General features: G+C 42.7%; 1 protein-coding gene, 1 long non-coding RNA gene and 1 pseudogene across 7 annotated transcripts; 2 read left to right on the forward strand and 1 right to left on the reverse strand.

The window, feature by feature from the left end:
- The first annotated feature begins 8645 nt into the window (after positions 1–8645).
- Positions 8646–13896, forward strand: LOC116477235 (proliferating cell nuclear antigen-like; annotated as a pseudogene).
- Positions 13897–28195: 14299 nt separating this feature from the next.
- On the reverse strand, positions 28196–42888 carry LOC131380677 (uncharacterized). Its single transcript, XR_009208753.1, has 3 exons — positions 42624–42888; positions 31229–31275; positions 28196–31098 (listed from the first exon to the last, which is right to left on the reverse strand). It is a non-coding gene; the product is annotated as an uncharacterized LOC131380677 (long non-coding RNA).
- E2F8 (E2F transcription factor 8) lies at positions 42529–60063 on the forward strand. Of its 6 annotated transcripts, none has more exons than XM_032166424.1 (13): positions 42529–42746; positions 43923–44046; positions 46018–46296; positions 46672–46828; positions 49085–49399; positions 49622–49783; positions 51774–51911; positions 53312–53515; positions 53810–53897; positions 54150–54684; positions 58277–58409; positions 58526–58920; positions 59294–60063. In XM_032166424.1, the coding sequence occupies exons 2-13, from the start codon at positions 44032–44034 to the stop codon at positions 59474–59476; spliced, it is 2604 nt and encodes an 867-aa protein (XP_032022315.1). In that variant the 5' UTR covers positions 42529–42746; positions 43923–44031; the 3' UTR covers positions 59477–60063. The 6 variants fall into 6 exon arrangements, with proteins under 6 accessions (XP_032022315.1, XP_032022313.1, XP_032022314.1 ...); XM_032166422.2 differs by having other exon boundaries at positions 42558–42746; positions 53807–53897; positions 59294–59992; XM_032166423.2 differs by lacking the exon at positions 42529–42746 and adding an exon at positions 43208–43605.
- Positions 60064–60948: the final 885 nt, after the last annotated feature.

The raw sequence follows: 60948 nt of genomic DNA on the forward strand, positions 1-60948 counted from the left end.
CAGACCCAGTGGGTAAAGGAAGGGGAGTGTGAAAGGCAGTCAAGTCGGAAAGGCCAAAAGCAGTATCAAAAGATCGACGCCAGTCTGGGAAAGAAAGGAGAGCTGGGTCAGGGAATTCAAGGGCCAACCGAGAAAGGCTGGACAACTGTTTAGGGTATAGGAGCTCAAAAGACCAGACAGGAGGAATGGCCTCAAAGAGAAAGACCAGGACTAGGGAGACAAAACCATAGGGATGCAAATTCCAGCCCAGCAGCAAGTACTTTTTACATCCAAAGATGGGACAGAGTAACAAAGACGTGAATTTCCCCCTCATTTGGGGTATTTGACCCAAGGCTGGATGCCCGTTGGAAGGGATGCACAGAGCACACTGGCTTCATCTAGGGTATTGGACAAAGGACCTTTAGGGTCTGTCCTGCCCTAAGACTCAAATTCTCAGCAGCCATCCTGTCACTCTTCATTATGTCTATCCCCCATCATTCATGTTCAGCACTGCCTTTTCACCAGCTCATATCTTCCTTTTTACCTATTAATTTATAATCTCACTCCCCACCTCCAGCCACCATATTATTATCTATTACTACAAAACAAATTTTTATGGTCTGCTTATTTATTTGTGCCTTCCCAAAATTCATATATTGAAGCCCTAATTCCCAATAGGAGGTGGGGCTCTTGGGAGTGATTCAATTTAGATGAGGTCATAAGGGAAGAGCCCCCATGATAGGAGTAATATCCTTATAAGAAGAGAAAGATGGATGGGCACAGTGGCTCATGCCTGTCATCCCAGCACTTTGGGAGGCCAAAGCAGGAGGATCACATGAGGTCAGGAGTTAGAGACCCAGCCTGGCCAACATGGTGAAACCCCATCTTTACTAAAAATACAAAAAAATTAGCCTGGGTGTGGTGGCGCACATTGGTAATCCCAGCTACTCGGGAGGCTGAGGTGGGAGGATTGCTTGAACACAGGAGGAGGAGGCTGCAGTGAGATGAGATCATCACACTGCACTCTAGCCTGGGTGATGGAGCGAGACTCCATCTTAAAAAAAAAAGAAGACACTAAAGCTCTGTGTCTTTCACTCATGTGAGGACACAGTAAGAAGGTGGCTATCTATAAGCCAGGAACAGGGCCCTCACCAGACACTGGATCTGCCAGCACCCTAATCTCAGAGTTCCCTGCTTCCAGAACCATGTGAGATAAACGTTTGTTCTTAGCCACCTAGTCAATGGTATTTTGTTTTAGCACTCAGAACTGACTAAGCCAGAAATTGCCCCAAAACTTAATAACTTAACATTAAAAACATTTACTATCTCACAGTTTCTGTGGGCCAGGAATCCAAGAGTGGCTAGTTAGAGCCTATGGCTTTGAGTCTCACAGGCTGCAATCAAGGTTTTGGCTGGGGCTACAAGTGCCCTCAAGCCTCCACTAGAAAGATCTGCTTCCTAGCTCACCCCTGTGGACAATGGAGTGAGGCCTCAGTTTCTCATGAGCTATTGGTCAGAGGCCACCCTCAGTTCCTTGCCACGTAGGCCTCTCCATAGAGCATCTCACAACAGGGCAGCAAGCTTCATCAGAGCAAGTGAGAGGGCAAGAGACAGAGAATGCTGTTGAGATAAAAGGCAGTCTTTTGTAGCCCAATCAGAAGTGACGTCCCATCACTTTTGCCATATTCTATTTCTCAGAAGCAAGTCACTATGTCCACACCACATTCAAGAGCTAGGCTGTGACTGCCAGGAGTCATGGTTCTTATTGAGAACCACATCAGCAGCCTCATGCCATGCTCCTGCACCCACCCATCCCCAAGTGCAAGCTCCATGGCAGCAGGAACCTCATCTGTCTTGTTCTCCACCCTACCCCAGTACCTCACTCCTAGTAGATGTTTGATATCTATTTTTTAAGGAATAAACAAAGTAACCAAACTATAAGCTCCAGGAGCTCCCAATATTGCACCCTTGAATACATGCCTGTATTTTTTTTTCAAATTTTATTTTTAATTGACAAGTAATTGTATATATATATGGGATACAATCTGATGTTTTGATATATATTCTACAGGCTAGATAAGCCCAATTTCTTTCTTTCTATCTTTCTTTCTTTCTTTCTTTTTCTTTCTTTCTTACACAATATGGAATGATTAAATCAAACTAATTAACATGTCCATCCCTCACATACTTATCATTTTGGGAGGAGTGTGAACATTTAAAATCTACTCTCAGCTATTTTGAAATATACATTAGTAAATGCTTGTTGAATGAATGAATTATCTGAATATCCTTTGGTGAACATTTGGCACAGTCTCTAAATCACTAGATGAAAAAAGTGTAGGAGACTGAGTGGCTTCATGAGTACCATGAAAAATAAGAGTTTTTTAGATATAATTACCCATAAATCCTCATTCCAAACCACATGTCCATGGGGCCATTTTGCAGATGCTTAAATGACTTAGGAATCTCCCTGGAAGATATGTGGGAAGAGAGCTTGCTGTCACTAGAGAAAGGAATGGAAAGCAGACCTTTATCCTCTTACCAGGTTGTGGCAGGGGCTCCAGAGTTTACATTTTAAATTTGCATAATTGTTTCCCCTTGATTGGCTCCCCTTCCTGCTAAGGCTGGTGTCCTGGAGATGCATGTCCGAATGACAAGTATATTGCCAACGCAGATCAGATCTGTGCATCGCTGCTGCTGCTGCTGCTGCTGCAGTCAGCTGATTGGCAAGCCTACTAAAAGACAAAGAGAGCCCCAGATGAGCAACTTTGGGGACCTGGAGGGGGAGGCTGGTAAGAACATGTCTTTCCCACCCACACCCCACCTCTACCACAGCTGTTAATTGCAAAGGGGAACCTTGATAAATGAAACTGAAAACAGATACACAACTCGACCGGTGTTTATTAAAGAAATAGCAAATGGCAAGATGCCAGCACGGATAAGCTTCACTATAATCAGTGTATTTATTTCACCAAAAAAAAAAAAAGAAAAAGCTCGCCTGGGCTGCTTTTAAGGCTGATAAACTCATTATGCAAAGTTTCAGCCTCCATAGAACTGAGGCTTTTCTATATGTTAATTCATTTCAGTAAATAATTAGTCTGTTTGGCTGAGGAAACACATGTCTCCATAATTTAATAATTGGGAGGGTTATTACATGTGATTAATAGGAGTCATAAACTAACACTGAGAGTTTAAAACCATTTTTTTCACTTTGAACAGATATAATAAAGAAGGCTGATGGGAAGGTAGGGAAGATTCTCCTCCCCTTCACCCCCACTCCCTTCTCCTTTTCTTTTTAGAGTTGGGAAAGCAGTGCTCAGAACAGGAGAGGTTGTCTTTCTTCCCCACCGGAGGTCTAACTCTGATACATGGTCTGCTTCTCTTTGGAGCTTTGAAATGTGCCTCAGTGTGTCTAAGTATGTCTGTATGTAAGAGGTGAGAAAGGAAAAAGAAAGAGAAGAGGGCTGAAAAGAGAGACAAAGAGAGAGGAAAGAACTTGAGTGACTGGTTCCTCCAGGCCAGAGGCTCCCAAATGCCCATCTGAGCCTGGACCTGTCCCTTCACTGTGGATCAGTGAAGTTTACCCCAATCCTCAGTGAAATGGGAAAAAAATTAGAACAATGTAGTAACTTTTTCATGGAACCAATATGTATCCAATGATTTAAAATTCTAGGATCACCCTTCACACAACTGAAGTGTTTAAATGCCCTTTTATGAAATTACAATGGTTGGTAATATCTTTCTCCATCTCCTTACTTGGAAAAATGAAAAGCTGGCAGCTTTTAACCACTTCCCCACAATATTTTTTGGCATTTTTAGTTTAGAAATGTATTAATACCAAGTCTGTAAAGCTTCAAAGTCCTTAGAATCAGAGAGAACCATTTGGTCTAAGAGTAAAACCACCCTGAGCCAGATTTCCAAATCTGATTTTTCTGGGCTACTTCCTTGTTCAGTAAATGGGTGAAGTCATTAACCTACATATTAATCCAGCAATTCAAAAATATTAATTGAGCATCTACCATGTAATAACCACTATTCTTAGCACTGATGATAAAGCAACTGATGTATTTTAGTAAACCATCATCTATTTTGTTGCAGGAGTGTTAGTTACCCCTATAAATGTAGAGATTTCCTATATGTGACTGCTATAGTTTGGATGTTTGTCCCCCAAACCTCACGTTGAAATTTGATCTCCAGTGTTGGAGGTGGGGCCTAATGGGAGGTGTTTGGGTCATGGGGATGGATCCTTCATGAATGGCTTGGTGCCCCCTTGAGGTAATGAGTTCTCTGTTAGTTCCCAGGAGCACTGATTGTTATAAAAAGCCTGGCACCTCCCTCATCTCCCTTGCTTCCTGTCTCACCACATGATCTCTGCACACACCAGTTCCCGTTCCCTTTCTACAGTGAGTGGAGACAGCCTGAGACCTTCATCAGAAGCCATCAACAGATGCCAGCTCCATGTTTCTTGTACAGCCTGCAGAACTGTCAGCCAAATGAACTTCTTTTGTTTATAAATCATCCAGGCTCAGGTATATGTGAGTCCATAGCAACACAAATGGACTAAGACAGTGACTGAGGCAATGTCTACAGTGCCTGGTTCTTACACAGGATCAACACACATTTGTTGGCTAAATGAATAAACATACTACACATGCTTGTTATGAGATAACAGATATGTAGGATCTTTACATATTACAATATTGTTGTCGTTTATCCTGCCAAGAAATGGACCTTTCATGCGCAGGTAGGGCCAGCAGAGAAGTCCTAAGTATCAATAGCTTACAAGAAGCCACCTGAACTGGGCCCATATTATCATTTCAGACATGTTGGCTACTCTATTAGTCCGTTTTCATGCTGCTGATAAAAACATACCTGAGATGGGTAATTTTTAAAGAAAAAGAAGTTTAATGGACTCACAGTTCCACGTGGCTGGGGAGGCCTCACAATCATGGCAGAAGGCAAAAGGCACACCATACATGGCAGCAGGCAAGAGAGAATGAAAGCCAGGTGAAAGGGGTTTCCCCTTATAAAATCATCAGATTTTGTGAGACTTATTCACTATCACGAGAACAGTATGGATGAAACTGCCTCCATGATTCAATTATCTCCCACTGGGTCCCTCCCATGACACATGGGGATTATGGGAGCTACAATTCAAGATGAAATTTGGGTAGGGACGCAGCCAAACTATATCAACTACCCAGCTCCCCTAAATGCCCACCAAGGACCCACTGGCTCTTCCCAGCCCTAGCCCCAGCCCCAGATCCCTGTCTTGATCTTTGACCCCTGATGTCCTGATCTCAGCCATTCTCAGTCCCGACCTTTCCCAGTCCCGCCATCCATGTCTGCTCTGGCCAGACGGATGCTGGTCTACCAGTCCACCATCCAGCTCAACTAGAATCTGCTTCAGACTGGGATACGTTGGTTTTGGCAGAGGCTGGGGGGCTGGGGCTGCATCTTATCCAACATGCCTCCTCTTTTCTAAGGATATAGTGAATCTAACAAAGTACAAGCTCTGCCACTTTGTAGGCACTAGCATCCTAGGCCAGGATTGCTCTTCCTGTGAAAGTAGCACACCTAGAAGCTTCAGAGAGGTAAAAGCTTCAAACCACATTAACTCATTCAAATACATTTAATTTGTATCTAATATGCCTAATGTACCTAATAAATGCGAGTCATTGTGCTAGGCACTGGGCATACAGCAATGAACAAAGCAGGCAAAGATCTCTGGTCTTGTGATGCTTCATTTCCGGTAGATAGATAGAAATGCATATACAATAAAATGCCAAGGAGTGATCAGTGTTATGGAGAAAAACAAGGCAGGCCAAGGGGGCAAGGTGGCAGAGAGGGCCTCTCTGAGGAGGTACATTTGAGGTAGACAGCAGGGGAAAGTCATATCAGGCAGAGGGAACAGCAAGTGCAAAAGCCCTGAGGCCTAATTGTGCTGGAATGTTTTAGAAATGGCAAAAGGCCAATGAAGTGACATTCCAGGGGCTACAGAGTGGAAGAGAGAAGACAGTGGGCAGCCAGCTCAATGGCACCTTGTGGCCCATGGTGAGAACTCTGGATTTATTCTCAATATTTAGGGAACCAATGACAAATTTTCTGATAAATTAAAAGCAAGGAGAGGCTTGAGCCGAAACCTGGCTTGGCCAACATAGTCATGAAAGAAGCAGCTCATCTTCAGAGAATTCCTTCCAGCCCTTTCTTCCTCCTGCGCTCTTCAGCTCCGACCTGATGCTCTTTGCCCTCACCCCAGGTCTCTTGTCTCTCCTTTGCCCTATTCATTTGGTCACTGACTCATCAGCAAACAATCCTGGAGGTAGGGGATGAGAATCATGTGCTAAGCACCATGTCATGGCCAGGATTGGTTACTGGGATATACACAATCAGAAGGCAGCCTGGCTTGAGATCATACTGGACATGGGCTCAGAGGAGCTGATTCTATCCAGCTTTGCCATTTAGCAGGCCTTGTTTTTAAATAGAAACTGCAATAACTGCTCTGCTCTCATGCAGTGCTGAGGAGCCAGTGATGAAACTGGAGTGGCAGTGCTTTAGGTAAACTGTAGAGCGAGATGCCCATGTCAGCTGCTCATGCCAAAGTGATTATAGTCATTAAGCCCTAAACCTGCCTATAGGACTTCGCCCTTGCAGCTAAGTGCCTTCATAAACACCATCTTTCTTACTTCCCTGGGTCCTGGGCCCCAGAAATGTCACACTTCCATTCCCTCCTTCAAACTCCCCTAAACTCACTGTTGCTCAGCTCTAGGAAATACTGATCTTTCAGATCCCAGAGGTCACAGAAAACTTGCACAAGTGTAGGGCGTGGCCCTGTGTGTGACACACCCAGCACTACGCTAGCACCTTCTGCAGACACATACCTCAACAGCCTCACCCACAGAAAGAACAACACACACTGCACCAAAAGGGCCCTTGGGCACATGCCTATCCTCTGCTTAGCTGATCAGCTGATCCATGTAATGGGGATGTTTATTCATTCATTCATTCATTCATTCATTCATCCATTCATTCGGTGAGTCATCAAACATTCCTTCAGAGGCTTCCCTGGGCCAGCTCTGTTGTAGGTCCTGAGGCTCCGGCCATGACCTCTATGGCCTGGCCCTGGCATATGGAGGCCTGAGATCTACCTGGGACAGACTCTGGAAGACTGCTTTATGGCCATGGCCATCTCATCAGCAAGTAGGAGCTATGGGAAACTGCATCCATCTGACGGGTCAGCGATGGCAAGGCTGCCTCCGAGGTAATGTCTGTGTCACCTCTGTTGAAGACTATGTTTGCCATTTTGAGTGCCCCATGGGACAAATTGCTTTCTCCATAGAAGTGGCCACCTCTGCAGCCCTGTAGTTGATAGTGAGTCAAGTGAGCAGGGATTTCATTCTGCCTTGCCATGCTATGTCAGTTTATGACTTTGGATACAGCCCTTCTGCTCCCTGGGCTCTGGGCCCCCAACTGTCACAGCAAGAATTGCAGAAGACAAACGTTCCTACAACCTTCTCTTGTCCTAGACCCATGCTCATTACATTTGCCCTATACTCCCCTACCACCTTGATTCACTGCATTTTATTTAACAGTTACCTATGTGATGCTTAGTGTGAGCTGGGACATGTTGTAAGTGCTTACATGAACCGACTCATGAAGTGGGTAATACTATTATTCCTTAAAGATAAGGAAACCACAGCACAGTGAAGTACTTACCCACTGTCCCATAGCTGGTAAGTGTGGTGCTGGGAGTCTGACCATGCATCCGTCTCCAGAGTTCATTCTCTTAACTACTATGCTGTGCTGCTTCCCTTAACAACTTTCTTTAAACAGATTCACTTTTTTAACATTATTTTTAAAAAACCATTATGACCACTGATTGAAAACCTATATGACTTGCCATAAATAGAAGAGACATTAAAATGTATGACTATTACATTTATAACCCAATAGTCCTCCAAGTGACTCCTAAGATCATCTCTCAGACCACTGGGGACACTCGGGGACACCTGGGGAGGAAGCACTAATGGCTTTTCTGACACTTTAGGTACCTGCAGGCCTCCCAGGAAGAAGCTTGGGGGCAGACAGCCTTTATGCCTCTCTGGCCCTCCTCTCCTGCCTAAAATAGTGCCACTCAGCAATATGCAAGGTAAAGGCTTCAAGGAAGTTGGCTACCACCAGCCTGGGGCTTCAATGACTCACTGCCAATCCCTGGGCATGATGCATCCACTCAGGGGCTGGTGACAGCCTAGCCAGAGGCTTCCTTTGCTCTCTGCTTTCTGGAGCGACAACCTACTGGAGGCATGTCCAATCCCTGCCAGAGTGGACAAGTCACCACTGTCTCCAGTGATGCCAGCAGAAACTGCAAGAGCAGGAGGTGGAGTGGGTGTGGTTCCCAGCACGGCTCCTGGGTTCCTGCCAGGAAGGTATTCTGAGGATAGCAATCTGTGAATTCCACCACTCGTGCTCCTGAACCCCCACCAGCTCTTCATTAAAAAACCAAGACTTGATTAAACAGTTGCAGGCATAGTGGACTTGTCATCATCTTTTGAGGACTCAGCCTCTTCCCACTGCGTTTGCCCACTTGCTCTGAGCTTCATAAAGCCAAAACTGGCTAGACCTTCTTCCTTCGCACCTTCCTGTAGCCGTGTCATTGTGACTCCACCATGTTCGAGGTATGCCTGGTCCAGGGCTCCATCCTGAAGAATGTGTTGGAGGCCCTCATCAGTGAGGCCTGCCGGGACATTAGCTTAAGCAGCTGAATATGCACAGCATAGACTCGTTCTGCATCTCCTCAGGGCAGCTCACCCACTGCTCCAAGGGCTTCAACACGTGCTGCTGCGACTACAACCTGGCCGTAGGCATGAACCTAACCAATATGTTCAAAATACTAAACTGTGCTGGCAATGAAGATGTCGTGACGTTGGGAGCTGAAGATAATGCAGACAACTTAGCACTAGTATTTGAAGCACTAAATCAGGAGAAAGTTTCAGATTATAAAATGAAGCTAATGGATTTGGATGTTGAACAACTTGGAATTCCAGAACAAGAGTACAGCTGTGTAGTAAAGATGCCTGCTGGTGAATTTGCATGCATATGCCGAGATCTCAGTCATATTGGAGATGTTTTTGTAATTTCCTGTGCAAAAGATGGAGTGAAATTTTCTGCAACTGGAGAACTTGCAAATGGAAACATTAAATTGTCACAAATAAGTAATGTTGATAAAGAGAAGGAAGCTGTTGCCATAGAGATGAATGAACTAGTTCAGCTAACTTTTGCACTGATGTACCTGAACTTCTTCACAAAAGCCACTCCACGCTCTTCTACAGTGACACTCGGTGTGTCTGCAGACGTACCCCTTGCAGAGTATAACACTGCTAATATGGAACTTTTTTTTTTTTTTTTTTTGAAACAGAGTCTCGCTCTGTCACCCAGGCTGGAGTGCTTTGGCACTCTGCAACCTCTGCCTCCCAGGTTCAAGTGATTCTCCTGCCTCAGCCTCCTGAGGAGCTGGGACTACAGGCATGTACCACCATGCCCGACTAATTTTGTATTTTTAGAGACAGAGTTTCGCCATGTTGGTCAGGCTGGTCTTGAATTCCTGACCTCAGGTGAGCCGTCCCCCTTGACCTCCCAAAGTGTTCGGATTACAGGCATAAGCCACCATGCCCGGGCAATATGGGACATTTAAAGTAAATACTACCTGCCTCCCAATATTGAAAATGAAGAAGGATCTTAGGCATTCTTAAAATTCAAGAAAATAAAACTAAGCTCTTTCAGAACTGCTTCTGGGATGCCAGTATATAATAAAGTCTTTTCTGTCACCAAATTTATGCTTCTGAGTACATATGTAAGTATAATTTTCTGTAAATAACCTATTTTTCTCTATTCTCTATAATTTCTTTTTTTATTATTATACTTTAAGTTCTGGGATACTTGTGCAGAACATGCAGGTTTGTTACATAGGTATATATGTGCCATGGTGGTTTGCTGCACCCATCAACCTGTCATCTAGATTTTAAGCCATGCAAGCATTAGGTATTTGTCCTAACGCTCTTCCTCGCTTCCCCCAACCCCCCAACAAGCCCCAGTATGTGATGTTCCCCTCCCTGTGTCCATGTGTTCTCATTGTTCAGCTCCCACTTATGAGTGAGAACATGCGGTGTTTGCTTTTCTGTTCCTGTGTTAGTTTGCTTAGGATAAAGGTTTCCAACTTCATCCATGTCCCTGTAAAGGACAAGAACTCATCCTTTTTTATGGCTGCATAGTATTTCATGGTGTATATGTGCCACATTTTCTTTATCCAGTCTATCACTGATGGGCATTTGGGTTGGTTCCGTCTTTGCTATTGTGAACAGTGCTGCAATAAACATATGTGTGCATGTGTCTTTATAGTAGAATGATTTATAATCCTTTGGTTATACACCCAGTAATGGGACTGCTGTGTCAAATGGTATTTCTGGTTCTAGATACTTGAGGAATCACCACAGTGTCTTCCACAATGGATGAACTAATGTACACTCCCACCAACATTGTAAATGCGTTCCTATTTCTCCACATCCTCTCCAGCATCTGCTGTTTCCTGACTTTTTACTGATTGCCATTCTAACTGGCATGAGATGGTATCTCATAGTGGTTTCGGCTTGCATTCTCTAATGACCAGAGATGATGAGCTTTTTTTCATGTTTTTTGGCCATGTAAATGTCTTCTTTTGAGAAGTGTCTGTTCATATCCTTCACCCACCTTTTGATGGGGTTGTGTTTTCTTGTAAATTTGTTTGAGTTCTTTGTAGATTCTGGATATTAGACCTTTGTCATATGAGTAGATTGCAAAAATTTTCTTCCATTCTGTAGGTGGCCTGTTCACTCTGATAATAGCTTCTTTTGCTGTGCAGAAGCTCTTTAGTTTAATTAGATCTCGTTTGTCAATTTTGGCTTTGGTTGCAATTGCTTTTGGTGTTTTAGTCATGAAGTCTTTCCCCATGCCTATATCCTGAATGGTATTGCCTAGGTTTTCTTCTAGGGTTTTTTATGATTTTGCGTTTTACGTTTAAGTCTTTAATCCATCTTGCATTAATTTTTGTATAAGGGTGTAAGGAAAGGGTCCAGTTTCTGTTTTCTCCACATGGCTAGCCAGTTTTCCCAGCACCATTTATTAAGTAGGGAATCCTTTCCCCATTGCTTGTTTTTGTCAGGTTTGTTGAAGATCAGTTGGTTGTAGATGTGTGGCGTTGTTTCTGAGGCCTCTGTTCTGTTCCGTTGGTCTATATATCGGTTTTGGTCCCAGTACCATGCTGTTATGGCTACTGTAGCCTTGTAGTGTGGTTTGAAGTCAGGTAGCGTGATGCCTCCAGCCTTGTTCTTTTTGCTTAGGATTGTCTTGGCTATGCGGGCTCTTTTTTGGTTCCATATGAAAGTTAAAGTAGTTTTTTCTAATTCTGTGAAGAAAGGCAATGATAGCTTGAAGGGAATAGCATTGAATCTATAAATTACTTTGGGCAGTATGGCCAATTTAACAATATTGATGCTTCCAATCCATGAGCATGGAATTTTTTTCCATTTGTGTCCTCTCTTATTTCCTTGGGCAGTAGTTTGTAGTTCTCCCAAAAGGGTTCATTCACACACCCTGTAAGCTGTATTCCTAGGTATTCTCTTTGTAGCAATTGTGAATGGGAGTTCACTCATAATTTGGCTGTTTGTCTATTATTGGTGTATAGGAATGCTTGTGATTTTTGCACATTGATTTTTTATTCTGAAACTTTGCTGAAGTTGCTTATCAGCTTAAGGAGTTTTTGAGCTGAGACGATGGGGTTTTCTAAATATACAATAATGTCATCTGCAAATAGAGACAATTTGACTTCCTCTCTTCCTATTTGAATATGCTTTATTTCTTTCTCTTACCTGATCGCCCTGGTCAAAACTTCCAATACTATGTTGAGTAGGAGTGGTGAGAGAGGGCATCCTTGTCTTGTGCTGGTTTCCAAAGGGAATGCTTCCAGCTTTTGCCCATTCAGCGTGATATTGGTTGTGGGTTTGTCATAAATAGTTCTTATTATTTTGAGATATAGTCCATCAATATCTAGTTTATTAAGTGTTTTCAGCATGAAGGAGTGTTGAATTTTATCAAAGGCCTTTTCTGCATCTATTGAGATAATCATCTGGTTTTTGTCATTGGTTCTGTTTATGTGATGGATTACGTTTATTGACTTGTGTATGTTGAACCAGCCTTGCATCCCAGGGATGAAGCTGACTTGGTTGTGGTGGATAAGCTTTTTGATGTGCTGCTGGATTCAGTTTGCCAGTATTTTATTGAGGATTTTCACATCAGTGTTCATCAGGAATATTGGCTTGAAATTGTCTTTTTCTGTTGTGTCTCTGCCAGGTTTTGCTATCAGGATGATGCTGGCCTCATAAAATGAGTTAGGGAAGAGTCCCTCTTTTTCTATTGTTTGGAATAGTTTCAGAAGGTATTGTACCAGTTCCTCTTTGTACCTCTGGTAGAATTCAGCTGTGAATCCGTCTGGTCCTGGACTTTTTTTGGTTGGTAGGCTATAAATTACTGCCTGAATTTCAGAACTTGTTATTGGTCTAGTAAGGGATTTGACTTCTTCCTGGTTTAGTCTTGGGAGGCTGTATGTGTCCAGGAATTTATCCATTTCTTCTAGGTTTTCTAGTTTATTTGCATAGAGGTGTTTATAGTATTCTCTGATGGTAGTTTGTATTTCTGTGGGATCAGTGATGATATCCCCTTTATCAAGTTTATTGTGTCTATTTGATTCTTCTCGCTTTTCTTCTTTATTATTCTGGCTAGTGGTCTATCTATTTTGTTAATCTTTTCAAAAAAACAGCTCTTGGATTCACTGATTTTTTTGAAGGGTTTTTCATGTATCTATCTCCTTCAGTTCTGCTCTGATCTTAGTTATTTCTTGTTTTCTGCTAGCTTTTGAATTTGTTTGCTCCTGCTTCTCTAGTTCTTTTAATTGTGATGTTAGGGTATCGATTTTGGATCTTTCCTGTTTTCTGATAAGGGCATTTAGTGCTATAAATTTCCCTTTTAACACTGCTTTAGCCGTGTCCAAGAGATTCTGGTACGTTATGTCTTTATTCTCATTGGTTCCAAAGAACTTACTTATTTCTGCCTTAATTTCATTATTTACCCAGTAATCATTCAGGAGCGGGTTGTTCAGTTTCCATGTAGTTGTGTGGTTTTGTATCCTCTATAAGTTGTTTAAAGAATAAAGTCTAAAGTCAAATCTGGTCTTATTAACCTAGAACTACTTTTGCCTTACTTAGAAATACGTCTTGTCATTTTTATAATACAAAAAGGTCTTGACTCTAAATGCAATTTTAAGAATTGTTTTTGAATTTAAATAAAGTTACCTGAATTTCAGGGCTTTCATTTGGACCAGGACTGTTGCAAGTATCTACTGAATTATCAGCTAAAGCTACCATTTCATGTAAATGTTTTTTTAGTCTAGAGCACCCTGGTGAAGGTCGAAAATACTTCAAACACAGTAGGGTACCAGTTATTTGGGGGGATCTGTCAAGCTTATTTTGCTCTTATTCTAACTGTGCTCAAGTAACAAACAGGGGAGAGTAAAACAAATCCTATGTATTTCATCATTTTGTCATTTTAGTTAGCAAAAATTAACACTCTTCAGAAGCCTAATGTGCCCAAAGTCTTGTGGACTTTATAAGACTATAGAGGTAGCATTTCTTTTCAGCCTAGGGCATCTTTTACAAGAGCTTTGGAAGTTTCAGTAGATGCGTGATGGGGCCCTTGGAGTATGGTTGTGAAAAAAATTTCTCTAATATAAATACCCTTTTTTGTGACTTCACTCCCTTAAAGGATGAAGATGTCTTAAATTCTGTGGATGTTGGACCCAACCAAGAAAGCAAAAAGGCCCTGAAGTTGTAAAGAAAGACTTTAAATCATCCCCAGTAAATGCTGCAAGGTATATTTTGTGTTTGGTAGATTAAATGACTGGTTTCTTTCTTGTATTACTTGGACTGAGTTCTAGTTACTAGACATTACAATTAACTGTATTAAGTAGCTGGTATTCATTTACCTCAGTGTGCTTGTGAGTAGGGAAGGAGGGCTGCAAAGGGGCCCAGTGGAACTTTTTGGGGTGATGAAAATATTTTATCTAGATTGGTGATCATTCCAGGAGTGTATGCTTTTTTCAGAACCCATCCAATTGTACTTTATTTTGTGTAAATTACACTTTAATAAACCTGACTTTTAAATAACCACGGTTTTTCTTGCATTGGCAGTGGAGGGCGGAAAAGTGAGGAATTGGCACAAGACAAAACGGTCCTCCATTAAACAGTTTTCTTTAACATGGAGCACACATTCACTTGGGGAAGATGTTTAGGGAACCAAATTATATATGTGCTATTGAGCAGCAGGCTGGGTGCTCAGAGGGCATGGTTGAGTCATTGAAGTAAGAGAAATCGAGCTGGAATCCCCCAAAATAAAGTTTGATTCTTGTCGCTAGCACTTGGACAAGTGCGTGTGACCTCCTCTCTTGGTCTCCATGTCCTCATCTCTAAAATGGGGTAATATCCTGGGCCACCCAGCTCACAGGGCCATTTTTGGGACTGAGTGAGAGAATGGCTCTGAATATGCCCTGGAAACAGTGAAGCTCCCTGTGGATGGGGGCATTTGAGATGATGAGGAATTAACCACCCTCACCTGGTGACACCAAACCTGGTGTCAGGGACAAGGGCAGTTGGTTTTAGATCTGTCCTCTGAAAACAAGAGAGTAGTCCTGCCCACTTCCATGGTCATCATAACTTGTCAAATGATGCATTATTTGATCCATAAGATAACCAGACTCACAGGAGGACAGAATGCCAATGAAATGAAGCATTGGTTTATGCAGGAATGGAAATATTTTTAAACTCCTTATTTTGTTCTGGAATAAAATATAGGTTTGATTCCCATTGCAACTAGTTTACCAAGTAAAATTTGGCCAGGAGGCATCGGAGGGGGTGGTTCAGGGAGGCAGGGAACAACTTTAGCTCAGTTGGAAATTTCAATAGATGACAGATACTCGGTTCAGTTTAGGTTCCAAGCAGAAGGGTTGTTTGCCCAGTTCGGGTTTAGAGGCTGTTATATTTGCAGTCCACTGGCCTTTTGTAATGGGGTTTGGCTGAGCAAGTGACATTCATCATAATGTGCTTTTTTAGTGTTTGCAAGTCAGAATCCATTTGATGGATGACATTCAGCTTTGGCTGTAACCACTAAGAGAATAAGCTGGCACAATGGCTTACCCAGACACACAAGGGGCATCTACCCACCACTTCATGCATTCATTCAACAAACATTTTTTAAACTCCAATTGTGCTAGGCTCTCTCCCAAACAATCGGAAAATGAAAATACTGAAGATTTAGTCTCTGATCTCAAGGAGTCCATAGTTGAGTAAGAAACAAGCTTGTAGAGAGATATATTACCATATAGGGACGTTAACAGTTATAGTCAATGTCCACACCAGGAGCAGGACAAGGACAAAAAGTCTAAGCATCAGTTCATCATTCACAGAGGAGGTGGCCCCTGGTCTGGACCTCAAAAGATGAGTAGAAGTTCACCAACTAAATGACACTGCATTCTGATTCTTATTTGTTTACTAGTGAATGGGTGTACTTATTTCTGCATGTGCATACACACACACACACACACACACACACACACACGCCATTAACTTTGTCTTCTTCATTGCTAACCAGTGAGAAAAACTCAGCAAGAAAAGGATCATTGATACCTGATACAGTTTGGATATTTGTTCCTACCCAAATCTCAAATTGAATTGTAATCCCCAATGCTGGAGGTGGGGCCTGGTGGGAGATGTTTGGGTCAGGGGGGTGGATCCCTTATGGCTTGGTGATGTCTTTGTGATAGTGAGTTCTCATAAGATATGGTCATTTAATAGTGTGTGGCACCTAACCTCTCCCCCACCACCCCCACCTATTCTCTCTCTTGCTCCTGATTTCGCCATGTGATGTGCCTGCTTCCACTTCACCTTCTGCCATGAGTAAAAGCTCCCTGAGACCTACCCAGAAGCCTAGCAATGTCGGCACTATGTACAGCCTGCATAACAGTGAGCCAATTAAACCTCTTTTTATAAACTACCCAGTCTCAGGTATTTATAGCAACACAAGAACGGCCTAATACAATACCACACATAAACCTTCCCCTGACAAGCCAAGGCCCTGGGAAGGGCTGAGGTGACAGCTACAAGCTGGGAAGGCCATTCTCACAGAGCTGCTACTTGCAGTGACAGCAAATAAGCAAAGAAAGTTCATTTCAGATTCTACTGGCTTAGGATGGGTAGCCCTGTGACAGCCAAATAGCCTTGACTTTGAGGAAAAATCCAGAAATCAAAACCTAATACCAGTTACTATCAAGACAAAAAGGTAATTATGGCATTTGGTCTGCAGGTATCAAAGAGCAAAGCAATGTTTGACCTTGCCAAAGGGCAGGGATTATGTCATGAGGATGTGTTAGCCACCGTGTGCTCTGCTACTCAGTATCAGAGGAGCTGGGGAGGAGGGAACTTAATTCTCTCAGCAAGCAGGGAAGGCTAGCAGAGGCAGCATATTCGGTAGCCAATTGCCCAAGGTGGCTGCGAACAAAAAGATTAGACTTGCCTAACTGTTAAAGCTGCAGAACAGCTCCCGAGGAAGACTCATTGACTGCAGCTTCAGAAACGACAGCAGTGAGAAGGAGCAAGGAGGAGGGAAGAGGAACACATGTGTCGATCCTGCTCACACTGGCAGGCAAAAGAGCCTCCAGCCAGAAAACAAGTCAATGCAGAAACACTGGCTGAAAGTCACTCATTCTAGGGAAATTAAAGCTGGCTTTAGCCTGTAATCCCAACATTTTGGGAGGCTGAGGTGGGCAGATCATGAGGTCAGGAAATCGAGACCAACCTGGCTAATGTGGTGAAACTCCATCTGTACTAAAAATACAAAAACATTAGCCGAGTGTGGTGGCATATGCCTGTAATCCCAGCTACTCGGGATGCTGAGGCAGGAGAATCGCTTGAACCCGGGAGGTGGAGGTTGTAGTGAGCTGAGATGGCACCACTGCACTCCAGCCCGGGTGACAGAGCGAGACTCTGTCTCAAAAAAAAAAAAAAAAAAAACAGTAAAGCATCAAGTGATAGCATCAAGATGAATTTGTAGCTTTAACCAACCATGAAAATGTACCTCTTAAGTAAGCTAAGTCCCCTAACCCACCGCTCTTCCTCTTAAATGGTCACAGACTAGCAGCTGGCAGGGGCTAGACAGGCCTCCAAACCAAATCCTTTATTTTATACTAGAGGCACCAGGGGTGGTAAGCAGATCAATGGACTGTGATCAAAAGTCCTTCCTCTCACTAGCTACAGGATCTCAGACAAGACACCTCAGCCTGTAAGCTGAAATTTTCTCATCAGTAAAATGGGAACATTAAGACTGATGTCATTTGAATGTTGTGAAGACTAAATAAGACATGTGAGAATGCATCCTAAGGGTTAGGTATATTCTTAACCTGTGAATATACCGTGGTTCCAAGAGGTAAAGTGATTTAAGCCCAAGAAATCAGCAAATGGGATGCAGAGCTAGAATTCCTGACACCTCAGGTGGTGTTCTCTCTGCTAAGCCACACCTGCCAACATGGAAAGAGTTTCATTTCAAGGGTGCAAATCTTGTCTCCTAGGCAAGCTTCTGTGGGACAAGGATTATGTATTCGCCATGCCCCACTATGGTTCTTCGTACTTAATAACAACAGCCAGCATGCATGGAGGCTTTACAGTGTGCTGGACTTTGTTCTAGGTGATTTTCATGTGCTAACTCATTTTATCCACATGTCAAATCTATGAGGGAAGATAGTATTATTATCATCAACTCCATCATTACAGATGAGGAAACTGAGCACTGGTTACAAAAGTGCCCAAGATCACACTGCCAGTGAGTTGGTTATATTTATTTTCAAATCAAGGCAGTCTGACCCAAAAGCTCTGCTCTAACCACTATGAGGAGAAGCACTGATGTTGGAGCTGGCTGTGTTATCCCAGGGATAAAGTAACCTGCTTGGATGTAGAAGACTGGCACAGGACTTGTACACACTAGGGACTCAATCAATTGTTGTTTCCCTTATTTCACGGAAGTCCTGAAATAAAATAACTTGCCATGTGCAGCCCTGGTGCTGGCTTCTTGCCATCAGGATGACCCAGAAGTACTTCAATCCTTTCTGCCTCTCACACAGGACTCAAGGAAATTTGTCTTAAATGCACTGGGCCTGGACTTTAACCAACAAGGAGAAACATTCAACCTTGCTGCCAGCCAAAAAACACACATTAGAATTACATACTTTTAGGCTGAGTGCAGTGGCTCACACCTGTAATCCCAGCACTTTGGGAGGCTGAGGCAGGTGGATTGCTTGAGTCCAGGAGTTCAAAACCAGCCTGGGAGACATGACGAAACCCTGTCTCCACAAAAAAATACAACAATTAGCCGGGTGTGGTAGCACATACCTGTGGTCCCAACTACTCAGAAGGCTGACGTAAGAGGACTGCTTGAGCCCAGGAGGTCGAGCCCGCAGTGAGCCATGATTGCGCCACTGCACTCCAGCCTGAGTGACAGAGCAAGACCCTGTCTCAAAAAACAAACAAACAAAAGCCTATATACTCTTTTCACCTATCAAATTAGAAAAAAAATTAATGATAATATTTAATTCTTTAATGCTGGCAGATGTGCGGTAAAACTGATATTCCTAGATCCTGTTATAACTGTATAAACTGTACTTCACAGGAAAACAGTTTAGCCGCATATAGTTGACTCTTGTTATTCACAGTGGTTATATTCTATAACGTCACCACTAACACTGAAGTAATGAATCCTGAACCATTGCTTCTAGGGGAGTCATGGGGTTAGGCTCCTGTGATCCTCTGGTCACATCTTCATCAACCAATCAATGCATAACCTTGTTTTATGTGTGTTTCTGTTTAAAGACACCTTATTTAATATACTATATACTGTTGATTAACACTGAACTCACAGCCAACAGCACTACAACTCAGGCCTGAACGATGCTCAAACACACATATTTTCACTATAAGGCACATCACAGCCTTCTTGCACTTAGAAACACAAGACAGCACATCAATACTATGATAAGGGCCATTTTAAACAGCGAAATCACCCACATAAAGCACAAAAATGCAAAAGCCATAGCACTAACTAGACTGTGAAAAGGACATTCGTTTATAACTGAATCAGGAAGGCAAGTGTCACCTTGCTGGACCTCAGCTGCGAATGTGCATGACAGGTGTCTCATTTGCTCTCACAACATGCATGTCCAAGAATGACCATGAAAGCACAGCCAGCATTGATTTGGGAGTTACAAATAACTGTTAGCATGCAGATGAACTCACAAACTCCGAATCTGTGAAAAATGAGGACCAACTGTATATATTAAGGACCTAACAAACTTGTGCACATTGAAAGGCATGGGTGACAGAAATCTGGATTTGATTTCACAAGCAGCTTTTGAACTGACCTTATTTCAGCTGAAAAAGATCCATCTGAGTCTAGAGTGTGGGCTCAACTGGTAAGAACTACTGTTCAGTTAAGGCTGAGCATTGCAGCAAGGAGAGTTAAAGGCCCCAAGCTTGGATTTGGGGATGGGAAGCATCACAAAACCAGGCACAGGCTCCCCTGCCCCTCACAAACTCAAGGCCCTGGCCTCCAGTGAGAAAGCTCCCGCCAAGAACCAAGCCCTTCTCAAGTGTCTGCTGAACCCACAGTTCTAGGGATAGCCAGGAGGACAAAGCCTCTTCTCCTGTTCTGACTTATCTCTGCCCCTCTTCATCTCTCTGATCTGTTTGTGGTACACTGGCCTCCTTGCTGTTCCCTGAACACACCAGGCAGGATATGGTCCCACCTCAGGGCCTTTGTATTTGCTGTCTGCCCACCTAGAACACTCTCTAGACATTTGATGGGCTCCCTCCCTACCTCTTTCCTCTCTGCTCAGTGAGGATTTCTCTCCCCTCTCTGCCTTCCCTGTTTTGTCTCCATAGGAATTATCACCATCTGACAGATCATTTGTTTTGCTTGTTCATTTATTATCTCTCCCCCATGTAAACTGGGGAGAGGTGGATTTTATGGTTCTTATAGTACCCCTATTCCTAGAGGAAGGCCTAGCACATAGTAGGCACTCAGTAAACTGTACTATTTGTTAACTGAATGAATGGATGTAAGATACTAGTAATAATAATGGGAATTAACATTTTTGCATCAGTTACTGTGTCGGGTGCTTTACACAGGTTACCGCATTGAAATTCCAAAGCCTTAACACGTGAGCACTGTTATGCTTATTTTGCAGAAGGAACCAAGGCACAGGGAGATTATGCAACTTAATTAAGGTCAACCAGCCAGTAAAAGATTGAACTATAATAAATCTCAGCTTTTTCTGACTCAAAAGTCACTATACCAATTTTCAAACTTTCTGTGGTTAAGGAACCAGTTGGTTTTTTTCTTCTTCTTCTTCCCAGTCTATCATAGATTGATAACAGAAAAATGAAATGGGGGAAATCTACAAAATACAATATGTGCTTGAATGTCATGGCACTATCCAAGTTTTTAAACACCTTCAATATTTGTACTTATCTCTCCACAGACAGGTAGTAACAGTTTGGCCTACAATGCAGTTTTTGAGTATATTGAGCTCTGCATTACACCCTAGGAATCAAATACTGTCGTCCTGAGTTTCTAGGTCATCTGGGGACTGAGGTTGAGGCTCCAGGAGAAAAGTCCATGATCTCTTTTACTTGTAGGAAACTTGAAAATGTCTCAAGTCAAGTTTCCTTCATTTGACCCCTTCCAGTTGTTAGAAGTGGGTCCTCTCACCCTCAATTTTCAGGTAAGAAAACCTGTTTTTCCTCTGCCCAGACTGCCCCTCCTCTGGGCTCTACAGGGGGTCACCTCCTTAGAGTGACCCTCCCCAACCAACCATGCAAATAGCATTGCTGACCCTCTTTTATCACACAGCCTTATTTCCATTGCAGCATTTTTTACCATCAGAAATTATCTTTTTCCTTGTTTACATATTTGCATTCTCCCATCTCTCTTTATATTAATAATACAAACTCCAGGAGAGTGGAAACCTCAGTTCATCAGTCCCTCTACCCAGCAAAGAATTTGGTCCCTTGAAGGATTAATTGAATAACGCAGTAAGAAAAAAGAAACACAGAATGATTAAATAGCTTACCTAAGGTCAAAAGCACGTAAAGGCCTGAGATGGAAATCACATCCACTCAGTTGTTCAACAGAGAATGTTTCAGTGTCTCTTTCTCTGGCATGGGCATGGAGCTGGGCACTGGGGTCTTGGTGGTGGATGAGAGAGGGAAGGCTCCTGTCTTGATTGGGGCCCACAGGACTCAATCCCAAGCACAGCGGTTCTCCTCCCTGCCTTTCTGGCCCTCTCCATGTTCTTTCATCTGTACATACTATTCTGTTTTCAAACACTTTCTCACAAACAATTGTGTTCTTGTGTAAGCAGGATATTGTATTACACTCGCTTTTAGCATTGCCAGATAAAATGTGTTACATTTAAATTGCAAATAAACAGTGAATAATTCTTTAGTATGAATATGTTCCATGCAATGCTCAGGAAATACTTATACTGAGAAATTGTTCGTTGTTTATCTGAAACTCAAATTTAACTGGCTCTCTTGATTTTTTCTTTCATTTTTTTTCCCGTAAATATGGCAAGCCTACACATTTTACTGATTAGAAAACTGGGGCTCAGGGAGGACAGAGAACTCCAGTAACTTGGCCCTAAAGGCAGACACCAACACCTAGCCAGAGAGCCAGAGCTAGCCCTATCCACCAGAGAACAATGAACTCAATGTTTCTTGAGTCAGAACACCTGACCTCCCACAGCTCCTTTTACTTCTTTCTTAAAGACCCAGTGCTTCTGAGCCTAGGCCAATTCCAGCATGGCTGTCCAAATCCATATCCCCTGAGGATTATCTTGCCATTGAAATGTCTTCCTGGCCTCCAGCAAAGAAGCAGTTGCCATGTCTATATTTAACCACTTTTAGTAAATTTTTCTTCTGATGACAAAAATACCTACTTGTAATATATTTACACAATGGAACACTACACATCAATGAAAAAGGAACAGATGCTACTACATAAAACAGAACAGCTTGGTAAGTTTTTATATATTTATACACATCAACCTAAAGAAATAGCACTGAGTAAAAGCCTCGACGCGAAAAAAGAAAACATCTGGTATGAGTCCATATATATGAAGTTCAAAAATAGTCACAACTAATTTGTGGCAGTAGAAGTCAGAACAGTGGTTTCTGAGGGGTGGGGGTCATTGGGAAGAGACATGAGGGAACTTTCTGGGGTTTTCGTAATGTTCTGTATCTTAAGCTGGGTGATGGCTATATGTATATATAAATATATCTTAAAACTTACATGTTCACTTAAGATTTGTGTACTTTTCCAGTTGATTATACTTTAATGAAAAATTTAAAATAAACAATACATGCTGATTGTAAAAAAATGCCTAAAGTAGACAAGTATTTATTTATCTTTTTTTTTTTTTTTTTTTTTTTTTGAGACAGAGTCTCACTCTGTCGCCCAGGCTGGAGTGCAGTGGTGCAATCTGGGCTCACTGCAAGCTCCGCCTCCCGGGTTCATGCCATTCTCCTGCCTCAGCCTCCCAAGTAGCTGGGACTACAGGCACACGCCACTACGCCTGGCTAATTATTTTTTGTATTTTTAGTAGAGATGGGGTTTCACCATGTTAGCCAGGATGGTCTCGATCTCCTGACCTCATGATCTGCCCGCCTCTGCCTCCCAAAGTGCTGGGATTATAGGCGTGAGCCACAACGCCCGGCCAAAGTAGACAAGTATTTTGTAAAAATTAGGCCAGGCATGGTGGCTTACGCCTGTAATCCCAGCACTTTGGGAGGTCGAGGCGGGCGGATCACGAGGTCAGGAGATGGAGACCATCCTGGCTAACACGGTGAAACCCCATCTCTACTAAAAATGCAAAAAATTAGCCGGGCATGGTGGCGGGCGCCTGTAGTCCCAGCTACCTGGGAGGCTGAGGCAGGAGAATGGCGTGAACCCGGAAGGCGGAGATTGTAGTGAGCCGAGATTGTGCCACTGCACTCCAGCCTGGGCGACAGAGTGAGACTCTGTCTCAAATAAATAAATAAATAAATAATTTAAAAATCATCTGTACTACCACCACTGGGAGATATCGCAACTCACATTTTAGAATGTCTCCTTCCAGATCTTTTTCCAATAGCATTAACTTTTCATGAGTATTTCCTAAGAGAGGAATTCGGGACCTAATGCCAATCAGTGGAGGTGCTAACTTACTTAGGAGTCTAAATTTCCTGGACGACTTTCACTTACCCAGGAAGCCCTGACACAACTAGATTTAATTTGACCATTTTTAGAAAAGCATGGAACAATTAACAGCAAATAAATGGAATTTAAATCAAATTGAATACAGCTTTTCAATGATATGTCTTAGAATTTAATTTTAAGCACAGTAATGAATAGAAAATGAAAGCTTGGCTTTGAAGGAACTCATAAGTCTTCTGGGACCACGAGTGCCACCTACTGGTCACGGCCTGCCATGACACATCCCATCATCTGTGTCAACCTCCTTAATTAAAAGCCCCAACTATGATGCCTCCTTTTCTCATAAGTTTATACATCTCCTCCAAGAGCTTTCCAGACATCTGTTTCTCCAGTGCATTGTATACATCCTATAATATAGAATTATCTTAATAAACATTTGCTCAATGAATAAATGGATGGATGGGTGGATGGATGGATGGATGGATGAGTAGATGGGTGGATAGATAGGTAGATGATAGATAGATAGATAGATAGGTAACAGATAGACAGACAGACATTCTTGCACCTTATTGTAAAATAGAATAATCCCTATCCTACCCACCTCATAGGCTTTTTTCGAAGAATAGATAACCACTGGTAAAGATCATAGGGATATGAGTCAATATTATGACAGCCAATGCCAGGAGACTGTAGGAGTCAAATGGTGACCAGGGTAAGCAGTGAGGCTAGAGACAGAGCATTAAAAACAGGAAACCTAAATAAGTGTGAAAATGTCTTGAGCCAGGGACTTAATAGGAACTTGAAAAATGTTAGCTCTTTTCCCTTTCTTCTGCCCCCATCTACAGCCCCCACTCACAAATCCTTTCTACAGTATATGAGGAGTTAAGAATGAAGATCTGACTGGGTGCAGTGGCTTACTACCTGTAATCTCAGCACTTTGGGAGGCTGAGGCAGGAGGACTGCTTGAGCCCAGGAGTTTGAAACCAGCCTGGATAACATAGTGAGGCTTCATCTCCACACAAAAAATAAAATTTTAAAAAAATTGCTAGGCATGGTGATGCATGCCTGTAGTCCCAGCTACCTGGGAGGTCAAGGCTGCAATCAGCCATGACCATGCCACTGCACTCCAGCCTGAGCAACAGAGCAAAACCTTGTCTCAAAAAGAGATCTGTCCTTTCCTGGGCTTGTTCAGAGGTAAAGTGATGTTCAATGTTTGCCTGTTGTCAGTTTTGAAAGAGGCCAAGATCACTGTGCTTGTAATGTGAGCTGGCCCATCAAAGCCCCTCTCAGTTAGGAAAAGTGGTTTGTGAAACATCACTGTCAGTCTGGCTGATTGCGAGGTGCCCATCTGAGCGTGTCCACTGTTGACAGCATTTGACAAGCATCGTGCGGGCCTCACTTCTAGATGCTGCACAGTGGGGGCTCTGTTCTGCATAAAGGCCGCATGATGTGGCAGAAAGAACACAGACAAGAATTAGGAGGATTAAGATTTGCCATTCACTGGCTGGGTGACCTTGAGCAAGTCAGCTTGCCTTTTGCCAGTATATAAACCACCTCATTAGAACAATGTAACAAGATAATGCCTGGGAAAACACTTCGTAAACTAAAGCACTGGACCCAGGGTAAGGTGTGGCTATTAATAGAATCCCAAGTGGGCCAGGTACGGTCACTCACGCCTGTAATCCCAGCACTTTGGGAGGCCAAGGTGGGCGGATCACCTGAGGTTGGGATTTCGAGACCAGCCTGACCAACATGGAGAAACCCTGTCTCTACTAAAGATACAAAATTAGCCCGGCGTGGTGGCGCATGCCTGTAATCCCAGCTACTTGAGAGGCTGAGGTAGGAGAATCACTTGAACACAGGAGGCAGAGGTTGCGGTGAGCCAAGATCATGCCATTGCACTCCAGCCTATGCAACAAGAGCGAAATTCCATCTCAAAAAAAAAAAGGAACCCCAAGTGAACTTCTGCCCCAGAGGTGGCCTGACCCAGCTGAAAAACCACAGTCCCAGCTACTCAAGACGCTGAAGCAGGAGAATTGTTTGAGGCCAGGAGTTCGATGATGTAGTATACAATTATGGCACCTGTGAATGGCCACTGTACTCCAGCCTGGACAACTTAGTGAGACCCCATCTCTAAAATTTTTTTATTTTAATAAGCAAAACTGCAGGTAGTCTCACTTGCACTGATCTGGATCAGACTTCTACTGATGAACTTCAACACTGTTTTAGCAGCTACATAACAAACTTTTTCATGTTAAGCTTATGGTCCACAAAGACCTACCCCTGATGGCTTTTTTAAAATATGGACTACACTCCTTCATATTTCACCCACTCTTTGATTGGGTAATTGACATTTTTAAAGCTAAATATAGACTTTGTGTTACATTTCCTCTAGATAAATTTAATATTATTGCTTTGGTCCATCCATCTAAGCTATTAAAATATTTCTATTACTACTTTGGCCATTCCATACATTACCTTGCCCTGCTGACTTGGCGAGAGTTGAACATTTCAACAGTGTCCAATCCATTCATCCATTCAACCTACATTAACTGAGCACTTACTACTCTCTAGATGTTACGTAAGAGCCAAAGATGCAGAGGATGTATCTGACAGAGGGTGGCAAGTACTGCTGTAGAAGCAAGCCATGGGCTCAGAGAGCAGGGAATCTCTATTGCTGCCGGCAGCAATGGAAAGGTTTCCCAGTTTATGAGATGTGGCAGAAGCCAAGACCCAGTCTCCTTTTCTTTCTGAGCATACTGCTGGGCTGTATTCTCCAGCCCCCGATGATTCTTGGTGCTTCCACATTAACGACCAGGTCTTTCTTCCCGGGCAGATAAACGGATGAAAGTCCATTGTGGTAAGCCTTTCATGATTTCCTCTGCCTTCCAAGCAAAAAAAAAAAATCTGCAGGTGGCAGTAGTCTGTCTTTATCTTTCTGATCTCATAACCCTACCTTCATCCCCTTGCTAGTACACATGTCCATTTGGCAAATATCAGTAGAGTTCCCACAATGGGCCAGGCACTGTGTTAGGTTCCATCACATTCTCTTAAATCCTCTCTGAGTTCAAAATCTCCACACTGGGGAGTGGTGCCTTCCCATCCTGGTGGGTCCCCTTCTCCTTTGCATCCTTTGCTTTTGCATCCTAGCTTAGATCAAGGTCTGGGCATCTGCATCCATACACCCTTGCTTAGCACCAGGCATCCAAGCCACTGTGTAAAGGTGCTGCATGAGGGAAGGAGAGGACAAGGAGCACTCTGTCCACTTAGTCTCTTGACTAGTAGAGCACTGTAGTAAGAAAAACCTGCACATCAGCTGAAGAGACAGGTGCTCAAGTCCCAGACCTGTGAGCAACCAGCTCTGTGATTTGGGATACGCCCTTCTGAACTTTATTATAAAACAAGCTAAATAGACTTTCAGCTCCAATATTGTGATTCTTTCTAGGCCAATCCCTAATTCCTGGTTGAACCCTCTACTCTATTCTAATCTAGATTTACAATAAAACAAACAAACAAACAAACAAATAATTTTAAGAGGCAGAAGAAAGGGAAAAGAGTTTAGCCAGCCTTCCTTATACCAAAATGTCTGCTGGCAACATGCAGCCCAAAGCTGAAAAACAATTGCTAAGGGTTATAATTCCAGAATATCCTCAGATTTGTCCTTGCCCATAACCTGATTTCTTTTAGGGCCAGACTAATTGTGTCCAGACTCAAGCTCCATGCTAAGTCAGGACTGACTTCAATTATTCATGGAATTTCCACACTGGGAGGGTTTGGGAGATATTATTGGCAGATGTATTTATCCTTTCCCATCTTCAGGAACTCTTAATAATGAGCTGTTTGGATAGGCAAGTCCCTTAGCTTCCTTGAGCCTCCATTTCTTCACCTGTCAACAAGGAACACAGTTCCTCCCTTGTCTTTGGCTCTCGAATATCTTTGGTTCTGTGATTGCAGGTGCCTCAGCCTGAGATTTCACATGCAGCCCACAACCGACAGCGAACCACATAGACATTAAAAAAATAAAAGAATGCCATGTGATGATTAAACTCAAAAGGAATTATGCAATTAGCAAAGGACATTGATCACACAACATGTGAGTCTAATTGCAGTGCATGCAAATATTTGCTAAATTAGATAAATATGGGTTTGCAGGCACTCTGGTGCACAGATCGAGTTGTAAAGTTAAGGAAAATATAAAAGTTAATTATAAGATGGGAGTGATAAACACAGGGTATGCGCACTAGGCCGATTAGGATTATTAACCAAGTAATCACCTCATGTCAAAGGTGGAGTGTTATAGGAGTTGTGGGCCCATACTCTGACTACTATGTAATGAAGTTGTTATGTTTTATAGAACATTAAAAACTTGCTTCATTTTTACACAGCACCTGTCATCTGGGGAATCTCAGCACTTGGAGGTGTTTCCATTCTCTCACCACTTTGTCTGATGCACATTGCCGAAGTGAGCAAGACTTCATGTACTGGCTTAGGGAAGAGATGCTGGATGCTAACCATTCTCAGGCCCTCAGGAACCTGCCATGAATGAGAAATCCATAAGCCCACAAGGCAGCTCTTATAGGAGTATACCTATTAGCCTGCCAGGACCTTCTAGGTAGAGGAAAAAGAGTGCTGGAAAGGTACCTACAGTGGGAGTCTAGGTCCTGGAGGCAGATTGCTCAGATTTGAATCCTGGGTCAATCACTAATTCTTTGACTAGCTCAGCTCACCATGCCTTTGCTTCTTCATCTCTATAATGGAGACACAATATCATCTACCTCTTAGGGTTATTGTGAGAATTAAATTATTACTTTGAATAGCACTAAGAATACTGTCTGACACATGGAAAACAATAAATGACTTACTGCTTTTTATTTGCTTTTCACTGTTCATTAGTTTACATGCAACAAAGGGACCACTATATATAAGGCACTATGCTAATGACCACAGTGGGGGATACACACACGGGTTCCATCATCACATTGGTATATAGGGAGGAAATGTTGGCACACAAATAATTAAAGTGAAGCAGCATATGAGAAGTACTGTTTAAGTGTTTCAGTGTTCAAGGTGGGGGGATCATTCCTGCAAGGTGACTGGAGAAAGCTTCATTAAAGACAGGCTACTTCAGGCAGACCATGGTGAGATTTTTAGCAGAGGGGAGGTTGGGTGGGAAGGTGTGTTACATTCTAGGCAGAAGATACCTCATGAGCAAAGATGCTGAAGTCAGAAAATCCCAGGCAACATCAAGTTATTGCAGGAAGTGACGGGCAAGGCTGGAAAGGAGTTGATATGTTTTGGCTGTGTCCCCACCTAAATCTCATCTTGAATTTTAACTCCCACAATTCCTACAATTCCCATATGTCATGGGAGGAACTGGTGGGAGGTGATTGAGTCATGGGGTGGGTCTTTCCCATGCTGTTCTCATGATAGTGAATGGGTCTCACAAGATCTGATGGTTTTAAAAATGGGAGTTTCTCTGCACAAACTCTGTTTTGCCTGCTGCCATCCACGTAAGACATGACTTGCTCCTCCTTGCCTTCCACCGTGATTGTGAGGTCTCCCTAGCCATATGGAACTGTAAGTCCAATAAACCTCTTTCTTTCGTAAATTGCCCAGTCTCGAGTCTGTCTTTATCAGCAGCGTGAAAAAGGACGAATGTACAAGCTTTGAAGTCTACCTGGGGGGACTAGGGGGTGTGTCAGGTCAAGCACTGAGTCTTGACCTTATCTCATGAGTCCCTGGGATATTTTTAATGAAATAGGACGAAGCAGTGTTAAAGGAAGATGAGTCCGGCAGGGTGAGTGGAAAAGATGGAAAAGGGAAAGACCAGTGACAAAGGGAGCTGCCAGCTACGGCAGTGCCACAGGTGTGTGGCAACAAGGGTAAGAAAGAAAAGGCAGGGGTGCAAGGGGGACGCTGGGCCAAAGTGTCAAGACTCAGTGACGGAGTGGAGGTACAGAGCAAGAACAGGGAAGAGAAGAAGAGGATGGTGAGGGTTTGAACTCAAGCAGCAGGGACAGAAAAGAAGTCATACTCCTCCTCCAGAAGTTCTGATTCCTGGTTACCCAGCACTTTATCCAGATAGGATCTCTGCAGCGAGAGTTAGCACAGGGCAGGATTTCCCAACACAGGCTTGAGAGTCAGACAGCTCAGGGTTTCCTACTAAGCTGCGTTATCTTCACGAAGTTTTAACCAGAGCTTCCATTTCCTCTTTTGCCAAAGGGGGATTGAAGACAACATACCTCAGGGATGTTGTGACGATTAAATGAGATCATGTGATGATGAAGCACCTGAACATGGGGAAAATCCTGGGGCAGGGGAAGAGGCCAGTGCCCCAAAATGTAGAATACCAGAAAAGACGAACAAATAAAAATGAAAAATATTTTGCATTAAAATTTTCCTGAACAGGGGTTGTTCACATTTTAATGATTCAGAAGCTCTTTGTGAATCTTGCAGCACCATCAGCACCACCAGCGCCACCAGCATACCTATCACTATACTGAGGCCTCATGGAAGCACTAGCTGGCACATATTCAAGTCAGAATAAAGATAAACCAGCTCATCACATTGATCTGGAGCCAGAAAGAGAGAGAGCAGTGATCAACAATCCCAGATCCTGCTGATGGGCTCAGCTTGTGAATTTGGGTAAATTTCTCCCATGTTTTCATCAAAGAGCCCAACAGTTTTCTTCTCCTCCCCTTCCAGCAATGCTAGCTTCCACATGCCTTTCCCAATTTCCTGTGACGAAGGTTGTAGAGACCATCCCAGGGGCTGCTGACCAGTCAGCTGGTGTGCGTGGACTTCAAAGGCCTATTGACACAGCTGCACACCACTGGACCAGGGGCCAGCCGCAGGCCTGCCTGAAACGCTTTATCCACACCTTGACAGTAATACAGCCCTCCCCAAGGGGACCAATAAACCATCTCAGCTCTTGAATCACTGTTATTTAGTCAACAAAAATTCAACATACAAATGCAAACTGGTTCTACCAAATGGGCCACTGGAGTTTGGAAATTATAACCTGAATCTCTGCCTCACCCGTTTTCTGCCACTGCAGAACTCTGCTCACAGCTGATGTCTTATTATGGACAAAATTGTCTTTCAGCCAAGCTGCTGTTACTTTTCAAAAATACCCAGAACATTCTGAGATAATCCTTTATGGGTACAGAGAGACAAAAAGAAAGCAAGCTGCGAAGCCGGGGATTAACCCCAGTCCATCAGACTTCAAAGCTTGTGCTTTTTCCAGTTTTCAAGGAAATTTTGGCATCAGCATAGACTTGTACAATGTCAGGAGATTTAAGTACTCAAGTCTACGCTCCCCATGTCACAGGGGAGACAAGTGCAGCTCAGAGGAGTTCAGTGACTTGTCCAAGATCACACAGCAAGTGACATCTCCCACTATGAAAACCAATAAGCTAGCAAGAGATTTGATCATATTAATAAGACTATGTCCTTATAATCAAATAGCAATTAACATTTTCAAACAATATTTTTACACATGTAGCCTCAGCTGGTCCCATACCATCAATGAAGTGTTTATGCCATAGATATTACCAGCCCATTTCACAGAGGAGGAAACTGAGGCTCAGAGAGGTAAGTGGTTTCCCTAAAGTTGCAGAGCTAGTAGGTGTCAGAGTCGGGAACTAGAGCTGGAGTCTTCAGATTCTAAGCCAGTTGGCAAGTGTTAACCAAATCCAATACTATGCCTGGGCCTGTACTTCGAGCAATTAAGAAATCTCTGGGCTGGGAGCAAAAAGACCAGAAAGTGAAGCACAAGAGAGGTGATATTTACTAATAGAGCCAATAAACTAGACACAAAACCTTAAATTTATGATGCATTGACTAATTCTAGTAATAGATAAGAATATGTTACCTTAACGTATTTTTCCTCTTCAACATGTCTTTCTCAAGCCATTTCTCCTCTAAAAAAAAAAAAAAGATAAAGCAGGCTTCTAGTTGTAAGGATTCCAGAGACACTGGGCATTCGCTCAGCTGAGCACTGAACATAGCTGCACCTGCAGTAGGGGCAGTGGGAGGTCGGGGAAGGGGGTGGAGGACACAGATTCTGCTGCTTAGAAGAAACAATTTCCTGGCCAAAGGTTCTTAGACACAATCTAGCTATTGGGAATCTCTACAAAGTGATTAGGAAGGCAAAAATAAACACAAAGGCAGATATACCAATCTCTGGATTGGTTTGGATTATATTATATACAACAACATACGATAATAATAGCTATTAAGTACTTGCCATGTGCTAAACATTGTGCTAAGTACTTTGCATCTATTATCTCACCTAATCCTCATGAGAGCCCATGAAGATGTATATTTTAATCCCAATTTTAGGGAGTGGGGGGAAAGGAGGTTCAGAGAGGTTAAGTCATTTGACTAAGGATGAACAGCTATAATGATGAGATGGCCTTTGAACCAACCAAGGTCTGTTTCACCAGAAAGTCCTAATTTTCATCCACATCTTATCCTATCTCCAGGAAAGATTACAGACTAGAAGATACTTCCCTGTCCTCCAGACCCTGATTTCTTTAAAAGCAGCCATCTTAGGCCAGGAGTGGTAGCTCATGCCTGTAATCCCAGCACTTTAGGAGGCCCAGGCAGGAGAACTGCTTGAGACCAGGAGTTCAAGGCTGCAGTGAGCTATAATCACACCATTGCACTCCAGCCTGGGTAACAGGGCAAGACCCTGTCTCTAAAAATAAAAAAAGGGAAAAATAATTTAAAAGTAATGTCATTTTGTATTCTTCAAATCAACTTTAAAACAATTTTAAATTGTTATCTCAAAGATTGAATCTGTAACAAAGCTTAGCACTATTTTATCTATTTTTTTAAATAAAAATGCTTGTTCAAATTTGTAATTTTTTTTCAACTTTCTTTTTTTTTTTTTTGAAGTACATGCAATACTTTTATTTTAGACATGCAAGGAAAGCTATTTCAGAATCTACTAATTTAAAGCAAGCAGCTGTATACAGATAGCAAAAGAAGCAACATTTTGTTACAGCTTAGCACAAGGCATCCAACACAAACAGGCATGAGACAATGCATATTTATGTAGCATTAAAACCAGATGAATAACATATTGTGGGGCAGGAGGAGGAAAGGAGGGGAAAAATAGAAATGAAAGACCAATGTTTCTCAATGCTTCCAATATATAATGCTAAATTTCCCATCTGATAGCACATCCAGGTGCTTCAAATGTAGTGCATTACAGTGAGGATGTTAAGAATGGAAAATCTTATCTGTGTGCCTGCCTAATACTAAGTTTGGTCAAAACACATTTTCATAGATCTTCTTTCAGTGGTAAATCGATTTGAACATCTTGTGAAGTTATTGTTTAATAACTTTTTCAACTTTTTTTTCAACTTTCATTTTAGATTCAGGGGATACATGTGCAAGTGTGTTACCTGGGTATATTGCAAGATGCCGAGGTTTGGAGTATGAATGATCCCATCACCCAGGTAGTGGGTATAGTACCCAACTGTTTATTTTTCAACCTTTGTTCCCCTCCCTCCCTCCTCTCATTAGTAGTCCCCAGTTTCTACTGTTGCCATGTTTATGTCCATGAGTACCTAAAGTTTAGCTCCCACTTGTAAGTGAGAACATGTGGTATTTAGTTTTCTGTTCCTATGGTAATACACTTAGGATAGTGGCCTACAGCTGCACCCATGTTGCTTCAAAGGACATGATTTCATTCTTTCTTATGGCTGTGTAGTATTCCGTGGTATGTATGTACCACATTTTCTTTATCCAATCTACCGCTGATGGGCACCTAGGATGATTCCATGTCTTTGCTATTCTGAATAGTGCTTTGATGAACATGCAAGTACATGTGTCTTTTTGGTAGAACAATTTGTTTTCTCTTGGATATATACTCAGCAATGGGATTTCTAGGTCAAATGGTAGTTCTGAGTTCTTTGAGAAATCTCCAAACTGATATCCGCAGTGACTGAACTAATTTACATTCCCACCAACCATGTAAAAGCATTCCCTTTTCTCCACAGCCTCAACAACATCCGTTGCTTTTTAACATTTTAATAACAGCCATTCAGACTGGTGTGAGATGGTATCTTATTGGGTTTTGATTTGCATTTCTCTGATTAGTGATGTGGAGCATTTTTTCATGTTTGTTGGCTGCTTGTGTGTCTTCTTTTGAGATGTGTTCATGTCTTTTGTCTGTTTTTTGTTTGTTTGTTTGTTTTTTTGAGACGGAGTCTCGCTCTGTCACCCAGGCTGGAGTGCAGTGGCACAATCTCGGCTCACTGCAAGCTCCGCCTCCCGGGTTCATGCCATTCTCCTGCCTCAGCCTCCCAAGTAGCTGGGACTACAGGCGCCCACCACCACGCTTGGCTAATTTTTTATATTTTTAGTAGAGACAGGGTTTCACTGTGTTAGCCAGGATGGTCTCGATCTCCTGACCTTGTGATCCACCCGTCTCGGCCTCCCAAAAATGCTGGGATTACAGGCATGAGCCACCGCGCCCAGCCGTCTTTTGTCCATTTTTTAATGGGGTTATTTGATTTTTGCTTGTTCAGTTATTTAAGTTCTTTACAGATTCTGGGTATTAGACCTTTGCTGGATGCATAATTTGCCATTTTTTTCCCCATTCTCTAGGTTGTCTGTTTACTCTGTTGATAGTTTCTGTTGTTGTGCAAAAGCTCTTTAGTTTAATTAGGTCTCACTTGTCAAATTTTTTATTGCAATTGCTTTTGAGGACTTAGTCATAAATTGTTTCCTAAGGCTAATGTCCAGAGTGGTTGGTGTTCCTTAGGTTTTCTTCTAGGATTCTTAGTTTGAGGTGTTACATTTAAGTCTTTAATGCAACTTGAGTTAATTTTTGTATATCTTGAAAGGCAGGGGTTCAGTTTCATCCCTCTGCATATGGCTATCCAGCTATCCCAGCACCATTTATTGAATAGGGAATCCTTTCCTCATTGGTTATCTTTGTCAACTTTGTTAAAGATTAGATGCCTGTAGGTGTGTGGCTTTACTTCTGGGTTATCTATTCTGTTCTAATGGTCTATGTGTACATTTTTGTACCAGTATCATGCTGTTTGGGTTACTGTAGCTTTATAATATAGTTTGAAGTTGGGTAATGTGATGTCTCCGGCTTTGTTCTTTTTCTTAAGATTGCTTTGGCTATTTAGGCTCTTTATTGGTTCCATATGAATTGTAGAATTTTTTTCCAATTCTGTGAAAAACGATGTTGGTAGTTTGATATGAATATCATTGAATCTGTAGATTGCTTTGGGCAGTATGACCATTTTAATGATACTGACTCTTCCAAGTCATGAACATGGAAACTTTTCATTTGTTTGTGTCATCTCTGATTTCTTGAGCAGTGTTTTGTAGTTCTCCTTGTAGAGATTCTTTCACCTCCTCGGTTAGATGTATTCCTAGGGGTGTGTGTGTGTGTGTGTGTGTGTGTGTGTCTATTGTAAATGGGACTGAGTTCTTTATTTTGCTCTCAGCTTGAATGCTATTGGTATATAGAAATGCTACTGATTTTTGTACATTGATTTTGTATCCTAAAACTTTACTGTTTACAGTTCTAGGAGCCTTTTGGCAGAGTCTTTAGGGTTTTCTAGGTATAGAATCATATAGTCCATGAAGAGATAGTTTGACTTATTCTTTTCCTACTCAGATGCCTTTTATTTCTTTCTCTTGCCTGATTGTTCTGGCAAGCACTTCTAGTACTGTGTTGAATAGGAGTGGTGAGAGTGGGTATGGCATCCTTGTCTTGTTCCAGTTCTCAAGAGGAATGCTTCCAGTTTTCATGATGTTGGCTATGGGTTTGTCATAGATGGCTCTTATTATTTTTAGGTATGTTCCTTCGAGGCCTAGCTTCTTGATGGTTTTTATCGTGAAGGGATGTTGGATTTATCAAAAGCTTTTTCTATGTCTATTGAGATCATATGATTTTTGCTTTTAATTCTGCATATGTGGTGAGTCACATTTATTGATTTGTATATGTTGAACCAATCTTGCATCCCAGGAATGAAGTCTACTTGTTCATGGTGAATCAACTTTTTGCCGTGCTGTTGAATTCAATTTGCTAGTATTTTGTTGAGGATTTTTGCATCTATGTTCATCAGGGATATTGGCCTGTAGTTCTCTTTTTTTGTTGTATCTTTGCCAGGTTTTGGTATCAGGGTGATGCTGGCTTTGTAGAATGAGTTAGGGAAGAATCCCTCCACCTTGATTTTTAGGAATAGTTTCAGTAGAACTGGTACCAACTCTTCTTTGTATGTCTGGTAGAATTAGGCTGTGAATCCATCTGGTCTAGGGATTTTTATGATTGATAGGGTTTTTTATTACTAATTCAATTTTGGAACTAAATATTGATCTGGTCAGTGTTTCAATTCCTTCCTGATTCAACCTTGGGTGATTGTGTATTTCCAGGAATTTATCCATTTCCTGTAGATTTTCTAGTTTGTGTGCATAGAGGTATATCCTTTCAAATAACCAACTTGGTTTTTGTTAATTCTTTGTATGGATTTGGGGCCTCAATTTCATTCAGTTCCACTTTGATTTTAATTATTTCTCTTCTTCTGCTAACTTTGAGATTCATTTGTTCTTATTTTTCTGGTTCTTCTAGGTGTGACGTTAGATCATTAATTTAAGATCTTTCTAGCTTTTTGAGGTAGGCACTCAGTGCTATAACCTTTCTTCTTAACACTGCTTTTGTGCAACCCAGAGATTTTGGTATGTCATATCTCTGTTTTCATGTATTTCCAAGAGATTTTAAAATTTCTGCCATAATTTCATTGTTTACCCAAAACTCATTCAGGAGTAAGTTGTTTAATTTCCATGTTATTGTGTGGTTTCTGAAAGATCATCTTAGTATTGATTTTAATTTTTATCCTGCTGTGGCGGAGAGTATGGCTTGTTTGGTTTCGATTTTTTTTTTTTTTTTAATTTATGGAGACTCGCTTTATGGCCGAGCATATGATCAATCACGGACTATGTTCCATGTTAGCACTATTGTAAAAGAGTATATAGAACTATACATTTTGTGGGCAAATTCAAATGCAATTCATTGATAACTATAACCAGATGTGGATTAATATACTCTAGTCAATTTCCATATTGATAACTGCTGTGAGCTTTTATTAAACTTTATTTATTTATTTTTTTTTGAGATGGAGTCTTGCTCTGTTGCCCAGGCTAGAGTGCGGTGGCGTGATCTCAGCTCACTGCAACCTCCGCCTCCCGGGTTCACGCCATTCTCCTGCCTCAGTCTCCTGAGTAGCTGGGACTACAGGCATCCACCACCACACCCTGCTATTGTATTTTTAGTGGAGACGGGGTTTCACCGTGTTAGCCAGGATGGTCTCAATCTTCTGACCTCGTGATCCACCCGCCTCAGCCTCCCAAAGTGCTGGGATTACAGGCGTGAGCCACTGCACCTGGCCTAAACATTTTTGATTAAGGCTTAGAGGACAGCTATCTAATTCTTTTGGAAAGTCTTAAGTTTTTTTGGTCAACAAAATTAATTTGTGTAGGTCCTATTCTGTCTCTGTATTGAACAATAAAGCAGTTGAATGAGCAATAAAACTCTACCATAATATATCCGGGTATCATGAAGCATATTAGGTCAAATCATATCCTGAAAACCATAACTTTAAGGGGTATTCTTTAGTTCCAAGAGGTTGGAAGAAATCAGGTAGATTTCGGATTTCGGGGAGGAGTGGATTATTAGCATGTTTGGTGACTGCCTAGAACCTTATGTCGGGGATTCTCCCAGCCTGACACAGCTGATCAAGAGCTTGCTCTGTCTTCCCAGTGCCTGAATTCGCAATGACTGAGGGCCACTGAGGTGCAAGGAACCCACTTATGCTTCAGTATCATTCCAGGAGAAACAGGGCATCCTCCAGTGACTAAGAGGCCACAATCTTGAAGAACTCAGAGAAGCAGACAATTTGTCCAGATGAAGTCCACATCTCCGCAGAAGAGGGAGAAAGAGAGAGGGGGAGTGTGAGTAAGTGAAGAGTTGGCTTTGTTGCTGGGATCCCAAGGGCAGCCATTGTGTCCTGTAACTGGTGCCTAGCAGAGTTCCTAGGCTTGGAGCAAGTGATGCATACATATGGGCTGAAAGAAGAGAAGAAAACTTGGGTTCCTAGGGAAGAAAAATATCTACAGAAATTTTTAAAAAGTACTATAGAGGTAGAGCATTTATTTTAAAAAAATAAAAATAAAAAGGCATATTTGTTGAATTGAGGAATGGCAGAGAAATCTCACACTTACAGGAAAAAAAATACAATAAAAGCTAACACTTTGCACCAGACACTTTCTACTGCTTGAATATAAACTCCAAAAGGGCAAGGACTTTATCTCTTTCACTCACTGTGTATATCTAGCACCCAATTCAGGGTTTAGGGGCATAGTATAGCACTCAGTATAGTATTTTTCAGTGAGTAAATAAATAAAACCAAAGAACCTAGCTAAAGTAAAAAACCTGACATTTAAAAGGCAGTGGTAATTACGAGCTCATTTTCCTAGCATTATGGAACACCAAGTGTGTGCCGGGCATTGAACTCAGTACTGAAGATAAAGAGATTAAAAGACAAGGTATCATCTGAGGTTGGTGGGATAACATTCCAGAGTAGAATTTTACTCCATCAACCAACATCTATCAAGCCCCTGCTCTGGGTCTGGCACTTTGCTGGGCACTGGAAAGACCAAGAGGTGAAGAAGTCCCTCTCCCTGCCTTAAGGAGCACACGGTGGTGTAGGTGGGAAGCATCCATAACAGAGGTGCCTATATAGGGTTATGATCAAGAACAGGATGTGATAAATCTGCCTGGAGGGGATCAGCACAGTTACCTTTCACTACCAGCTTTAAGCAAAGAGCAGCAATCATTAATTGATCAGGAAGGTTATAGGATTCCTGCATTGAATGGGACTTTTTTTTTTTTTTTTTTGAGACAGAGTCTTGCTCACTGGCCCAGGCTGGAGTGCAGTGGTGCAATCTTGGCTCACTGCAACCTCCACCACCCGGGTTCAAGCAATTCTCCTGCCTCAGCCTCCCAAGTAGCCAGAATTACAGGCACCCACCAACAGGCCCAGCTAATTTTTCTGTTTTTAGTACAGACGGTGTTTCACCATGTGGCCAGGCTGGTCTCAAACTCCTGACCTCAAGTGATGCACTCGCCTTGGCCTCCCAAAGTGCTGGGATTATAAGCATGAGCCACAGCGCCTGGCTCCAGTAGGTCTATATTTTAGGTAATAAATTCCTGAACCCTACTCCTAGGAATCTCTACATATACTTCTTTAATGTCCTAGAACCTCGAAAAGTGGGTTTTTCCAACCCACTGATAAGCACTGGATTACATGACATTACGACAATTTTAAGATTCCATGTGCAATAATAAAATGAGAACAGAACTCAGACTCCAGCTTCGCATGAGGACTCTCAGTAATTTGTGTTCCATTATCCCCAAAGTATTCTTAAAATTTAGAAGCTGGCTGGGCGCAGTGGCTCACGCCTGTAATCTTAGCACTTTGGAAGGCTGAGGCGGCCAGATCATGAGGTCAGGAGTTTGCGACCAGCCTGGCCAATATGGTGAAACCCTGTCTCTACTAAAAATATAAAAATTAGCCGGGCGTGGTGGCGCACGCCTGTAGTCCCAGTTACTCGAGAGGCTGAGGCAGAAGAATTGCTTGAACCCAGGAGGCAGAGGTTGCAGTGAGCTGAGATCACACAACTGCACTCCAGCCTGGGTGACAGAGTAAGACTCTGTCTTAGAAAAAAAAAAAATTAGAAGCAGTAATTGCTCAATAAATGGCAGCAACTGTTGCTGCTGCAGCTGAGTCCAGGGCTGCAAATGTCTATATAGGGCTCATCAGGATAGATCAGAGCCCATCAGGAATTTCCCACAGGAGGTCACAGGAGAGTCTGAAGGGATTTCACATACAGCCCTGCTGCTGCCTGGGACATACTCTGACCTAGTCTAGCTCCACAGTCAGCACAAGCCAGCTCCAGGCATGCCCACTTCCTGGGTCCCTTGCTTGTATCCATCCTCTTTAACCCTGCCCAGACTAGACCCAGCATGATTCATTTGCAGGCGTAGTACAAGGACTAGGAATAGCTGAGATCTAGTTGTGAGCAGCCACAATCCAACCCAGCACATAGGGATTTGTGCAGTTTTAAGCTCCAGACAGCTGTTTTGTGGTATCTATGCCAACACGTACTGCAGATAAAGCACAAACCCAAATTGCCCCACTAGGTCAGGAAGCAGAGTTGGTGATATAAGCACCTAGGAGGTGGGGCAGCAAGAGAGACAGGAAAGGTCAAGAAACCCATCAGCTAGAACTCCTTCCTTAGCCCTTCATCCTTCCCTGCTCAGCAGGTGAAGGTCTTGCCTGTCTTTTTGGTGATGATGAAAAGGGACACGCTTCAGAAATCCCAAATATTACCTTTGAATGTAGGCACCCCGGTGATGCCTATCTTTCCCCCTTACCTTTGATATCTTTTTTCATAATGCTTTATTTAATGCTGAACGTGTTACACAACATATCAGCTCTCCGAGTTGTGCAATCCAGAAGGGCGGCAGCACAGAGTAGAAAAACTGGTCTAACTTCAGTGAGACACAGATTACACAACATGATGAACAAAAGACCAGAAACAAATACAAAAATATTCCCTTGGATTATGTAACTAATAAGTGGAAAACATATTTGATGGGAAAATTAAAAAAAAAGATTTCAAGCTTATGCCCTGATCCTTCCTTCTTGGTTATGCAGTAAACATAAAAGTTTTCAGTAGTCTTTTCTCTCCTTTACACTCATGCTGCATTTCAAATTGGTACTCTACACAGTGATGAGTAGAACCTTTCTTTCTTTATTACCTTTCATTACAAGTGTTTTTAAGACTTCAAAACTGTATCATTTCAGTCTTAATAAAACCACTTTTCAACATATTCAATGAGTTTGACTATAATTTCACTTCCTTCAGTAAGACATGACAACTATCAGTAAGCAAGAATTACATTCTCACCTTCCTGTTTTTTTGTGTGTTTAGGGAGGGGTTGAAATGGTTAAGGGCTAGCCTGAGTTGGCACTAAGATTGCTCTCATAGGAACTTTCAGAGGCAGTGGAATGGGATGTATGAACTTGGAGCAGGTAGACCTGGATTCTAATTCTGGCTCTGTAGCTAACTTGGCCATCAGTTTAACCCTTTTGTGCCTCAGTTTTCTTCTCTATAAAATGGGACACAACTATCCTATGAAGCAAGTAAGGATGAGCACCACGCACAGTGGTGAACACAGCTTTCAGTGGAAAGCCCTGAGGCATTAAACACCCTTGGCTTCAAATCCCAGCCCTGTCACTTACAGTGAGACCTTGGGTTTGTCACTTTAAAATGCTCCTTCTCTCTCGGAGTCATACCCCATGCTTTCACACCTGTGCTGAGTTATGAAATGAGAGGCCATCTGTCAAGTGTCACCAGAGGTGGCTGCTCCCTGCATGATGTGCCTTACAGGTAATTGTCACTCAGACATCTGCAGCATGAATGGCCCTGTAGATCACAGATTTGAACGAATTAGTCACTATCTCTGAACACAGGTGCATGAGGCAGACTGCTTCTAAAGAACTTTAAAGGGGATTTATGGCCCACAGGACTTCGGGGCTGTAATAACCTCAGGTACATTAAGCATAGCTGAACCTATGCACTCTAGGGAGCGCTGACCATTCAGGGGGGTTGGGGGAGATGACAATCTGGCCAACAGCTACTGGCTAAAGCAGAAGCACCAACCCTGCACTTTTTGTTGATACATTTAGAACCCAGCCTTGCTCCAAAAAAGGGGTACCTGGGCTTAGTAAGAACCAGCCGCTCAGTGCTAGCAACAGTGGAACCCTGTATAGTGACCTCTGCTTTATTTTAAATCTGCGAGCTATTTAACCTCTGCACGTACCTGAAAGGCCTGCTTTCAGGTCGAAGCGCCTTCTTGAGCAAGACCTGCACCTCAGCTGGAGACGAAAGGGGGACAGGGACACGACGGCGCCAACATTCCAGGGCGGCCACCCCGCAAGCCTGCGGTCGCGTTCCGCGGGGAGATGAGCCTTCGCTCACCACGGAGACCCCTGGCCCTATGGCCGGCAGCTGCTGAGCTGCGAACCCAGCCTCAATATCATAGCATCCCTGCCCTCATCGCGTTTCGCAGAAAATAAAAATGCCTCGCCCTGCTAGTCAGCAATGGGAGAGTCACTGATCCCCAAGTTAGCGGTAGGAGTGGGGGAGCGTGGCCCCGGGCCCTGCTGGAGCCTAAAGACGTGCGATTACAGAGGAGGAAGAGCCAAACCGAGTCCAGATCGACAGACCGGCGCCCAGATCTCGGCGCGGTTGGGCAACACTCAACACCAGTCCGCAGAAAAGTCTAAGGCAGAGGAGAGCAAAGGGAGCCAACGCTGGAGCAAATGATCCAGGTGCTCGGTGTCCCGTTCTGCAAAGTGAGGACGAAGGATGGAAGTGTCTCCCCACCCTGCTAGGGCTCTACAGGGAACTAGGCTAAAGCTGCCTGAGGCTCGGAGACAGGAAAAAGAGGGAAAGACAACAGGGAAGAGAAAGGGAGGAGTGGGTGGGAGACCTAGAGGAAAGACGGCGGGGACAGGGTTGGCGGGTTTTTCCCCTTCCTCTTCCTCCTATACCTGAGTTCTCACCGCTGGGCCAAGGCCCCGCGCCCACGGAGCTTAGGCACCAGCAGCCAAGCTTTCCCCTCCTCACACCAGTTTCTGCAAGGCACGGGGCAGACGGTGGGCAGCACAATCATGCATGCCAGGGGTGCAAGGGGAAGAAGTCCGGCTGGAGTCCGAGGGCAGGTGAGCCAGCCTGGGGCTGGGCAGGGGTGAGATAGCCCCAAGCGGGGAATCGCAGGGCGCCTGCGGCCCAGCCCGAGAGCCCCGGACGGGCCAAATTTTATTCCCCAACTTTGAGCAAGGGGAGGGGGTGTATGCAAAAAAAAAAAGGAAAAAAAAGTTGCTGAACTTTTCCCCCAACTCTGCCGTAGAGGCGGGAGCGGAGGGCGGCGCCTGCACCGATTCGCCGGCGGCTACGGTAGGGAGGCTCGGATTGGCGCGCGGGGGCCGGGGCCGGGGCGAGCGGGCGTGGGGGAGGGGAGCGGCCCTCCCCGCCCGCGGTATCCGCTCGCGCCGGGAGCGGGTTAATTTCAAATCGGGGGCTTGGCTGCTCCTGGACGGTCACGCTCCCTCTGCCCGCCAGCCGGCCCGCCAGTCCCGGTCCCGGCGTCTCTCTCCGGCACCCACCTCGGCGCTGCGGAAAGACTGACTGACTGCCAGATACGCGGGCTCCCGGGCCTGAGAGGGGCAGCGGTGCTGACGAGTCCCGGCTCAGCCCCCGCCGGCTCCTGCCGTGAGGTGGATTGACAGGTCAGCGGGACGCAGAGGGGCGCGGCGCCCGGGCGACACGGCACCGGGAGAGGGCTCGGGCGGGTGGCGGCGGCGGCGGCGGCGGCCGTTTCCCGCCTCCCGCTCCGCCGGGGGCCGTGAGGGAGGAGCTGAGCTCCCGCGCAGAGGGGCGGGGGCGAACGAGGGGGAGGGGCGGGGATGCCGTGGTTCCGGGCGCGGGTTTGCCCGCGCTCAGGCCCCGCGCAGCTAAGGGGAGGCGCCGGCCACGGTCCGACTTTCCGCGCCAAATTTTTAAATCGAAGGCGGAAGGTCCGGCCCCGCCCCTGGCGCCGTCGGCCAATCGCAGGCCCGCTTCCGGCCCTCTGATTGGTCGGGAATTGTTGTCCTGGAAACCACGGTGATGCTGTCCGGGAACTGTCGGGACTGCGGCGGGCGGACAGGGCCTGGGGGAGGGGCCTTTGGCCGAAAGTTGGGGGAAGTGCACCGAGCGAGTGGCGGCCGGGGGACTGTACCTGCTTGCCTTATTGGGCAAATACGGCCTTCCAAGTTGGAGTCTAACGCCGTGGTGTGAACTGGCCACCCGAATAGGGAGTAAATAGTGCTTTGTGTCTTTAAGGAAGCCCTTTTTTAAATTAAAAAAAAGTCTTAATTATAAGACTCTCTTTAAATACCCAACTGCATGCTTGGAGCTTTGGGACTGAATTTGGAACTTTCCTGTCAAGCGACCTCCCACGACTTTACTGCTGAGCCTGTGCACGTGTGTGTAAGGGGAGAAATCCAGGCATCTAGATGCAGACTTGTACCCAGTTACTTGGGGTCGCGTGCGCTCAGCCGGGACCTGGGCTCGTGCCCTTAGTCCGGAGCCCTGATCTGCGAACAGGTGGGTGCTTCCTAAAGTATTTGCTGGGGTCCGGAGAATGGCCCGCCTTTTCTACCGATGGGAGAGGGCTGTCACTAGAAATTCTGTGGGTTGCTTGAAGTCTTAGGACAGCCGATCCGTTTGCTGAAGGAACTTACTGGCATTTGTTGGCGTTCTCCGCTCAGTGGGGCGATCTCTGGTCGAGAATAAAATATAAATCTAGTTTGTCATTTTTCGTTAGTCTTTGTTTCCGTAGCCTCTTGTCCGTGAAGGAATTTTCAACAGATCTTTTGGTTCTTGTTTTTCTCTAAGTTTTTCTATTTCCTTTTTTCTTTAAGGATATTAAAACTTCTAGTACAGTTGATTGGACTACTTGAGCCATCGGGATTTGGGGAGGAACTCCAGATTTGTCATTTTTAAACTCTAAATGTATGAGGAATTTACAGAATGGAGAACGAAAAGGTACTTTATAACTTCAGTATTCATCATTGCAATTTTAAATTCAGTATCATCCTGATTTAACTCCATGATTTTTCCCTATCCAATATATCTTCTTAATGCCACATCCTTTGTTAGCCTCTGTAAAAACCTGGAAAAAATGAACTTTATCTTATAGTTTCAAAAATATATAGTTTAAAATATATACTAATTTAATTAATATAGTATAAAAAATGAAAATTATCTTAGAAAGAAATTCAGTCTCCAACCATGTCAAATGCCCTTTCTGAATTCCAGGTGTTCAAGAATCCTCAGAAATGTTGTAATGAGACTAACAAATTTTATTGTTCTTAAAAATACCTTTTCTCTGTTTATGTCTGAGACAGCTACCAAATCATTAAAAACTAGAAAGATTGTAAAGGGGCAAACCTACCCCTCTTCAAAAATTCGTTAGTTTCATTACAACATTTCTGAGGATTCTTGAACAACTGGAATTCAGAAAGGGCATTTGACATGATTGGAGACTGAATTTCTTTTTAAGATAACTTTTTACCAAATTGGCAGCTTATTTATGGGATCTGCAAAATGCTCTGTTTAGGGGGCAGACATTTTGTAAAATTACAAAAGAATTGTCTGTGGGGGGTGTCCAACTACTGATAGGTTAAAAAAAAGTGAACTTACATGCACATTTCCTAATAGTTTTAGATGTTAGTCAAATAAGAGAATTACTATTGCTTCTGATAATCTGAGGCAAAGAAAAAGCCTATTCTCAGATCAGCACATCTCAGATGCACATACTGGCAAGGAGCTCCTGTTGGGTCCACCACACTGACTTCCATGTAAGAAGAGCACCATACTTGGAGTAAAAATATCCGGGTTCTACTCCTGTGTGACCTCTCTCAGCCTGCATCTTCTCTTCTGCAAGCTAGGAATGCAGGATTCCATGAACATACAAATGGAAATGCACTTGATAAACCCAAGATGTCACAACATGTCCCATTAATCCATGTTCTTAAAGTTATTTGGTCTGCCTATTATTTTACTTATTGCTGTTCCAAGCATTTTCTTTAAAATAGATAAAGATGGGAGTAGTGTGTGAAGTCCCTGGTGTCCCAAACTGGAAGGAACATAGTCCCCATTAGCCTTATTTATGAACTGCTGTTAATTTACCCTTTTGTCTCAGTGGCTATCCTGCTTCTGCCAGGATCTAGCTTTGTGGTCTTAGGTAGCTGTTAGGTTGGTGCAAACATAATTGCTGTTTTTGCCATTACTTTCAATAGCAAAAGCCACAATTACTTTGCACCAAACTAATCATTTTACTTCTCTGAGCCCCATTTTCTCTATCTGTAAAATGAGGGAGTGGATGTTCAAAGAGCAGACTTTTCTGGTCAGAAATCCTGCTGTTGGACACTCTAGATTTCCCTGATAAATCTGACCATATGCTATCCGTCACTCTTGTCTCCTTGTCTCTGACTCTTCAGTGGTATTTTATTTAGCACCCACTGCATGCAGCCATTATGCTAGGTGGATAAGAATTTCTGCACTGTAGGCCTTTACTTATTACAGTGCCATGAGTAAACAAAAGTCATTTCTAGGAGTTTGATCATTTAACATTGTCAGTCCAATTAGGGGAAGCTGAGTGAAGGGCATTTGGGAACTCTATACTGTCTTTGCTTCTCTTCTCTAAATCTAAAACTATTTCAAAATACAATTAAAATTATAAGTCCTAACTAAAGTTGTTTTTTCAGTGGTTGAAACATAAGGTGAAAATATTTATCCCTTATTGCAAAATTAAAAATGGGAAATGTAATTATTAGAATTGACAATACATATCACATGACCATTAGAATACAGTTATTAATTTCCTCAACTCTGCAATCTCATTAGACATTTTTTCCTTGGCATGATTCTATTCGTTATGCAATTTCTAGAATCCAAGCTGTCTGATAAATCCGGTTTTACCATGGATTTAATTATTTACATTTTTTAAACCAGGAAAATCTCTTTTGTGAGCCACATAAAAGGGGACTAATGAAAACACCTCTGAAAGAATCCACCACAGCAAATATCGTGTTGGCAGCGATCCAGCCTGACTTTGGCCCTTTAACCACACCCACCAAGCCCAAGGAAGGCTCTCAGGGAGAGCCGTGGACACCGACAGCCAACCTGAAAATGCTCATCAGTGCTGTGAGCCCTGAGATCCGCAACAGAGATCAGAAAAGGGGTTTGTTTGACAACAGAAGTGGATTACCTGAGGCCAAAGACTGTATACACGTAGGTTTTCAGAGGACTGGTTAGAGGCTGGGGAATTTGTTGCGGGGGGTTGTAGCTATTAGAGAAGTGCCAGCAATTTAAAGCATCACCACCCGAAGGCTGTTACTAATTTCCTTCAGAGCACCAGAAAGGTTTGGACCCCAAGAAATACAGCACTGGGAATTCTGAACCTTTGCGTTATTTTCGTTTCAGGCTTTCCTTTCAGGTTTGCCAAGCATTTTGTACTGGCCCCCCTAACCTTTTCTCCCATCCAGACTTTGCAGCTGTTGAAACTAAGCGTGTGTAAGTTGGTGTTAGTCATCGAGCACAGATGCCCCTAATAAATCTGTCAAACTTTATTTTAGAATAAGACATTGTTTACCTTTTCCTTTGTAGGAACACCTATCTGGAGATGAATTTGAGAAATCCCAACCAAGTCGAAAAGAGAAAAGTTTAGGATTATTGTGTCATAAGTTCTTAGCACGGTATCCTAATTATCCCAACCCTGCTGTGAATAATGACATCTGCCTTGACGAAGTGGCAGAGGAACTTAGTAAGTATGCAAAGAACTCACTGAAAGAATTAATAATTAAAGTGGCTTTATGGACTTAACTCTTTCAGACCCCCACTCATCTAGCCAGTGTTTGTAAACGACACAAATAAGGCGACATGGAAATTTTTTATCTCTAAAGCCCTCTTCTAATGTAAGAATGAAGGCAAGTAGTTGCAAATTTCAGCAAATCTTGGAGGCAGAAAAGTCACAATGGAGGTTGCTTCTGACTACGGTTGTCTCTGAAGCTTTAAAGAAAGGCAATATTGTCTTATGACTTGTTTCACAAAGTTACAACTGTGAACTTTTGCCTCATTGCTCTCCCTTGCTGTTCTTGAAGAATCAGGCTAATGAATGGTTATCTTCCTAGCTGACGCTGAGGATCAGCTTCTGTGAGTGGGAACAAGACCTATGCGCTCCTGGACCTTCAGCACTATTCTGAGGACTAGTTTTCTGAGTGTTTTGTTTGGGGCACAAGTTATTCCTCCTGCCCCTTTTTTACTCCTCTGTTCAAAGACCTGAATGTATTTGGAGCTAAAAAGGGGCCTGTGGCAAATTTGGGGTACTTTTGGAGTCGTGTGGGTATCTTAATCTAAACCTGTGAAGTGATGTGCTGTGCAAGACAATACATTTTAATACAAAGCAATCACCCCATGAAGAAAAGTTGCCCTTCTAATACATTTGTAAATATCAACTTTATTTCACATTTTAAGAATATGCCATTTAGATTCATCTACTTTTCATACGTGCTTAATGGTAGCTGGGTAGGATGTACCTGTTAATTCAGCAAATATCTATTAATCTTCTACTACTATGTGTCAGGCAATGTTGTAGGAGCCTGGGATACATCCATAAACAAAAAGGGCAAAATCTCTTCTCTCTTAGAACCTGTATTCTAGTGGGGCAACAGATACTGAGTAAAGGATATAGGAAGTAAGTAAGGATAATACATGCTAGAAGGTAACGCGCATAGTGGAAAAATAAACTGTAGATCAAGATCAAGGGATCAGGAGTGCTGGGGAGGTGCTTTGCCATAAGTGGTCAGATCAGGCTTTGTTGAGAAGGTGACATCTGGGCAAGGACTTGAAAGAAGCAAGGTAGGGAGCTGTAAGGACATCAGGGAGAGGGGTTCCAGGCAGAAGGAACAGCCAGTACAAAGCAAGTGCATATCTGGCAGGTTCCAGGAACCGCAAGAGGTCAGTAGGATGCACCCTTATTAAAATAGTGTTTTATTGATCACTTTTCCAGAAAGGCTGATCTCATCAAATATTTAAATTGAAATTAAGTTTCTTGAACGAAGAGAATTCTAACATTACAGAATATTGAAAACCCAATTTAAATAGATCGATGACAGTCACAGAATTACTAATATCACATTGTTAATGATAGCTAGAAAGTAAGCAAAATTAGACCCAAAAAGGCATATTTTATTTTTATGTAAGTTTTTAAAAACTACATCATGGTTTTTGTACTTTCCTGAAATCTCAGCATTTCGTTTCTATCGTATGATCATTATATGGGTGTGTGTGTACGTGTATGTACTGGAAGTGGTTGGAAAGTGTGAGATGTAGAGTTTTAAAGACTTGGTTTGCTACTTGCTAGCTCTTTTGGGGTGAGCTACTTAGCTGGTCTGAGCCTCTGTTTTCTCATTTTTTCTTTTTTTTTTTTTTTGAGACGGAGTCTCACTCTTTCGCCCAGGCTGGAGTGCAGTGGCGCGATCTCGGCTCACTGCAAGCTCCGCCTCCCGGGTTCACGCCATTCTCCTGTCTCAGCCTCCTGAGTAGCTGGGACTACAGACGCCCGCCACCACGCCCAGCTAATTTTTTGTATTTTTAGTAGAGACGGGGTTTCACCGTGTTAGCCAGGATGGTCGCCATCTCCTGACCTTGTGATCCGCCCGCCTCGGCCTCCCAAAGTGCTGGGATTACAGGCGTGAGCCACCGCGCCCAGCCTTTCTCATCCTTTTTAAAGTGCAGATCATAATACCTACTTCACAAGTTTAGGGTGAAAACTTCCTAAAGCTGTGTAGCACGTCTTACGCCTTCATTAAATGTTGCCTTTCTAATTCATATGATTTGTACCCTTGGAAAGCAAGGACATGTCTTTCTCACCTTCACAGTATTTGTTGGGTATGTGCACTTGCAGTTAGGAAAGTGATATTATCCAGGACCTACTGACTAATAAACCATGGAAGAAAAAGCTATTCAATTCTAAACATATTACAAAAACCTGTAACACACAATTGCACTTTCTTTGTAGATGTTGAACGTCGACGCATTTACGATATTGTGAACGTCCTAGAGAGTTTACATATGGTGAGCCGCCTCGCCAAAAACAGGTACACTTGGCACGGGCGACACAATCTCAACAAAACCCTTGGCACCTTGAAGAGCGTCGGGGAGGAGAATAAGTACGCCGAGCAGATTATGATGATCAAAAAGAAAGAATATGAGCAAGAGTTTGACTTTATTAAGAGTTATGGTATAGAGGATCATATCATCAAATCAAACACTGGCCCAAATGGACACCCAGACATGTGTTTTGTGGAACTCCCTGGAGTGGAATTTCGGGCAGGTGAGAGATAGTAGTGAAAACTCCAGGCGGCATGGCATTTGTCCTCTGTCTAAGGAAAAGGTTCTCTGGAGAACACGGCTCTAAAGCTACTGCTGCCTTTAATGTTCAGATGCCACAGTTGTCAGCTGTATGATCAGGTGGTGGTATTTTTAGCCTTGTTACTTTAGAAGTCACTTGTCCCTTTATGAATTTTAATTCTCTAATCCTCATCCTTCTCTAAAGCTTCTGTAAACAGCCGCAAAGACAAGTCTTTAAGGGTAATGAGCCAGAAATTTGTGATGCTGTTTTTGGTGTCAACGCCTCAGATAGTAAGCCTAGAAGTTGCTGCCAAGATTTTAATTGGGGAGGACCATGTGGAAGATTTGGATAAAAGCAAGTTTAAAAGTAAGTGTCATGACTGCCATGGATTTTTGAACCTATTCTTAAACAATAAAATCTGTCATAAACTCATTTACAAATTAGGAAACATAGGTGCATAAACAGATCTTCTCTAATTATGTTTTATGTTTTTATATCTTCACTTCTCCCCAGAAGCCATGATAATTATTGATTTAGCTAACTTGTTGTGATACATAAGTATCACTACTCTTTTTTTTTAGACGGAGTCTCACTCTTTTGCTAGGCTGGAGTGCAGTGGCAAGATCTAGGCTCACTGCAACATCCGCCTCCCGGGTTCCAGCGATTCTCCTGCCTCGGCCTCCAGAGTAGCTGGGATTACAGGCGCATGCCACCATGCCCGGCTAATTTTTATATTTTTGGTAGAGACGGGGTTTCACCATGTTGGCCAGGAGGATCTCGATCTCTTGACCTCGTGATCCATCCACCTCGGCCTCCCAAAGTGCTAGAATTACAGGCCTGAGCTACCGCGCCTGGCCAAGTATCACTACTCTTATTTGACACATTGCTTCATTTGATATTGTAACATTGTTCTCAGAAGTAAACACAGCCAGGCGCGGTGGCCGAAGCCTGTAATCTCAGCACTTTGGGAGGCCGAGGAGGGCGGATCATGAGGTCAGGAGATCCAGACCATCCTGGCTAACACAGTGAAACCCCGTCTCTACTAAAAATACAAAAAAATTAGCCGGGCGTGGTGGCGGGCACCTGTAGTCCCAGCTACTCAGGAGGGTGAGGCAGGAGAATGGCGTGAACCCGGGAGGCGGAGCTTGCAGTGAGCCGAGATTGCGCCACTGCACTCCAGCCTGGGGGACAGAGCAAGACTCCGTCTCAAAAAAAAAAAAAAGAAAAGTAAACACTAGAAGAATCTGTTCTGTGTAAGCTCTAAATGAGAGTAAATTGTAAAGTGGGTCTGCACCCCGGTCTCCTTCCACTGATGCTGATATAGAGGGTTTATAAATGACTCACAAAATTGTCCGCAGAAGTGACCTGCAGCACAGGTAGTCTGCCATTTCGAAAGAATGGTTTTAGCTAGATTACCTGCTCAAAATTGGGAAGGGACTGTAGATTGGATTCCTAACAAAAGAGCTATGCCCTCACCATTACACCAGACTTTGCAGGAAGGGTGTGGAAAGAAGTACTCGGAGGATAGGGAGGGGCACTTGGCTCGGGAGATCGGGAGATCCGCAATTTCAGAAAACACGTCCTGATACTACTGAGGGGTTACTTGCCTTTTGTGAGTCACCGGATAGTTTTCATCTTTGTTTCACTGGTTAGTCATAGCCTTGAAAACTATTCCAGGAACTGCAGAGGTGTAAGTTACTGAATCCCCAGGGAATTCAGAACCTTCTGGTATGGCTAGGAAGGAGACTCGATTTGTAATTTGTACTATCAAGATGGCAGTAAAAAACAGACTTTTTGTAACAAAACTCTTTAAGATATGTGAGGTTTGTCAAGTTCACAGATCTATGTTTTGCATGTTACATAAAGACAATATTAAAAAATTACACATGTTGATGGGGTACAGAATTTTCTATGCTGCGATAGTAAATAAATTTTGTTATAAGCTATTATAAGCAGAAAAGCAAGACATTTATCACAGATACTTTTATTTCTCTGTTCATAAAATTCTTCTGAATCCTCATTAGAAGATACCCAGGAATGGTGACTTTTTATTTTTGAAACAGTCTGTAACATAGTTTCAGATAGGGTGATCTCATCAAGTCGTTTTTCCTTTGTCAACATATGCTATTGTCATTTTAACACTGAGTACTAGCAGTAATTGAGTCTTTTAAATATTTAAAACTTTTTTATCTTAATTAAAGCTGTATCACCAGAAGAACTTAATAGGAGGCAGATGTTTGTCTGTCTGACATTGATGGTTAAGACAGCTCTTAGAATATACATGAAGTCCTTCTGAAGGAAAATTCTTTGATCTTTTCATTATTCCATTAAGTGGTATATATACTTTTTTTCCCAGCAAAAATTAGGAGGTTGTATGATATAGCTAATGTTCTGAGTAGCCTGGATCTTATCAAGAAAGTTCATGTTACAGAGGAAAGAGGCCGAAAACCAGCTTTTAAATGGACCGGCCCAGAAATCAGTCCAAATACCAGTGGTATGTATTTTTTTCTTTCACCCTTTGCTTTATTATTTATGTGTGTGTGTTTTTTTAATTTTTAATTTCCAGTGTGTGTTATTCCCCTCCCTGTGTCCATGTGTTCTCATTGTTCAACTCCCATTATGAGTGAGAACATGTGGTGTTCAGTTTTCTGTTCCTATGTTAGTTTGCTGAGGATGATGGCTTCCAGCTCCGTCCATGTCCCGCAGAGGATATGATCTCATTTCTTTTTATGGCTGCATAGTATTCCATGGTGTATATGTACCACATTTTCTTTATCCTGCTTTATTATTTTGAATTAATGCACATTGGGAGATATTTTCCCTTCCCCTTCCTACTCACAACCCCACATGGAAAAGATATATATGATTGAAAAGATGATTCAAGATGAATGGCAACATAGAATGTTTGGCTACTGGCTCCATCAGCAAACCAAGATCCATAACAACCTCCCACCCTGTGTTCAAGAAGTAGAATCTGTATGTGGAAGGATTCGGAAAGTTGAAAGCACCACAAAGCATAAAACACTGTTGCTGCTCTGTGGCACAGTGACCACAACAGAACCTGTGCCCATTGAGAATATGAAATGAGTTCACTCTGGTTTCAAAGTAGATATTTCTAGTCTTCATCTTAACTCTGCGATGCTGACATTTTGCATTCTACCAAAGATCCCCACCCAGAATCATTGAAAATGACAAGAACATGGGCCATGGAGACAGAGGGAAACTTAAGTTCCATTCCCAGCCCTGCCACTCTGGCTTTGCAGCCTGAGACAAGCTACTTCTTTGAGGATTAGTTTTCTCATTGGTGAAACGGGAAGAACAATAGCACCTCAGTGGAGTTACTGTGATTTTGGTATAATCTCAGAGAGAGGTCCTTTGGTGCAGGAATTTGGAGTGAAAGTTCTGGGGCCATATTGACCAGGTTCATATCCCAGGCCCACATGCTCCCAGTTGAGAGACCTTGAACCAGTAGGTTAATGTCTGTGTGGGTCAGAGCTCTCATCTCCGACACAGGGCTGCATGTCTTGAGGAACAGTTACTTCATGGAGCTGTGAGGATCACCCATATTTCATCAGATCTAAGACTCCACCGATTGTAAGCTGCACAATTCTTTCTATATCACTAAGAAAGAAAAATCACTAATAACTACACTCTAGCACACCACTGGTTATCAGATATAGTGCAGTTTCAGAAATGCTAATGTAGGAAATATTGTGTCTCAGAATTCATTTAATAAGATAAACAAGGCTTTCTCTGTAAAGCCCTTAGAACAGTGATAGGCACATGGTCGGTGCTCTGTAGCTTGCCACTTTTATTCCTAAAATTGTTTTATTTCATATCCCAAAAGCAAACTGAGCCATCCAGGTTTTAATACACAGACATTTTCTGTTTCAGGCTCCAGCCCAGTCATTCCTTTTACTCCCTCTGATTTGGAGGTGAGACGGTCTTCAAAAGAGAACTGTGCCAAAAACCTCTTTTCCACACGTGGGAAACCAAACTTTACTCGACACCCATCTCTTATCAAATTGGTAAAGAGTATAGAAAGTGATCGGAGAAAGATAAATTCTGCGCCCAGTAGCCCCATCAAGACCAACAAAGGTATGTTTTCAGGAATGTCAGGGATCTACTAGGAAGAATTCCCTTTTATCTCATTTTTTCAGCTTACTTGATCCTTGCAATAGTTGTCAGAGAATTATTTCAGTATCTATATACCCAAACCCTCTTGAAGCCTAACGTATAAACTTAAAAAGTCATTTGTGGGGTTTATTGTTTAATCGCTATGCAACTGAGCAGAGGTGCACTCTCTGTTCCTCTGACTTCAGTGAGGTTTCATCTGTGTGAACATTTGTTCTTTAGCTTTGACCGATGCTCTCTTCCTTTCTATTTTAGCAGCTGAGAGTTCTCAGAATTCTGCACCCTTCCCAAGTAAAATGGCTCAGCTCGCAGCTATTTGTAAAATGCAGTTAGAAGAGCAATCAAGGTAGGTTGGCAATGCTCTTTAATAACAGGATGAATTACTTTTACATTACATTATTAGGATTACTTATTTTATGTGAGAAGAAGCACTAGCCTTGAACTGGAGAGCTAATCTTTTCTGTATCTCATACTCACTCATTATAGAAATTATCTGCATGTTCCATAAAAGCATGGCTTCAATATGAGGCTTAAAGCGGTAGAACAGTTCAGAAAAAATGTATATCCATCATGTCGTGTATTAAATCTTGTCTTTTAGTGAATCCAGACAGAAAGTGAAAGTGCAGCTGGCAAGATCTGGACCCTGCAAACCAGTAGCCCCTCTGGACCCCCCAGCGAATGCTGAGATGGAGCTGACAGCACCATCCCTCATCCAGCCCCTGGGAGTGGTTCCCCTGATCCCCAGCCCATTGTCATCAGCAGTGCCCCTGATCCTACCTCAGGCCCCTTCAGGCCCATCCTATGCCATCTACCTGCAGCCCGCTCAAGCCCACCAAAGTGTGACGCCACCCCAAGGCCTGAGCCCAACGGTGTGCACCACCCACTCTTCTAAAGCTACTGGATCAAAAGACTCCACAGATGCCACCACTGAGAAGGCAGCCAATGATACCTCAAAGGCCAGTGCCTCTACCAGGCCTGGAAGCTTGCTGCCAGCACCAGAGAGGCAAGGGGCAAAGAGCCGAACCAGGGAGCCAGCTGGAGAAAGAGGCTCAAAGAGGGCAAGCGTGCTCGAGGACAGTGGTTCCAAAAAGAAATTTAAAGAGGACCTAAAAGGACTTGAAAATGTCTCCACAGTAAGTACAGCCTTGAACTGCACAAAGCTTTAGGAATTCCCTAGTCTATTACAGGAAGATTGGTGGCTTGTGAAATTTACCGGAGAGCGTTCTCTCAGAAGACAAGGAACTGTTCCTTAGCATCCCATAATCCAAATGAGGCCCTCAACAGCTAATCCCCTGGCTGGGATGACGGCAGGGACATTTTTAACCTTTGGAGGAAGGGATTATTTGCTCTCTTTTTAAAGTACCACGGGTGGTTGTCCTTAAGTCCATTTCTCCGTCACACACTGGAATGCAAACACCTGTCATGAAAGTCTTCAATAATTTACAAGCAGACGTAACCCCAAATGAACGTGTGGATGCATAGGGTTCCTGTAACTCCTGCTTTCTAAGTCATTACCCAATGTTTGTTTGATGTCATGTAACAGGCATCTGTTGCCTACAAGATAAATTGCTCCCCGTTTTTACTTTCTACCTAAAATTTAAATCAAAATTTCTATTTTATGTAAATAGAAAAATCAAACTGATCTTGGCAAATTGTAGATCTAGTTCATGTATTGGTTTCTAGAGATTTTGACATGCTAGATAAATTTTTTTCCTAAGTGGAGATTAGTTCAGGAAGGAATTAATATTTATTGGATGCCTACTCACATATAGCAGACATAATAGATATTAGTCACTTTTACATACAGTATCTCATTTTTCTCCCTTAGGACAATTATATATGAGAGACATTACTGTATCATCCAATAAATACCACTAAATGTGCAAGTAAAAGTTAATCTCTCATTTTGCCCCTGCTCTTGATACAAGCTATTTTACTTCTCTGTGTCTTATTTTTCCGCATCGGTAAAGATGTTATTCCATCAGTTTTTCCTCATCACCTACTGGATATAAAGCACTGTGCTCTGGATCAAATCTAACCCAGCACCTGCCTTTGGTGACAATTGCTTTTGGGTACTTGCCTGTGGGCATATTATAGCTTTTGTGGGGTTAAGTGAATTAATTCCATGATGATACACATAAAAGGGTTTGATCCTTTAAAAACATGTTATAAGCTGAAAGGTATTATCTGTTACTGTTGTTATTAAAGAGGAAGCTTAGAGTTTGTCAAATCTTCCCATGAGGATGGCCTCATGGTAACCATTCAAAACATCTATCATCTTACATAGTATCCTTTTGTATTTAATGTATATGCTAAGTGGGAAATCACAAGGTTTCAATATTCTGGGAGGTCCATAACTTCTTTTGGCCAATGGGTATGATTTAATAATGGTCTCCTGTTGCTTACATAGTTATTCAGGATTAGAGTTTTCAGTGGATAGATTTTCCATATACTCCTGCTTCTTTTTTATATCTCTGAAACTTTAACCATTTCTTTTTTCTTTTGAGACAGGGTCTTACTCTGGCACCCAGAATGGAGTGCATGATTTTAGCTCACTGCAGACTTGACCTCCAAGGCTTAAATGATCCTCCCACCTCAGTCTCCCAAGTAGCTTAGACTACAGGTGTGCTGCCATGCCTGGCTAATTTTTTATTTTTTTGTGGAGACAGGGTTTTGCCATGTTGCTCAGGCTGGTCTCAAACTCCTAAGCTCAAGCAGTCTGCCCGCCTTGGCCTCCCAAAGTGCTGAGATCACAGGCATTTGCCATCATGCCCAGCCCACTTTAACCATTTCTTTTTAGTATGGCCTGAGCAAAACAAAAACGATGAGAGATTCATGTGTTAATTCATTCAACAAATTTTTACTGAGAATTTATATACTTCTAGGGGTGGAAAGAAGATAAGTATGCAAATAAACACAAACATATCAGGTAGCGAATGATAGGAATGAAGATGACATGATAGGAGGAAGGGGTGGGAGGGCTACTGTAGGCTAGAAGAGTTCAAGTTCAAATATGTCAGATTCATTCTGCAATTTAATAGTTCTAATTATTTTATAAAAAGGGGAATTGGCATTATCGGTTAAAAGATTTTATAATGAATATAGTTTGTTGGAAATTTAAAAATTATTATTCTATTACTATGGGTTTTACTGAAGACTTGAAAGGGTTAAACCAGCAATCAGAATAATTTGTACCATGAGAGAATATAACTAAAGCTAATAGAGAGCAGGTCTTCATAAAGCACCTAAATTTGCCCCTTAAAAATTCTCTCTTCCTGCAGTTTTCAAGGCACCTACTAGTAGAGATTTTGAGTGGGACCAAGTACCTAAGAAACAAAATTAAAAGCTTGTAGTATACTTTTAGCTTTGTGGATTCTGAATTTCCTGGTTCCCAAGGAAAAGACCTATTAACAACTAGATTAAACTTGTTTTGACAATGGAGAGAAGAAAGGTCTGAAGGAAGATAAAAGGAGGTCCCTAGTTTATAAGAGCAGTTTTTAGCTTTTGCCAGCCCCACTCATGGTAAGGCTAAAGCAGACTTTTCATGCAGTTCAGCCACCCATGTAAACCTTTTCTGTTTGGAAAAGTACAGTGACCTAACAGGCATGTTGGGAGGTACATGCAACCCTACCCTTGGGCCTTTTCTAGTTGCGATATAACTTTATTGCCTAAAGCTTTTGCTCAATGGCATGTGCGTCTCTAATATGAATTAATCAGTTCTCTTATTTGTAATTTTTTTTAACTCTGGTGTACTTTGCACATTTTAAGACTGCTTGTTTCATTAGAGCAAGCAGTACTAGAAAGAACTCTTTACTTATATAATTTCTGTTTTAAATCAGGGGCCAGCAAACATTCTTTAAAGGGCCAGATAGTAGACATTTTTTGGGTTTTAAGGCCATATGGGCTCTGTTGCACCTATTCAACTCTGCCATTGTAGCAGGAAAGTTGCTATAGGCAGTACATAAATGAATGAGTATGATTGTTTTCCAATAAAACTTTATTTATAAAAACAGGCAGGGAGTGGGAATTGGCCCATGGCCAATAGTTTAGCCCCCTTTCTCTAAATCAATGTCAGTTAAAGTGTTTCCTTAGAATACTAGTCCTCCTTAATTGCCTACTGAAAATATAGTTGCCAAATAGTTTGGGAAATGCTACCTGCTGTGCACCCCACTTGGAGATTTTTAAGGCATGCCACCATTAAAGTCTCTTGGAAATTCTCTAATAAAGACACCATTTGACTTTGTTTAATTCAGTATTTTCCAATTAGATTTGACCAAGAATCAGGTAATGCCTGTTTGCAACCCATGGACCTCAGGTCCCTCAGAATGCCCTTTGGGAAATGCCGTTCTATATAATTCAAGAACCATCAATTACTACTACATCATACCAAGGAGTCCAGTAGCAAGAGTTAGGTTATCAGTGTAAGAGTGGTGTGCTGGATGAATCCTTACCCCTAAGCAGGGTCAGTGCCAGCATCCAAAGGTATCCTAAGACCACAGGTGGCATTTAAGAAACATGTTCTGTATTATTTGGGGCAAGCATTGGAAAGGGTGGGAGGGTATTCTCCTCCAGGAGCCAGGTGGCCAGCCTGCCTGCAGCCCACACCGCTGGAGGCTTTGGTCCAATGAGGCAACCACCAAGGGATATTTAGTCCTGAAAGAAGCACGTGGCCATTTTTCTTCCTGCATTTGTGTGTAAAATAAACCCTTCCTCCTTGTTTTCTAGACCTTGTTCCCATCAGGATACCTAATCCCTCTCACCCAGTGCTCATCCCTGGGGGCAGAGTCCATTTTGTCTAGTAAAGAAAACTCAGGTGCTCTTTCCCCAAACCACAGGATTTACAGCTCCCCAATTGCAGGTGAGTGCACATAAAACGCTAACCAGATGTGGGCCGGTCTCAAGTTCACTTAAGCCTTGTCAACTTCTTGGATAAATGCCTGTGCTTTTAAGATATCTTCCCCCTTTTCTTTCCAGGTGTTATTCCAGTGACATCATCTGAACTCACTGCTGTTAATTTTCCCTCTTTTCATGTAACACCTTTGAAGCTAATGGTCTCACCAACTTCCGTGGCAGCCGTACCTGTCGGGAACGGCCCGGCTCTCACTTCAAGCCACCCTGTTCCCATCCAGAACCCAAGCTCAGCCATTGTAAACTTCACCCTGCAGCACTTGGGACTCATCTCACCCAGTGTGCAGATGTCTGCCAGCCCTGGGCCTGGAATCGTTCCTGTGTCTCCAAGAATAGAGTCTGTTAATGTCGTACCAGAAAATGCAGGCACTCAGCAAGGAAGGGCCACCAACTATGACTCACCAATCCCAGGCCAGAGCCAGCCAAATGGACAATCAGTTGCTGTGACAGGGGCACAACAGGTGAGAGGCTTTCTACTTAATTTAACTTTTCCTGGAATTATTAAGCCCCAAGTATCTGTGTCATAAGAGATTTGCTTTTGCTTTTCCTCTTTGGAGAGGGAAAGGATGGGAGAGTCAGGAGATTGAAGGCCTACGTTTCTTCCAGAACCCAGGAAGAGTGTCCAAGGCATCCATATTACTGGGTTATCATGAGATTTTTGTCTCTCCTCTAACAAAAATAATTGAGAATGTAAAACTCACCAAAGCTTCCCTCGCCAATTTCAAGATACGCCAGTTTCCCAATGTGCAATACATTCAACCAGCCCAATCTTCCAAGTCTGGTAAGACTATGTATCTGTTGACTTCTTTTGTCCATTCTTCTCTTTCCAATCAGCCTGTTCCTGTGACACCCAAAGGGTCACAATTAGTGGCCGAAAGTTTCTTCCGTACCCCAGGTGGACCTACCAAGCCAACCAGCTCATCCTGCATGGATTTTGAGGGTGTTAATAAAACCTCCTTTGGAACTCTCTTTGTCCCACAGCGAAAACTGGAAGTCTCAACAGAGGATGTCCATTAATCAACAGATGTTGACTTAGTTTAATTTTCTAAAGAGTTGTTTAATAGAGAAAATGTACACAGACTGATTTGGAGAACACATTCTCTGAAAATACTGTAAATACGTTGGGGATTTGCTCAATGTGAAATCAGATACTTGTTTTCATACATATATATATATATATATATATACACACACACATATATTTGTATAAAGCTAAGTTTAGCTTTCAGTCCTACAAAATAAAAGTAAAATGTTGAACTCTAAGATATATTAACTTCTAGGGGGAAAAATCCATTATTTTAGCTGTGCCTATACTATTATGCAAAGTAACTGTATTAAAGTTTACTTCCCTCTTAGTAAATATGTTTGTCATGCCTAACACAGCATTCCCTTAAACATTTTGCACAAAGAAAACGCTGTGTGATGTATAATGTTGTGTTTTTAAATAGGGGTGTAGCTATATTTTTTGTAATTTCTTTCATCTGTTGTTGCAGTGTATCTTTTTGTAAAGTTTGCAACAATCCTCAATCAAGTCTATGGAAAAATTATTTATAAAATGTATTTTTAATCATAAGTTGTTCAAATTAAAACTTTTCTAAAATATAGTTTGCATTTTCATTTGGCCAGTTAGGGCACTGTTGGGAGAAAATTAAAATTTACCTAATCACAGAGGCAAATTCTTAGTAAAGAGTATCCATGCTGGGTTCCGCTAGATATGCAAAGTTTATAGAATGTTTCTACATTCCATCCCCCATTTTGACCCTTGAGATTGCTCCACTTTTGCAGAAGTAAAATTGGCTTTGGAGAGGCTGTTGCTTGGCCAAGAACACCTAGCTAAGTCCCATGTGCTTCCTACCACACTCCAGGAGATTAGAAATGAAAGGTAGGCGCCTAGGGGCCCTGGTGTGACCAGCATCTGTCCCACGCTTCCTGCTCTACGCAGAGGTGGGTCTGTACCAGCTCTCTTAACATACTTCTTGGATGGCCCAGCTCCAGGGATGGGAAAACAGCAGTAAGGATTCTAATGTCCTCCACACCTGGAGAACTACTGTACCAAACCCCCAGGAGCTCCAAGAGAAGGGACGAGTTCCAGTGTGTTAAGTATGCATCTCTTTGACCCGTTTGTTATGGGAAGAATTGCACCTTGAGAATTGACAAGTGCTTTCCCTGGTGAGGGTCTTAAAGGAGCATCATAGTATCTATTTACTTCATGTTTACTATATGTAGACGGGGTTACACATTTTAAATGTATCATATCTATGAGCTACAACTGAGGCTCACAGGGATTAAAGCAACAAGTCCATGGTCACACTGCTAGCGTATGCAAGTACTCAGCTCATGTCTACTGGACCTCATTATCCATTGCCCATTTACTTCTAGAGACATGCCTAGCAGCTCTAGTAGGAATCAAGCACATTGATTCAGGGTAATCTAAGCATTAATAAAGTCAGCCCTTTCAAATACACGTTTTGTTTGCACAACCAAGTACA

This window comes from Hylobates moloch, unplaced genomic scaffold, assembly GCF_009828535.3.
Source record: "Hylobates moloch isolate HMO894 unplaced genomic scaffold, HMol_V3 SCAFFOLD_11, whole genome shotgun sequence".
Classification (NCBI taxonomy): Eukaryota; Metazoa; Chordata; class Mammalia; order Primates; family Hylobatidae; genus Hylobates; species Hylobates moloch.

Excerpts from the sequence above, each read along its gene's own strand:
- E2F8 (XM_032166422.2), top strand. Across the intron at positions 49,400-49,621 it reads TGGAGTGGAATTTCGGGCAG|CTTCTGTAAACAGCCGCAAA; the intron begins GTGAGAGATAGT and ends CCTTCTCTAAAG. Across the intron at positions 58,410-58,525 it reads TTACAGCTCCCCAATTGCAG|GTGTTATTCCAGTGACATCA; the intron begins GTGAGTGCACAT and ends TTTTCTTTCCAG.